Here is a 72089-nt window from a genome sequence, read left to right on the forward strand (position 1 = left end):
TTATGAATGCCTATCATTATCCTGAATATTTTGTATATTTTCATTCAATTATCTTAGATTTCTCAATCGTCTCTTCTCCCCAGGTTTATGCTTCTCTTACTCCCTCAGTTCCTGTTCATGGCTGTGGAATTCCTCATCTGTGTTGCCATCTTGGTTGAGTGTCATTTTTTGTGAGAATATATTCTTCCACATTGGTGAGCATCCTTCTCAGGAAGGCATGATGCTTCCTCAGCTTACTAGGATATGACCCTAAATCAGTCCTGCTGGCCATTTGGGGCTTTGAGCTACACAGATGCTATGTTTCCAAAGCCCATGTCTGTCCCTGCGTGCCTCTGCTTCCTCATTCCTACATGTTTTTGGCCCCAACCTCAGGTGGCTGGACAGAAATATTTCAGCTTTTCTACAGGCAAGGATTAAGGTCTCATCAAACAGCTACCCATCAGAAGGTTGTTTCCAGATCCTTGCAAGACCTGGAGTCTATAAAGGAGTTGAAACTCTAGTCCTGATTGCCAAAATATGGTTCCAGTTTACCATGAGTCATGAGCCATGCAACATATCCCTCTATTTCTGGGCACAGAAATTGTCCTCTTGTTTTTGACTGCAGCTCTGTCTTTCTAAGAATTATCTATCATTGCTGTGCATATATTCTATATATAGCATATATTTTTGTCATTACAAGAAAGGTATAAAAAGATGTTAACATATATTAAATATTAAGTGAAAAACCAAAGAAATATCTATAATAATAATAAGCTAACATTTATTAAGCAATTAATTGTACTACTTCAAACCATTCTTGAAGTACTTTATATGAATTAATTCACTCAGTTCTCTTGATCCCTTGGATTATATACTAAAATTATTTCCATTTTACAGATGGGTATAACTGATGTGCAGAGAGCTGCAGTAACCTGGCAGACATGCCCAGTAAGAAAGTGGTCAAGCTTATCCTCTGACCACAATATTATGTTGTCTCCTACTATTCAGAAATGCATGGGGGTGGAAGCCAGTCCATGAAAAGAGGTCCATTCTGGGTGGTAGGAATATACATCTGTTTTATTTTCTTATTTTAGATTCTGTGAATTTTTTAAATGTTCTGCACTGAACCTGTAACAGTTCTGTAATGAGAAAGTGTACTAATAGAAGCTATTTGCACTGTGCCTTTTAAATGTAAACAATGCTGCTGCTTTCAGGAGCGCTTTCATTGTTAGAGAGCATTGGCCAGAAATGAAGTCAGCCAAAGGCCAGATTACCTGCCATGTGGGTTAGGAAGGTAGAGAATGGGGGATGGCACTGCCCAGAGACAGGAAGGAGGATATGTGGGTGGGAACCTGTTTGATCTTTTTCACTGTGAGTCTAGACTTGGGCCTAACTGTAGTTTCAAAGTTGTCATGAGCCCCTTCTGGCTTTCTGGATTTGTTTCGTACATCTTTTCCCATTTATGGTTAACTGCCATCTTCCTGTGTCTTTTAGCTCCAAAGTATTTCCATGGCAATGGATGCTACTTGAAATGTAGAAAAAGGCCACTCTGTATCCTCAGTGGATGCAAGAGGTCTCATTCTTGTGCTATGTATGCTCTGCAAAATCCATGTAAAAGGCTGTAATCTCATGGCTACAGGGCAACATGAGACAAAACAAGGATGTTGTATATACACAGAATACATGGTATAAAAGCCACAAAGGAGAAAATAATTGTTAAAGGAGAAGCTGAGGAATGGTGGACCTCAAAAAGAGGGTAGATGTTGAGAGGACAAACCTTGGGAAGAGCCTGGGTCACTCACTGCTATTGCTGGGCGAGAAGGACCATTCACACGCTTCTGCCTGTCTGCCTGCTCTTGGGGAGAGTGGATGGTGGACCCTGTCCCAGGAGTAGTGATGGGAAGAGCAGAGAGTGGGAACCGGGCATCAGGAAGATGGGACCTGGGTGCCATGGAGGAGTGTTGATGTACTGTGTGGGACCACAGTTCAAGGAGCCAAGGAGCCCAGCCCCTGCTGGCCTCCTCGATGTCTTGTACACTTGGTAGCCCACCTGTAGTTTGCTACAGGATCTATGGGGCCAGGCAGGTCAGAGGAAGAGCATTCAAGTCCTTGGAGAAAAAACACTAAATAATTTGTCTGTGATCCTTCTGGAACTTCCAGAGCTGATGTATTTGTTTGCTCATTCATATTTAGACTCCAGAATGCTCTGAACCAGAGGGTGGAAAAAATTCTAGAGCCTCAGTCATAAGTTAGTGATAAGTCACTTGAATAAACCGTGGCCCAGATTCATGGAAGTCACCATAGTTGTGAGAATTTGTTAATTATGAGGCATATTTTATATGCATAAAACTCTACAGCCACTCATATGTGGAGTATAATAACAAAGAAAAAACTGAAGGAACAAAAGAGCAGCAGAATCACAGAACCCAAGAATGGACTAACAGTTACCAAAGGGAAAGGGACTGGGGAGGATGGGTGGGAAAGGAGGGTTAAGGGTGGGGTGGAGAAATGGGGCCTTATGATTAACATGCATGATGTGTGTGGGGGGTGCGGGGAGGGCTGTGCAACACAGAGAAGACAAGTAGTGATTCTACAGCATCTTACTACGCAGATGGACAGTGACTAATGGGGTATGTGGGGGGGGACTTGGTGAAGGGGAAGCCTAGTACACATAATGTTCCTCATTTAATTGTAGATTAATGATACCAAAAAAAAAAAAAAAAAAAACTCCAGAGCCCACATATTTAGAAAGATAAATCACCAAGTATATTTAAATGGTCTCACTCTGAGTTTTGGAGCATCAACCAGCAACCTCTCACTTCCCCGCCATGCTCCCTTTCTGCTGACCCCCTAAAGACTTCTTAACAAAAATTTTAATCAGAAGTTAAACCTTGCTTTTCCAAAATAGGCAGTGGCATGCCTTGTTATCAGAAATAAAAACTCCCAAAGAATCATGTTCATGCCTTTCCTCTTTTATGTTCAGAGAGAAAGATCTGACAAAGATAAGCAGAATTTGCCCTTTTGTCTGAGGATTTCTTTTTGAAAAACCATGCTTTCTTTAATCAAAACATGTGGGACTTCAGTGTCATATCTTGATTTACATCATTGATACAAATGTATGAATTTTTAAGACAGCAACTTGTGGATTGCATGGAAAGATGTGCCAAAGAGAAACAGCCACATTTCTGCAAAAAAGCAACAGGCTTCATTCAGTATTCTCAATGACAACTAGCTGTTGAGAGAGAAAAGGAGAAATAAAATATGTTTAGAAATGTCACAAATTAATAAATCCTAATATCAGTAATGCTAAGCATGTGATGAATTGTAGATCCACAGATGAATTGTAATTATGCCTGCAATGTGAGCTGCCAGCAATGCACAGGAATATAATATTTTAATTTATTGTCTTTCAAAAATTCCTATTACTGTTTTCCAAAGGAGCTTTCCAATCTGTCAGGTTTTACTAAGACAATTCAGAAGTTGATTTTTATGTTGCTATAAATGGTTTTTATGGTTGTCATTAACTCAGAAACATAATATGTTAAATACTGTAACATCAAGAGCCCTAATTAAGGTGTTCCCTGACTGATTTTAAGTAAACATCACTTTCTGTATCATTATTTTTTCCTTTGAGTTTTCTTTTTTCTGAGAAAAAAAGAGCACATGTGACAATGCAATAGTGTATATTTTCAAATATTAAAATAAAATATGGCTTAGCTTGATTTAACATACAGAGCATAAATGAATCCAGAGTCAATTAAAAGGAATTTCAACATTACCTATTGAGAGGACTGAATAAAAAATGCAAAGTGAGTTGTAGGGAGGCATCTGAGTCACTGTTTTCATATCTGCAATGTTTTGGCATTCACACTGGATCTTTGTTAGGTCGTCACTGGCAAGATAAATGGTGAGCCTATCTTGGACTCCACAAAAATCATTTTACATTCTAAAATGTGATACAGACTGTATCTTCTTTTAAAAAAGGATTTTATAGTAAATCTGGTTCAGAGTCAGAATCAGCATTTTAACATGCTTTCTCCTTTGATAGTATCCCAATTAGTGGTCAGTCAGCCATGGCATATATATATTTGCAGTGATTTGGGTTTTTACTCAGTTATTTAGAAAGTGTAATTTCTCTTAATTCAAACAAGTTTGCTTTTGTCTGTGCTGACACATGACCCATGGCAGGCTGTTGGGAGCAGCCCTAATGCAGCCTAACCCCTGTGAGAGTTAGCCCAGGTGCTCTGGACCCCAACATTAGGATCGGGAGGAACCAGTTCATGCTGGCCAGGCTGTCACTCGGCTTCCCACAGTCAAGGAAGACAGCTGCCCGCAGTGTACACAGCTGGCAGGGGGGCCCTGTCATCGCCCAGCCAGCACTACAGGTCACCCCATGGATGCTGCCAGCTTCACAGGCACCCTGCCCTCACCTGGCTTGTCTCTGCTTCACATTGGCCACTCCTGTCACTGACAGCTGCTTCCCTGTGGTCACTGCTCTGTGCAAATCTTTCTGCCTCTGTGACATTTTGGAGAGTTAAATGTCTGAATGATCTTTACCCAGAGACCCTAAAAGGGAAGAAAATACACTCCAATGCTTGCTGAATTGGAGTAAAAATGGTTGTAATGTTCTCTATTTTATTCTTCCCCAAGGAAAATCGACACCTCACCTCACATGGAATGAGGCAACTCTATCCTCTCTGTCTTTCTTTTAAAACAACTGGGAAGATGTGGTGAGTGGCACTCAGGGCTCATTTTATAGATGGATGCCTATATTTCTAGATGGAATACATCAGATAAAATTAGCTGCCGTTGTGGGAAATGGAAACTTAGGTTCCAGTCACACCCCTCCTGCTATTACCTTTCTGAATGACCCTGGACTGGTCATGGAATTTCTGAGTCTGAATTATCTCATTGACAAATGACAAGTGCAGGGTTAAGGGGTGGCTGGTTTTCTTTGCAGATTCAACAATTGTTGACTCTCCTCTGTTCTTAGCTTTATTTGGGGTGGAACATCCTACTAGGGGCTCAGAGGTGACAAAAGTGGAGAGTAGGCTTAGCCCATCAAGCTGCCTGTTTAATTGGAGAAAGAAGATGCACACACCAAAAATACGGCTGGCAGGGCAGGGATGTTTATGAAGTTCCGGGGAACAGTTTGGAGTTAAAGGTTGACAGTTGGGTGCTGGCTGCATGGCTGTGAAGAGAACAGAAACGGGACCCAGATGGAGCAGGGGAAAGTATGACGGCTTGTAACCCAAGAGCTGAGCTGTGCCCCTTCGAAGCCTCCTGTGCCTTACCACTACCAAGTCAGCCTCAGTGTGCAGCACCAGCCTCAGCATAAATCCCTGAGACCTGGAAATGGTTCTACACAGAGGGAGCGCTCTGTACAAGCCTGGGGCAGTTGTGGCATACCTCTGAATGTCAGGGCAGTGATCACTCCAAGCCAGGCTGGAGGACTGCCTTTCCTTGCTTTCCCTCACTTTTGGGCTCCACCCTGGGGCTGGAGCCCCACACTCATGACTCACGACCCTGAGGGTTAGGAGGCCAGTGTCCAATGTCTTTGTTTTCCTCCTGTGTGTCCCCAAGTGCTATTTCTTCAAAATGCTACAGTTTGGGCAAACAATTAAAAGTGCATTTGTGACATGCTGAAGGGAATTCCTTAACTTCGGGAGAAAGGCGGATGCCAGCAAGCTGGACTTTGGAAGCTAGGGTTGCTGAGCCTTTGCCACAGGGTTTCCTCACTCCTCAGATGCCTGCTGCTTTGTAGAACTTCTCAGACTGTCTGTCCCACTAGTGCAGGGCTGGAAAGCCCCTGAAAATTAGTGCACTTGACTTTTGCATCCTTTCTGCCTCTTGTGTTGCCCACCTTCTTGACTCCCCTCCAAGGTGACCAGTCCTTTCCATAGTTGTCCTCTGTCATCAACTTTCCTGTGATGTGTCCCAACCCCATGAGCCTATCTTGAAGTTCCTCTTAAAGAGGCCACTCTTCTGGGATTTTTGAGACATGTTATTTCCTGTACTCTTTCTCATCCTGTGATATCTTTTTTATCAACTCCCCATCTCACTCCTAGTTTTTTTCTTTCTTCAAGTGAAAACTAAATGCTTGGTATACATAAAAGACTTTACTAGAGCTACAGAGTATACAGAAGCACTTTAAGAAACAGGTTCTAGTCTCAAGAAATGGAAGATCTCATGTGACAATGTAAATAAATACAGCTTGATAAATGTTATATGGTAAATGTGTTCTAAAGATTTTTCCATCTGCTTTCTCTAACTGTTGGTAAGTCTTCTGTATTTTGAGAATTTTATGTAGATTGGACTCTAGCTGATCTGTCATTTCTTTATTAAACCCACTTTTAACTGAGAAAGGTTTCTTGTTTTTGAAGAACCTTAAGATCATGTCATTGAAGAGCTGAAGGCAATTTAGAAAGGGAAGTTCTAAGATTATTCTGACTAATGATGCTCTTAAGGATAAGTTGGTAGCCTTCAGAATGGATCTTGAAGGAAATACTACCAATCTATAAATATAAATAATTGTAAATTTGAAAAAAAATTATTTTATTTGAATATGGTCATGTAGGAGGAAAGAAAGGGAGATAAGAATAAAAAGAAACAACTTAAATATCCAGATTAGGAAGTGAAAATATCACAATGCTTTAGACAATAATACTTCATTCATTATTTCCCTTCGAAATGGATTTTAAATCTGATAATACAGCGTTTTTGTTCTAGAAAATGGAACTTATTTTTTTCCACTCAGCAAAATTATTTGTTGAACTTTAACAGAAACACTTACTGGTAAATCAGTTTGATTAAGACCCAGCACTGATATGCAGAGGGCAGCTTCAGCTCATTTGAGGCATCACTGGGAGCTGCGCTGGGTTCACCAGGGAAGCAGACTGCTGCAGTGAAAGAACTTGAGTGGACTTAGAGGAACTTGGAGGAGTACAGGTTGAATGCGTGCTTTTATCTTCCTGTTGGGGTGCTCTGAATACAGACACCTATACCAGAACATCATGTTCTTCTGGAGGGAGAAGCTGAGTGCATGCTTGCAAACAGCAGGAAGCACAGTAGATGAATGAGCAAGGCCAGAGGCTCCAGGGTGTTGGCTGGAAATCAGGGTGCCTTGACAGAAACCCCTTGTTGCGCACCATCTCTGCACTGTCGAGACACAATCATTGAGAGGGACTTGAGACCCCCATTGAGCCCATCGTTGTCTTGGTTGCAAGATGGGGACATGGGCTATAAGTCCATTTCAAGTTAATTAGAAAACATGATATGCATGAAATAAAGAGTAATGCAAAAAAGTGAACAAGTGCTGATATGCATAACAGAGAAGGTAAGAAAACTCAGGTGGGAATCTCAGGGAGAGTTGTGATGAAAGCCAGATGAAAGGAAAGATTAGGTGTTGGGCGGGTGGGGGGGTGAATTTAGTCAGGATCTGCCTGAACTGAAGGGCAGGAAGACAAGAAAAGCAGGTTGAGTAGCTTTGAGGATGAATGAGCAAGGCTAGAGGCTCCAGGGTGTTGGCTGGAAATCAGGATGCCTTGACAGAGACCCAGTTGTGGAGGGCTCTGATGACTAAACCCAGGAATTTGGGATGTTTCCATTAGCAGTGCAGAGCTCTGAGAAATAGTTTTTCAAAATTTTAGGGGGGCAATTTTCTGTTTATTTATTTATCAGTCTTACTGCTGTTCACTCCTTGTCAGAAATTTGTAATCTGGAGAAACTTGGTAGATGAACTGTGTAAGAAATAAATTAATCTGGCTCCATGTGAGGAAAGGATGACTGAGGACAGGAGCCAGATGTACTGAAACCAATTATTAAACCAAACACACACAGGTGAGCTCCGGCCTCTTCTTAAAATAGTGGGAGTGGACACAGAGGGGAGCATTTCAAAGAGGAGACACTAGGGCTTGGGACTAAACTACCATTGGAGAGGAAAGGGAGAGAAGGAAGCAAATGGGTGCTGAGGTTGCCCTCAGAGGAATCACTTCATGGAAGGAGGATCAAGGAGAAACTTGCAGCCAGCAGATCCATCTCCTATGTAATCTAGTCCAGCAGTGTTCAAGGGGAACACCACATAAGTCATTCGTGGGATTTTAAATATTCTAGTACTCACATCTTAAAACAATTTTAAGGAAAAGAAGAAATTTTTGTTAATAAATATTTTATTTAACCTAATATACCCTAAATGTTTAGCATGTATGTGATCAAAATAAATATAAGCAATTATTAATGAAATCGCTTACATTCCTTTTCTCATCTCAGCCTGGGATCCAGTGTGCATCTCCCTGATAGCACCATCAGGAAGTGGCCAGGATCTTGGACAGTGAGGCTTCAGACTCAGAGCCAAGGGTGTCAGGGTTAACCCACTCCAGAGGTGCCAGCTTGCTCCTAACCTAGGTGCTTCAAGGGTCACATTATATGGACAGTGCTTTGTACAAACGTTGCCTCACTTGGACTTCTGATTCATGAGAAGCCTTGAGAACAAGGGTTCCCAGAAAGCATTTCTAGAACACTCTTTTGGAAGAGTGCTTTACTATCACTTGCTAAATTCATGGGTATTTACTTGTCAAAATCTTTTTTGAGAGAAGATACATATATGGAGAATTTCCTGAAGTAGTAATCACTTTGCCTGGTCAGAGGCCATCAGCTGAAGTCCCTAGGCCCATGTGCAGTCAGAAGCCTGTGGCTTGCAGCTGACTTCTGCTTGGACGGCCCAGTGTTTATTTAGGTCAAGAATCGAAACACAGCAACAGTGGGTTTGAGTATCTTCAGGCAAAGCAAGTCCTCTCCATGCTCCACATCCCATTGCCTACATCCAGTGTCTCTTTATGTCTATTACCTGCCTGCCTCTGAAGGCATTTCTGCTTTAGCTTTTCAAAATTTATGTGTGTATGAAAGCTAACTAACAGGGAACAGAAACCAACCCCAGCACTTTGGTTCATTGGTTGACTGACTTATATGGACTTGCTTTCTGCCTTCAAACTGCCAGCCTGGATTATCATGTTTGCCGTTGCTAGTGGCATTTAATACACTCAACCCCAACTCCTGCAGCCAAGAGAGAGATCTCTCTCAGTCTGTTACTGAAATAGCCAACTTACACAGAGCCAACTTACACAGAGTAATCAGGAGGCTGAGAATCATTTCCTCTTCTATTTACATCTTAACAATGGCTGCCAGAAAACTGACAGCCAGATTCTTACCCATTTCTGCTAATAGATGGGACATTAGTAGAGTTGTTTTCTATTAAACTCACTGTTGGCTAGACTTTATCTTTTCTAGACTTACTTTGCTGTAGAAATTTCCTTACATAATAATTATTTTTTTTAAATTTTTTATTAAGGTATTATTGATATATACTCTTATGAAGGTTTCACATGAAAAAGCAATGTGGTTACTACATTTATCTATATTATCAAGCCCCCACCCATACCCCAATGCAGGCACTGTCCTTCAGTGTAGTAAGATGCCACAGATTCACTATTTGCCTTCTCTGTGCTACACTTTTTTCCCCATGACCCCACACTAGGTGTACTAAACATAATACCCCTCAATACCCTTCTCTTTTCCTTCCCACCCGCCCTCCCACACTCCTCCCCTTTGGTAACCACTAGTTCCTTCTTGGAGTCTCTGAGTCTGCTGCTATTTTGTTCCTTCAGTTTTGCTTCATTGTTATACTCTACAAATGAGGGAAATCATTTGGCACTTGACTTTCTCTGCCTGGCTTATTTCACTGAGCATAATGTCCTCCAGCTCCATCCATGTTGTTGCAAATGGTAGGATTTGTTTCTTTCTTATGGCTGAATAGTATTCCATTGTGTATATGTACCACATTTTCTTTATCCATTCATTGACTGATGGACACCTAGGTTGCTTCCAAATCTTGGCTATTGTAAAATGTGCAGCAATAAACATAGGGCTGCATATGTCTTTTTGGATCTGAGAAGTTGTGTTCTTTGGGTGAATTCCAAGGAGTAGGATTCCTGGGTCAAATGGTATTTCTATTTTTAATTTTTGGAGGAACCTCCGTATTGCTTTCCACAATGGTTCAACTAGCTTACATTCCCACCAGCAGTGTAGGAGGGTTCCCCTTTCTCCGCATCCTTGCCAGCATTTGTTGTTCTTAGTCTTTTTGATGCTGGCCATCCTTACTGGTGTGAGGTGATATCTCATTGTGGTTTTAATTTGTATTTCCCTGATGATTAGTGATGTGGAGCATCTTTTCATGTGTCTGTTGGCCATGTGAATTTCTTCTTTGGAGAACTGTCTCTTCATATCCTTTGCCCATTTGTTAATCGGGTTATTTGCTTTTTGAGTGTTGAGGCGTGTGAGTTCTTTATATTTTTCAGATGTTAACCCCTTGTCGGATATTTCATTTACAAATATATTCTCTCATACTGTAGGATACCTTTTTGTTCTGTTGATGGTGTCCTTTGCCATACAGAAACTTTTTAGTTCGATGCAGGCCCATGTGTTCATTGTTGCTTTTGTTTCCCTTGCTCAAAGAGATGCGTTCAGGAAAAAGTTGTTCATTCTTATATTCAGATGTTTGCCTATGTTGTCTTCTAAGAGTTTTATGGTTTCATGATTTACATTCAGGTCTTTGATCCATTTCAAGTTTACTTTTGTGTATGCAGTTAAACAATACACTTTCATTCTCTTGCATATAGCCATCCAGTTTTGCCAACACCAGCTGTTGAAGCAGCTGTCATTTCCCCACTGTATGTACATGGCTCCTCTATCATATATTAATTGACCATATATGCTTGGGTTTATATCAGGGCTCTCTAGTCTGTTCCATTGGTCTATGGGTCTGTTCTTGTGCCAGTACTAAAATTGTCTTGATTACTATGGCTTTGTAGTAGAGCTTGAAGTTGGGGAGTATAGTCCCCCCTACTTTATGCATCCTTCTCAGAATTGCTTTGGTTATTTGGGGTCTTTTGTGGTTCCATATGAATTTTAGAACGATTTTCTCTAGTTCGTTGAAGAATGCTGTTGGTATTTTGATAGGAATTACATTGAATCTGTAGATTGCTTTAGGCAGGATGGCCATTTTGACAATATTAATTCTTCCTATCCATGAGCATGGGTTGTGTTTCCATTTATTGGTATCTTCTTAAATTTCTCTCATGAGTGTCTTGTAGTTCTCAGAGTATAGGTCTTTCACTTCCTTGGTTAAGTTTATTCCTAGCTATTTTATTCTTTTTGATGCAACTGTGAATGGAATTGTTTTCCTGATTTCGCTCTCTGCTAGTTACTTGTTAGTGTATAGGAATGCCACATACTTCTATGTATTAATTTTGTATCCCACAACTTTGCTGAATTCAGTTATTAGATTTAGTGGTTTTGGAGTGGATTCTTTAGGGTTTTTTATGTACAATATCATGTCATCTGCAAACAGGGACAGTTTAACTTCTTCCTTGCCAATCTGGATGCATTTATTTCTTTGTTTTGTCTGATTGCATTTTCTAGTACCTACAGTAATATGTTGAATTAAAGTGGGGGGAGTGGGCATCCTTGTCTTGTTCCCAATCTTAAATAAAAAGCTTTCAGCTTCTTGCTCTTAGGTATAGTGTTGGATGTGGGTTTGTCATATATGACCTTTATTAGCTTGAGGTACTTTCCCTCTATATCCATTTTGTTGAGAGTTTTTATCATGAATGGATGTTGAATTTTGTCAAATACTTTTTCAGCATCTATGGAGGTGATCATGTTAGTTTTTCTCCTTCCTTTTGGTGATGTGGTGGATGATGTTGATGGATTTTCCAATGTTGTACCATCCTTGCATTCCTGAGATGAATCCCACTTGATCATAGTGTATGATCTTCTTGGTGTATTTTTGAATTCTGTTTGCTACTATTTTGTTGAGTATTTTTGCATCTATGTTCATCAGTGATATTGGTATGTAATTTTCTTTTTTTGTATTGTCCTTACCTGGTTTGGGCATTAGAGTGATGCTGGCCTCACAGAATGAGTTTGGAAGTACTCCCTCTTCTTCTACTCTTTGTTAAACTTTAAGGAGGATCAGTATTAGGTCTTCACTAAATGTTTGATAAAATTCAGCGGTGAAGCCATCTGGTACAGGAGTTTTGTACTTAGATAGGTTATTGATTACCAGTTCAATTTCATTGTTGGCAATTGGTCTTTTCAGATTTTCTGTTTCTTTCTGGGTCAGCCTTGGAAGGTTGTATTTTTCTAGAAAGTTGTCGTTTCTTCTAGGTTATCCAGTTTGTTAGCATGTAATTTTTCATAGTATTCTGTAATAATTCTTTGTATTTCTGTGGTGTCTGTAGTGATTTTTCTTTTCTCATTTCTGATTCTGTTTATGGGTGGTATAGACTCTCTTTTTTTTTGATAAAGTCTGGCTAGGGGTTTATCTATTTTGTTCATTTTCTTGAAGAACCAGCTCTTGCTTTCATTGATTCTTTCTATTGTTTTATTCTTCTCAATTTTCTTTATTTCTACCATAATCTTTATTATGTCCCTCCTTCTACTGACTTTGGGCCTCATTTGTTCTTCTTTTTCTAGTTTCGTTAATTGTGAGTTTAGACTGCTCGTATGGGATTGTTCTTCTTTCCTGAGATAGGCCTGTATTGCAATATACTTTCCTCTTAGCACAGCCTTTGCTGTGCCCCACAGGTTTTTCTGTGTTGAATTATTGTTGTCATTTGTCTCCATATATTGCTTGATCTTTGTTTTTATTTGGCCATTGATCCATTCATTATTTAGGAGCCTCCATGTGTTTGTGGGGTTTTTTATTTTCTTTGCAGAATTTATTTGTAGTTTTATACCTTTGTGGTCTGAGAAACTGATTGGTACAATTTTAATCTTTTTGAATTTACCAAGGTTCTTTTTGTGGCCTAGTATATGATCTATTCTCAAAAATGTTCCATGTACACTTGAGAAGAATGTGTATTCTGCTGCTTTTGGGTGTAGAATTCTGTAGATGCCTGTTAGGTCCATCTGTTCTAATGTGTTTTTCAGTGCCTCTGTCTCCTTACTTATTTTCTGTCTGGTTGATCTGTCCTTCAGACTTAGTGGAGTGTTGAAGTCTTCTAGAATGAATGCATTGCATTCTACTTCCCCTTTTAATTCTGTTAGTATTTGTTTCACATATGTAGGTGCTCCTGTGTTGGTCGCATAGGTATTTATAATGGTTATATTTTCTTGTTGGATTGATCCTTTTGTCATTATGTAATGTCCTTCTTTGTCTCTTGTGATTTTCTTTGTTTTGAAGTCTATTTTGTCTGATACAACTACTGCAACTCCTGCTTTTTTTTCCCTATTAGTTGCATGAAATATCTTTTTCCATCCCTTCACTTTTAGTCTGTGTATGTCTTTGGGTTTAAAGTGAGTCTCTTGTAGGCATCATATAGATGGGTCTTGTTTTTTTATCCATTCTGTGACTCTCTGTCTTTTGATTGGTGCATTCAGTCCATTTACATTTATGGTGATTATTGATAGGTATGTACTTATTGCCATTGTAGGCTTTAGTTTCATGGTTACCAAAGGTTCATGGTTAACTTCCTTACTATCTAAGAGTCTAACTTAACTCACTTAATAAGCTATTACAAACACAATCTAAAGGTTCTTTTTTTCCTCCTCATTTTTCTTCCTCCTCCATTCTATATTTATTAGGTATCATACTCTGTATTCTTTGTCTATCCCTTGATTGACTTTGGGGATAGTTAATTTAATTTTGCATTTGCTTAGTAATTAGGTGTTCTACTTTCTTTACTGTGGTTTTATTACCTCTGTTGACAGGTATTAAACCTTAGGAACACTTCCATCTATAGAAGTCCATCCAAAATACACTGTAGAGATGGTTTGTGGGAGGTAAATTTTCTCTGCTTTTGCTTATCTGGAAATTGTTTAATCCATCCTTCAAATTTAAATTATAATCATGCTGGATAAAGTAATCTTTGTTCCAGGCCCTTCTACTTCGTTGCATTAAATATATCATGCCACTCCCTTCTGACTTGTAAGGTTTCTGCTGAGAAGTGTCATGATAGCCTGATGGGCTTTCCTTTGTATGTGATCTTCTTTCTCTCTCTGGCTGCTTTTAATAGTCTGTCCTTATCCTTGATCTTTGCCATTTTAATTACTATATGTCTTGGTGTTGTCTTCCTTGGGTCCCTTGTGTTGGGAGATCTGTGGATCTCCATGGCCTGAGAGACTATCTCCTTCCCCAGATTGGGGTAGTTTTCCGCAATTACCTCCTCAAAGACACTTTCTATCCCTGTTTGTCTCTCTTGTTCTGGTACCCCTACAATGCAAATATCGTTCCATTTGAACTGGTCACACAGTTCTCTCAATATTCTTTCATTCTTAGAGATCCTTTTTTCTCTCTGTGCCTCAGCTTCTTTGTATTCCTCTTCTCTAGTTTCTATTTCACTTATTGTCTCCTCCACCATATCTAATCTGCTTTTAATATCCTCCACTGTGCTCTTCAACGATTGGATCTCTGACCGGAATTCATTCCTGAGTTCTTGAATATCTTTCTGTACCTCCATGAGCATGTCAATGATTTTTATTTCTGAACTCGCTTTCAGGAAGATTCATGTGGTTGATATCATTTAAATCTTTCTCAGGAGTTGTATTAATAATTTTACATTCAGCCAGGTTCCTTTGTCATTTCATAGTTATATATTGCACCCTCTATGTCCAGAAGCTCTACTCTCTGGAGCTGCTGAGCACCTGAACCAATGTCGAGGGTCACAGGGGAGTGGTAGGTTGCAGGGAGTGGTATTGGTACCTGGGGGGATGAAAGAGCTGTTTCCTGCTTCCCGGCTGCTATGCCTATCTCCACTGCCTGAATCAGTGGCCCTGAGCACACAGGTATATGCCCCTATGCTTTTTCTTTGTAGTTGCTGTAGACATATTTTCCCTCTGCCTGGCCTAATGCCAGGGCAGGGTTTGCCAGTTTGCAAACCAGGTGGGGTGGCCAGGAGAAAGGTGCAGTAGGCTGTGTGTCATGGAGGGGTTCCTTGGAGCTGTGTAGCCAGCCAGGGAGCTGGAGCACCTGAAGATCGTGAAAGCTCCCAACCTGCTGGGCAGAGTGTACCCAGACAATTTTGTCAACCTCTCCTTTTTCCTGAGCAGTAAGCTCTGTGCAATCCTTGCCCCTTTAGCAGCCCTCTTGCTAAGGGCTTCCTTGTTAGGAACTGTCTCAGACTGCCCGCCTTTCTTTTGTTCCGGAGCAGCTGGATATGGATCCCTGCTTTCCACAAACGGCTGGAATCTCAGTCTCTCCGGGAATTCTGCCTGTCTATGCTTTCCAGCCCCCTAATCATGAGAGTACCATGCAAACACCATCAAATGTAAGTTTGTGCTCCCAGAGCAGATCTCTGGAGTTAGGTATTCAGCAGTCCCAGGCCTCCACTCCCTCCCCACTCCGTTTCTCTTCCTCCTCCTACTGAGCTGGGGTGGGGAAAGGCCTTGGGTCCCGCTGGGCCACAGCTTTGGTACATTACTCTGTTCCATGAGGTCTGCTCTTTTCTCCAGTGTATGCAGTCTGGCACAGTCCTCTTTCCTGTTGCTCTTTCAGGATTAGTTGTATTAATTATATTTTCATATTATATATAGTTTTAGGAGGAAGCCTCTGTCTTACCTCTCACACCACCATCTTTAATCCTCTCTTCTCCTTACATAATTATTTACTGTTTATTTTATTCAATTCTGCTTAAGGTGGTTTTTCTGTCATCTATCTATCATTTATTTATATCATCTATCATCCATCTGTCTCTCTACTTACCATCTCTCTGTCCATCCATCCATATTTTCCAATAGTAGTACTTCTGTCCCACTCCATTTATTTGGTTCGCAAGCAGCTGCCATGTTCTTTGCTTAATTGATGCTGAACCACCTGGTTGGGCCAGAGTTGTCCACTTGACTCAGGGCTGGGCCAGTGAATCTTTGTCCAACCGCTATTCTGGATTTGGTACTCAGATCAGAGTCTCACCAGTGGCCGTATTTGTAATAGTAATACTCAATTAGGAATAATAGGCAATGCAATGGTATAAGTAATAGCAACACTGGAATAGCAACACAAAGACAATAACAGTAACAGTACCTCTAGCGTGGTTAAGGCAAAGGCAGAACAGTAACACTCAAGGTTTGTCAGCTGCCATGCTTCCCACCCTGGGAAGACACTGTTCTGGAGAAAGAATGAATCTAAGCCCTGGGGTGTGGGGAAGGTGAGAGCGGGAAGGAGCTCAGATGATGTTCACATCCAGCTTTACTTGTTTCAGAGGCTTAAATAAATCTCCATTGGTTGAAGCTTGACTGCTCAATTTTGTTTGGACTCTGAGATACCTAATGCCTTTTCTGGTAAAGGCTTCTTATTAAAGATGGTTATATGTGGAGAAGTTACTAAGGGACAGCTAATGTGCTGTTCTTCAAGATAATTAAGGAAGCAAAATGAGAACAAACAGATTTAATTGCCTTAGAAATTTTGTCAAGAGCAAAGTAGAGAAGACCCCAAACCTGTCATTATTTTTGGGCCAATGTGTGCTACCAAACCAATTATAGACTCTGGTGATGTAATCAGTTCTGAAATACTGAGAGTGGGGCATAAAGGAGGTTCCCATTGTTTGTGAAACTGATTCACTAAAATGAAAACCCCTTTTAAAATGTCATAGTTGATCTGAGATGGTGTTTACCTGTGTGTATTTATACAAGGTTATGGTCCAAAGCCAGCACATGAGAAGGGATTGTGCATACTGACTGCTTAGGAAAGTCCCATTTTAGAGCCCACTTGTGGCTGGTCTCCTATTCACTCTGGTTCAGCCATGCTCCTCTTCAACTTTCGAACAGGCTACATGTTCTGTATTGATTGAGGACTAGCTGAAGTAATTGTGTGACATTTAGAGAATAATGCTATGTAAAAAACTAACACTCTGTATCTTTAGACATTAAAGACACAGTAATTACAGTGAATTTTTCTCACTACAGGGGGCATATAAAGAAATAGTAGATATATACCAGACTACATCATGTTCATACTCATCCAAGACAAAAATTCATTGAATTGAATTGGCCAGCTTGACTAAACTCTATAAATTGATAAACTGTTCGCTCTCATAACTACTGACATGAGTTGAGTGAACATATCATTCAATCCCATCATGATTTTAATGTATATTTTATGTACCACCCACCACTTTTTAATAATAGTGCTAAATATTTAATATTTATATTAATTTAATAATAATATATATTAATTTAATGATATTTAATGTTATTCATCTTAAACTTCGTATTTATTTGTCATCTTTTCTTAATTTATTACTCAGTTATGGGTATACCATATGGTATTAACAAAATTTAGAAGCAAATTTAATATCCCAATGTGATGGCATTTTCATGTATGTCTTTTACAGCACTGTGCCACAAGAGAGGTAAGATACGAGGGACATGTTAGGACAACAAAGGTCTATCAGGTTAAAAAGGAAATACTCAAGCATCCAGAATTTTAAAAACCTATAAAATTATACATCATTTTTATGAACTCTGGGATATACTTTGAGTTCCAATTCTAATATTATATTCTCAAAGGTGTCTCTTTAATATGTTCAATAAAGGTAAAGATTTTCTAAAATAATTTCAAAAGATTCTTTTTTACCAGGCTTTTCTCTAATGAATTTAATACTTTTTAATATATATCTGTAACAATAATTGAATGCAATTTTTTCATTGCATCTTTCTCATCAGTTTGATATGTCAACAGATTTAACACACTTTCAAAATTAACTGGTTATCTGACTAATAATTTGACTGCTTTGACCTTTCTTTTTTAGTATTGTGTAGACAAATCTTAGAAAATGCTGGCAATACACTAAGGTTTACTGTATTTAGACATATTTCCCCCAAGTCTGACTCCAGCCTGCTGTCTTAAACTATGTACTCCTGAATTTACATTCCTATCCAAGCCCATGCTAACATACTCTGAAAAACATCTTTTCCTTCAAAGAACTGCTTTTCAAACAATACCAACTTAGCCTAGAACTACCCTTGCTTCAATAAAACTACTAAACCAATTACAAAGAGTACCTTGAGAAACAGCCACAGCATCAGAATCTGGGTTGGTCTTGTCTCCTCTTGTTCATGTCTTTTTTTTCCCCTTCAGTGTCAAAATAGATTTTGCTTATTTTCTAGCTCAAGAATGGCATATATCTTACAGATTTTCCATTTTTAATAACTGGGTTAAAATAATATCTTAACACAGATCACATCCTTCAAAGTTTTCTTAAGTTTCTTCAGAAATGTTAGGTAGGCACTTTAAATTTTAACAAATATTTGTTGAACACTCTTTGTATGTTGGAGCTCTTCTTGGAGCTGCAACTGGTAAGTTCATATTCTCTGTGCCCATGAAAAATTGCATTTTAGTAATTGTGGGTTTTTATAGAAAATACATATTCTATAGCTCTTTAGTCATTATGCTTGGATAATATTTCTCTCTCTCCTACTAGACAAGAGTTTTGTGAGATCAAAAACCTGTTTATACTTATATGACAGTTTCTGTCATTCAGTAAATATTAACAGGCATTCAACAGAAGAATAAAATAAGTGCATCTTTACCCTAGTTACTTTACTGTATAGCCTACTTATCTTGCTGTCAATCCCCCTTTAAAGTCTCTTTCAGTTTTGGACCCATTTTACTCCTTGTTTCATTTTATCTTTTTTTTGGTTGTTTTCTTAAAAGCTAAGCTGATAATGAGCATGGTAGTATAATGTAGAAATGGCTGCAGCCTGGTTGATTATTTGAAATTCGTTTCTTATTTGGACTTCACAATTTGGCGAACACATCTTTGGAAGAATAGGAAATGGACACTCAGTGAGGAACTCTAATGTGAGAATAAAAGGGCTGATACATTTGTATAACTGTCTCTATATATTTTTATACTCCAAATACAAGACATTTTGCATAGCTCGTTTGCTCCTCCACTTGTGGGAAACAGTTGACTCTATCAAAAACAATGAAAAGATACCTTTGAGTTTTTTCTTCTTTCATTTAAGTCTTTGATTAATATCAACATGTACACCTGTTCTGGGTGATTATTTAAACTGATTATTCACTTATATTGTAGATTGAATTGCACAACAGCAATTTTCCAGGATGTTTAGGTCTTCTAGGCTAGATCTTTCCCAGATTTCTAGTGTTTTGCAGAATACCAATGTCAGCTAAAGGGAGAATATCCCTTTGTGATCGTGAGATATCTTTTGAGACCCCCCAGAAAACAGCTGAGGTGCCAACATTCCTGTGTGAACAGGTGGGACTAACAGTCTGTGAGTGTACATCTGAAATTAATATAATATTGTGTATCAACTTTATTCCAATAAAAAAATGAGCCTGTGGAGTTTGAGTTATTGTCACAAAAGTCTATGAAAGGATCCTGCAGATAAAAGGCATGTCCCATGTTCATATTCATCTCAGTCCCTCACATTAGCTCTCAGAGCATAGAATTGTGTTCTTTTCATATAGCAGATGCTCAGTAGTTTTTAAAATTAAATAGTGTTTATTCTAGCTTTATGTCTATCAGCATATTTACATTTTTGCATTTACAAAATCTGAGGTATAAAGCTAACATGAGCTATCACAAGTTTTCAGGAGCTAATTTTGCTTGCAAGAATGAGAAGAAAAAATGTCCTGTGCCTTTGGTGTGGGCAGGTGAAAGGAAGGTTCCTGGAAAAAGTGATCTAAATTGTGGTCTTAAATGATATGAGTCATGGGCTTTTTCTACATACTATCTGGAAATCTGTCTAATGTGCTACTGCTTTAGGAGAAAAGGTGAACAGTTCTTAGAATGATGAAATCTGTTGTTTGAAAATGTAAACATATTTTCTTACTCTTCAAAAACATACAATGAATACTGTGTGTGTGCATGAGCTTGTGTGTGTGTTTTCTCTACTCTTGGTTATACGAATAAGTAGGTACATCATAGAAAGATACATTATTACAATATTGAATAATGGGGAAACAAATGTCATAATGAAATGAATGCAATGTCTTCAGTCCAAAATTAACTTAAAAATTAGGGTCCTTTTCTCTGAAAGAAGATGAAGCCTATGAAGATATGATCAAAGTTGATAAATTTCATGAAAGCCATCACTAACATTATCATGAACCCATTAACCAAATTCCAGAATATGTGAACTATATAGGGTTGTCTGAAATTTCAACATGGGTTTCAGGACAGATGAAATAAAATGTTTTTTATAGTGAGAAGGAAATCTATGGGAGTTTTATGAACTTTCAAGTTGAAAATACTGTATAAACATTTTCAGGGGGAGGGATAGATCCATATAGGTTTATTTAGGGAAGCTTGAAATACATGCAAAACCTTTTAAGGTAATAGGAAAGTAGTTCTTTATGGCATTCTCTTAGTTTTACTGTCTAATTATATGTAGAGAAAAATTATTTTAAGATGTTCATGTCCTGACTGAATTTTCACTTGGAGCTAGTATAAAAATACTAACATTCATCAGTCAGTGCCCAATTGGACCATGATTTCCAAAATTCCTCTTTCTAGAAGACAGCAGTGTTTTCTAATTGGGGTCATGGGATTTCTCTTTGTGGAGACATGACCTCCCCCTGTCTTCTGACCTTCTGCCTCAGCTTCATATTTCCACTTCGTTTTCCTTTTAGATTGTAATCCAATTGCGTGTAAATAAGGACTTCTTAACAATCCATTCTTGTCATGCATGGACTTTGTTTCCTGACCTAGATGATTTCTGTCATCTGACTAAATGGAACAAGCCTTTGCTGAGGCTCCCTCTAGAGCGGGGAGGCTCTGCTTGCTGGGCATCATTTTAACCCCTCCTCCTAACAGTCAGGGAAGGCGAGGGGTGGACTTCCTGTCCACCTGGGTGGTGGCACTGGCCCCCAGCTTGGAGGGCCTGGTGCCTGGTTGTTTAGCGCAATCTGGTCACAGCCTTGACATACTTAATTATTTTGTACATGGGGCCCCATGTTTTCATGTTTCAGCAGGCCCTGCTGATTATGTAGTCAGTCCTGAAGAATTCCTGTTTTACAAATGAAGAGAGCAGAGCGATGTTCAGACCTGAAGTATCTCTCTAGAGGTTAGAGATAGGGAGCAGCTGAGACAAGCTGTCAAATTTGGGTCTTCTAACGCAAACCCTTCTTCCATTGACTGTCACCATCACCACGATCCCTCTGAGAACACAACCTCTTAGCTCAACATTACTACTGTGGGCAAAGGGTCTCTGGGAAGCAGGTTTCCAGCTGATGGAGGCAAAGCAAGGCCACTTTATGATTTTCAGTTAAAGGCCCATTTCCTCCCAATGACCTTGGGCTGGCCCTTGCCTGATGGACAGGAGATGAGGACTGAGTGGCAGGGTGGGGGCATGAGGGATAAACAATGCTCACACATACTTTCAAAGTCATTGAACTCCTATGAAATGAGGCATTTTGGCACTCACTGCGAAGGAGCATTCTGTGTGGACCAATGATTTCCTCTCTGCGCAGGCTCTCTCTGTTGCCCCCTCGCTCTGCCTCTGCTAGGGTGACCGGGGGACCATGACCCAGCAGTGATATCACTGCACAGGCAGCCAGCTCAAGGCCTGTCATCAGGAGCAGAACAAGGATGCCATTTTTCTCTCAAGCTGCAAGGTCTCTTCAAAGCAAAATAAAATGTCCAAGGCCCCACTGTCTTTGTTGTCTGACTGAAATTCCTCCCTCCCCCAGGGGTCTTCTGTTCCGCTCCAGCTCCTGCAGAGGTGTTGCCAGGCTTGGCCCTCAGGACCACTTACAAGGACCAACCTGCCATGTGTTGATAAAATACCAGGCTCTGCCCAAGACTGCTGTGCATTTAGGACTCTAGTCTTAAAAGTATCCATCTGTGTAAAAGTGTTATTTACCTTCAGCTTCTGTTCACAAGAATGAAAAATGATATTTTTTTAAAAAGTGATTTTTCAGCTAAAGGCAGAAGCATTGAAGTCAGATGGGAAGACATGGGTTATTGATGCAACCAAAATTCAGGGTCTTCACAGTTCATGGTTCTGGCAGAACAAGGAAAGAAATAGTTCTTCCAAGAAAAGGTGTGAAGTTTACTTTAGAACTTTTTCTGCTCTGCCTGTAGTTCACATGCTGCTGCAGGCATGATACTTTGCTTCACACAGCAATCCCCTGAGGCTGTCTCTGCCAATTGGCTCCTTTTCTGTTACATGTTTGGGAGTGGGAGCAGCTGCCCCCAGGCAGTGCCAGCTTTGTGGGCCTGTCACAGGAACTTAGCTTAATGCCCACAGTTACCCTCTTAACTTTCTTAATTCCTTTTTGCCCTGGATTCACAGGTTACGTAGCTGGTGATGCCCATTCAGTGATTATCCACCAACTCTAATGCTTGCAACTGAATTCCCCAAATTCCTTTCCAGGATCATGTGAGATTATTTTGTTCTCTATATAAAATATTAAGAAGGCATGTGTGTATGTGCATGTCTGTTTTTAAAGAGATACATGTAAATCAGAAAAGCCTTTCAAGCATATTTTGAATTAGAGACAAAATGATAGAAAAGCTCCTGAATCAGTTCCATATCCAGTTGTGAGGGTACTTGCCCCATCTGATCCAATGCAGTCTAATCTCCACCACCTTCAGCTGGGACATGATGTTCTTGGGTTACCCTCAGTTTATTACTGAGTTACCCCTCTTCTTTACATGTGCCATATTGGAATTGGGAATGCCTTAGTTATTAATACCACATCTCTGACCACTATTACCAGTAAGCAAAAGGCTCAGTCTTCTGGAAGTTATGAAATTGATACGTTTACTTCAAAAGCGTTCCTTTAAAAATTTTTGAGATCTTGTAATGAGCCATTGACAATGTGGGCTTTGTTTCAGGCATGATTAGTTATTTGGTTTCCAATTATAGGGGGCATTATAGATTTTGAGACACATAAATAATTGAATGGCTACATATATAATTAGAAGAAGGAAGAGTGCAGGTGGGTGAACATTTCTTTGACTATCAAATTGGGGCACAGTGAAATTATCTAAAAGGAATTTGAAACTTGACCTCTTCCTCCCTATCTGCCCAGCAGTTCTGGGGTCTGCTTTATAGTGTCCTATAATGGGTTGGCAGACTTTCTGCAAAGTGCCAGTAGGAGATAATGTAGGCTTTGGGGCTGTAACGTCTCTGTTGAAACTACTCAGCTCCTCGTTGTACCACAAAAGCAGGCATGGGCAAATGTAAACAAGTGGTCATAGCTGTGTTGCAATAAAATAACAAACAGAAGGGGGCCAGTGTGGCCCATTGGTCATAGGTTGGGGACTCCGGCCCATACTTATCATTCAAATCCACGTATTCTATGCCCTGGGTAAACAAGTTTGTCCTCACAGGACAAGCAGAGGAAAAAATCATATTCCCTTCACTTTATACCCTAGTATTAGAAAAAGACCTTTCAGAACGTCCATGCATAGAAGTAAATGGCTAATAAGGCTTAATATGTAATCTTCACTGAAGCATGTATGCTAGTGGGGGGCGGGGAGGGTGGGGTAAAGGGTTTAAGAAGGGTGCAAGAAGGAACCATGCTATGGTTTAACTTAAATGATTGAAGCCCCACATTTGTAATCAGCAAGTGCAGGAAGGGGCTTTGTGAAGTCTTTCAGCACCCTGTCTTCACACCACACACCTCATACAGTCACCTTCCACCAAAGATCTGTCCATTTCTTCCCATGTGAATGGAAAGCACTCCTACAAAGGGATTCTCTGAAAGGCCAGATCTCTTAGCTGGTGTACTGAATAAACCAGATCAGCAGGATACAATGAAAATAGCAAACCTCACTCTTCTCTTCCACTGTCCCTCTGGTGCTATTTCCATCCCCGATGGGAAGATTTCAGGCAGGTCCTATATTCTCTCTGCTCACTTTCAGGGAAATGAATATAGACTAATATTCAGGCTCTGCAGACAAAGAGAGAGGGAGAGCAAATTATGATAGTTAATGGCTTATATAGTTACAGAGTTATGTGGTTATATCTGCAAGCTGAAAAACAGGAAAGCTGGTGGTGAAATTCAGTCTGAGACCAGAGGTATCCATGTGTGTAGGCGGGAGAAGATGGGTGTCCCAGCCCAAGCAGAGATTGAGAATTTGCCTTCCTGTGTTTGATTCTCTTCAGGCCTTTTCAGGATTGGATGATATCCACTGGTATTGGGGCGGGGTCTGCTGTACTCATTCCATGATTCAAATGCTCATCTTTTCCAGAGACACCCTCACCACACCCAGGAAAAATGTTTCACCAGCTCTCTGGGCATCAGCCCCATCAAATGGACACATAAAATCAGCCATTACAACCTAGATTCCTGTCTCAGGCACTGACACCAGGAGACCATGCTGGGTGGGGGAAGTAACAATTGGAAAGGGGACACCTGGAATCTTCAGCCTCTCTAGTGACTGTGGGCTCTGCCCCACCAAGATGTAGGCATTAGGTATCTCCCCAAAGAGGAAGGAGCATGGCCAGAGCAGAAGGAAAGGGCAGATGTCTCACACCCTTGTCCCCAGGTCTCCCCACACGTGTGCAGATTTATTCTCAGGAGAGAGGTCTAGAAATGGGGCATCTGAGTCAAAGTTTTCATATGCACTTCAAAATTTGATTGTATTTCTAAGTTTCTCTTAACAAAAATTTATACTACTTTACAGTCCTACCAACAGTGCATGAGAGTTCTGATTTTTTTAACCCCCCAAACTCTGGATATTTTCAGTTATTCAAGTAAAATGTTTTTACAGGAAGCATTAAAGCTCCTCAAGAAATTCCTAGTTAGAATAGTCAAATTTTGTTTTGTCTGTGATTTTATATACTTAACACATAGGCTTTCTCTTAAAACAACAAACAATAACATTTTCAAAGAGCAGTACAATTGTTAAGATCTTAATCATTGTATATTAAATCTTTCAGAAGATTCCAAATTAATTCTGTATTATTGTGCATTCATTAATGGACATCAAAATATATCATTATGTATCTTTGTATATGTGCGTATAACATTGAAACATATATATGTATATGTATATAATTGTGTGTATGTAAAGATAGAAAACTAAATTTTTTTTCCTCTGTTGAGATCACTTTCCAGTTACTATAAAAATGTTAGTACATTATATGGCTGATATACTTAAGCAAAGAGAAATGACCTCAGCAAGATATTGATGCTAAGCAAGTCATCTTTGGCCCCATCTTATAGTGTTTTATCTATACCTTTGTAAGACATCACATTATATATTCAATCTACATTTCCTAAAAGCATGGGTGTTAAAAAATAGCACTAAAAATAATGATGATGAAGATCCATGATCTAAAAGTGCAAGAAAACCTGGGTTTAGCAAAATTGAACAGATTTCCTTTCTGCAGGGAGTCTACATGCCTTAATATGCTAAAGCTAGTTTGATCTCCAAAGGGAAAAAGTGATAGGGAGGTTTTCCCTATTGATAAAATAGTTATCTTCTATCATGGACTGTATCTGTTTTTGAACTGCATATTAAAATTCTAGTGTTAGAATATTTTGAGGTGTCACCCAGTATATGTTCTGTTGAGAGCAGTTGCTGTGTTTTGGTGCTGTGTAGAGAAACCCTAAAATGGGGATGTTGGCTGCAGTTTTCTACTTGATGTAAATCCTCTTCATAAAAGCTGGACTGACCACAGTTGCAAATGGCTTAATTAATTCCATTTAAGTGGGATCCAGACCAATGACATTCTCCAAACTGCAGGTCTTGACTTGTTCTGATGCATATAGAACCAACTTCACATTTATGTATTTATTAGTAATTTTAAAAGTCCCCTTCGATTGAGCAGTTACTATGTAAATCCAATTTTAGCATCTTATGTTTCAATTCAGTCTTCTGATATTTTGAAATAGTATCATTTCTCAAAGATGCAAGCAGTTTTCTTCCCTCTCCTCTGTGGGGTTTTTGGTGGAAAGAATGGAGATTAATTATCAAAATCAGGTGTATTTTCTGCTTGCCTAAGTCTTTGGGTGTTTGGTGTCTTTACATTCTGTCTATGCTTGGTGTGTTTGGAACGTGCTTCCCGTCGTAGTCACCTGCCAAGTTCTTATCTTTCAAATCCAAGCTTTTCATCAGTCAGATGTGTGCCCACAGAGTCTGTACAGACACTGTCTTCCAAAGTCTCATTCACCATTTACTCAGCACCCCAGCCCCAGATGGGCATCTAACATGTTGTGTCTTCTCCATTAATGCTTGTTGGACACATCATTGGTTTTAGATTGTTGAAAGTTCTGCTTACTAGAGCTCATTTTTCTCTGGAAAAGTTTGTGTTTTTGTAAAAGTGCAGGTGTGCAGTTCAACTGCAGCTCTCTGGTTCATTATTTCTCAGGCACATATGAATTTCAAGAAAAATAAGAGTTCTCATGTATTCACAGAGTGGATTTGAACAACTTACTAGATGATAGTATTATATATAACAGTTATATTGTAACTTCTCATATATAATATTATACAGTATAATATAAATACTACTATTATATAAATACATACAAACTCCAGGCTAGGTATAATATACTTTATGCCTGTAAATCCAATAAAACAAAAACACACCTAAATGTATATACAAATGTAAGATTTAAAACCAATAAAATTCAAATTAACATTAATAAGACAAATTAGGTTTTGCTATTGAGAAACTGCCATTCAAGGTGTAAGTATGATACCATCCTTACAGTGCAGACTGGATGTAGTGCAGCATGCCCACTGTGGTGTGACACTTTGGTTCCCCCACTGCCTTTGTATTAGTGAAACTCCTGCCATGCCTTAGCCTTGGTTCTCACAGCACTGTTGTGAAATTTTTATTTCACTTTGTGGGAAGATTTGTGCATTAAGGGTACAGCATTAGGTTGCAACGATTGAATTAGTAATGCCTTGCAACATTTTGACTGTAAAGATCAGCAAACATGTATGCTCACAACTCCATTCAGTTATGAGGTGGTTTGAGATGACCATATAAACCACTTATGTTCTAAACAAGATGAAGTCGCAACCTTCAAATGTTTATCATTAAAACCATTTACTAACAACATGCACCAGTTTGAAAATCATCTCTGAAGTCAGAGGTCTTTGCATTCTTCCCAAGCACAATTTTGCCAATTTAAATCATAAAAACTGTTAACTTAAGGTAAGATAAACAATTTAGTTGATCAGAGCTCTTTATTCCTTGGCCATAATGATTAACTGAAGTATTTCTCTGGGTGTTTCCATACATATGCAGTACTCAGAGTGTCTTTCTATAAATAATGATTTTACAGCATTTTCCCCTAAATGATCTTTTTAAACAGAAGGTTTTTAAACATTTGTTTTTGTTTTTCATCCACAACAAAGAGAGTTCTGTTGGCCTTGCAAGTTGGCTATGAGTCATGTGAAAGTTGAGTGAGATGGTGCATGCAGAGCGCGTGGTGCAGGGCGCAGGGCGACAGGCAGTCAGAAGCCAATAAAGCCAGCTTTCCTCTCCTCCCAAGATCACCACCACATTCTTCACCACCATGGCCCTCTTCTACTTTGCTCCTGCAGAGCCCTACAGTGTTAACTTAACTTGCACTACTGCCTTTATCTATAAACTGGTGACAATAATAGGATCCTTTCCAAGATGTAACTCCCATTATTCAAAAGAATGGAGAGTTCTGGACCCAGGAAACTGAAGATAGAGTCCTTGAGCAAGTCAGCCCTCTGCTCTCGGAGGCCTGTATGTCCTTCCCCTTAGAGCTTACTAGGATTTCTTCCTGTTGTTCATGTATATTCAGAACTGGAAAGAGCTTGAAATAGGAGAGACTGTAGGTGAGCACAAAGTGGCATTCATCGCGCCTTCTTGAGTTCTCATTATTTCAGCGCTTACTGCATGGTGAAAGAAAAATAAAACACATAGTATAACACCCAAATTTTGGAGACTACCTTTGTGAGTAGAGCCAACCTTCTCTACACTCCCACACTGGTTTGGAGTGTGTTAAGCTGGAACTGTAGCTGGATGGAATAAGCTTTAAAAGTGTCAGGAGTCTAGCTGAAAGTCAGCATCTTAATTAATGGGCATCATTAAAGTCTTCCCTGCCAATATCAGAAATGAAGCGGTTAAGCCTTGCACTAAAAATTGGTAAATAAACCAACACTAAACACAGAGAATGCTATGGCAGCAGAGGGGATAGCTGAGGGGTTAAGGCAGAAAGTAAAATGAATGTGTCCTGTTTTGTAGATTTGATTTTGGAACTATGTATATTTTTATAAAAGACCTGATTAAACCAATTTAAAAAGCAATCCCCAAATATTGAAAAAAAAATGACTAATTATGTATCAAGGTGGTTGTTAACCTGCAGATGAAGTACTAATTCATGTAATGTCAACACAATGATTTAACTGAACAGCATGAGTTGGGTATGTACTTCAGACAAAAAGAATACAAAGGAATCTTACACCCTTTTCAGTAATTACAGCATCACTGATAACATTGGTATTACTCTTTCTAAACTTTTGTGTATTCATATAGTTAGAATCAGTAATTATATTAATGCCCTTAGAAGCCAAGAATTTTAGTACAAGATAAAAAAAGGTGATACAGATAAAAACATTTTAAGTTAAACAAGAACTCTTTAATTATAAATTATATTAAACATACCACTTTGTATGTACAATGTATTTTCACTCTTTAAAAAAAAAAGGCATTCCTTAGCTCTGTCCACTGAAGTCTACAAATAATATCTCACCCAGACACAGTCAGCACTGCTGACATCCTGATTGTGGTCTCTAAATATCGTTTCCCATTGAAAGGAGCCAGTGTTCTGGTGAATACACCATGTCTGATTCTGGTCAGGAAATGTGTAGATGATCCTGGACCAGGTTCTTGTTCCAGAAAGTGAGAAAGCTTTCTGAACAATAGGAGTCATGACAAAAAGAACCAGAAGCCAGTTTACAAGGATTCCCACATTGAGATAATTTGAGCATCAAAAACTAATAAGGGCAACTGATAGCAGTACATCTGATTTCTACAATCCATGAGATCACGATACTAAAATGAGAAGTAGAACTGAAACAAAAAGTGAAAAGAAAAATATGTTCACTGCTTTTTTTTCAGACTAAGCTATTACTCTTCAGAGTAGCAAATATAGGTTACAAACAGATATTTATCCTACTTTACCTGTATGAATTGTGCTTCTGGTTTAAAAAAAAAAGTTTTCAAGGAAGGTTCTTTATAGAAAAATTTGGGCAACAAAGATAGAATCACACAGCTAGAATATCATTAGTTTGCAATTTCTAGTGACACAAAAATCAAAGCAGTAATCATCAGTGTTGCCAAAGCCATTAGGTGAAGAGCAGATAGAGAATTTGATGAGGGTGTGGGGACCATCACAGCCACAAAAAGAATCAGTCCTGGGAGTCAGTGGTGATGCATACCACCCATAGACTGTACTTGTCCCCAAACGAATCTCAATCTGATTAAGCCTCAACATTAGTGCCATTCAAAAGAAATATGGGAGCCAGATGGGAATTTTCTAGTAAACACACTAAAAGGTGAGAAGAAATAGGTGAGAATTAATTTTACTGGTATATATTATTTAGCCCAACATATCCAAAATAATGATAATCTCACATTATCAATGGAAAAATATAAGATAGTTTACATTCTTTTTTCATTCTAAGTCTTTGAAATCCTGTGTATATTTTACACTTACAAGGATATCTTATTTTGGTTGCTAAGTTTTCATTGCAAAACTTAATCTGTAGTTAGATTTTTTTAAATGTACAGTTAAGAAAGTAGATCCACATACCAAAGCTGTTCCAATCATACTTGAAGTTTCTCCAATAACTGAATAGAATGTCAGTTTTAAATTTACATTCATTTAAGTTAAGTTACACTAAAATTAAAACTCATTTCCTTAGTCAAAGAAGCCACATTTCAAATGCTCAGTAGCTGTGTGACCTAATGGTAACTCTGTTGAACAGATAGATGTAGATCTCTGTACCCAGGTGCAGGGACACACAAGGGACTGAGAAAGGCATGAAAGACATGACAGGTATGCATTCATGAAGCTCCAGGCTGGGGAAACTTTCTAGGATAAGAAATCTGGAGAATTACAAGTTGAAAAAAAAAAAGAAAGAAAAAGAGAGAACCTGAAGATTAAAGAGATTTAAGAGACTTGTCAACCAAAGGTAATGTTCAGAATGTGTTGTATTAAACAAACCAAACAAATATGTAACACGTGCCTATGTACATATACATGTACACCTCTCTATATATAAATACATATACTTACAACTTGGTAATTTGGACTCTATATTTATATAGAATATGTATTTAATAGGCTCAAGTTTCTGCTATTACTGTTATTATTGATCATTGTGTTGTGGTTATATTTTAAGGGAGAGAGGGCCTATTGGCAGAGACACAGACCATAGTGTTTACAAGTGAAATGATATCACATCTGAGATTTCCTTCAGATTAGTCCTGGAGAGAGGAAAAAGGATTGTGTGGGATTTTCAGGCAAAAAAATTGGCTGTGTGTTTATAATTGTTGGGACTGGGTAGTGGGGATGTGGGCATTACTGTAACCTTGCAGCATATTAGATAATATTAAGAAATGCTGTCACTTTGGTCAGGTATAATAATGGCATGCAATGATACTTTTTGAAAGGTTGTTATCAACAATTAACATGAAATCATATGAAGTCCTAGACTTGGCTTAAAATATTCCAGAAAAGATAGTCAGTGGAGGAAGGGAGACACTGGGACGTCCCTGAGCCTGGCACAGGAGGCTCTAATCCCTGCCCTTGGCATTGCTCCAGCGTCACCAGCCTCGCAGGTTGACCAAGACAGCAAGAACTCAGAGGGTGCTCAGACATCAGGGGAGAGCACCAGGGAGGGAGCAGAGCTGGGGCAGACTGTTCAAATGAACACCCCATGGCCAATGCAGAGAATGTATGAGGTCAAGTCCTTGGCATATCTTGCTCGGAGTCAAGGCTCAATGCTCTATGTTCTGGTTTTGTTTTCTGAAAATCTAAGCTGCCTTTCTCAGGCTCTGGACTGTGTGCATGTGCATCCTTCACTGAAGGAATCCTGAAGCTGGACCAAGAAATGTGGCTTCAAAAGTCTATGCTCCCTGCTTTAATCCCCCAATAAAAGGCAACACCTGGGTTTGTTTTCTGTTACTACATCTGGGGATCATTAAATCCCAGTGGATTAATGCTAATTACGGCTGGGATTGTTTCAGAAATCCTGACCTGGACAATGATCCTACTTGCTATCAGTTTGAATTGCTTCCACTGTGTCAGCATTATTTTATGAGGATCAATGCAAGTTTATGAAGAAAAGAAGCCTTGTCATCTACTCCAAAACAGACTAAATTAATTAAGTTTCTGGGGCCAAATATATGACACTTTTTATATATTATTGCTTTTTGTGGTCCTGCAGCTGACACTGATTGGAACAAAAAGATGTGCCTTTTCCACTGAGCACAATAGGCGTTTTCCAAAAAGGAGATATTCATAATTCAGCTTTCTTAGTTGCCAGACTGGGATACCAGCAGGAAATTTTTTATAAAACCATGAATAGCTCTCAACATGTGGCAGGAGTAGAAAATTTAACCTACAATAATTTATTAAATGTACTGTGTGAAGGCTTTATACTTTAGGTGCAAGAAACTATAAACTGTAACAACTGCCAGTTCATAGTAGAATCTCCCCAGAAACAAGATTCTCAAAATTCCTAGTGGAACTTCTAAGTCCCAAATAAAAATATCTGTATATTTAAGGCAGAACATGAATCCTTCCATCTTTGAAAAACTGTACTTAAACATGTAGGTCCTGGGAACGTCAGAAAAGAAAGATACGGGAAACAGGGATTCTTGGAGATGGTGCTCAGAGTGGCACGTGAAACTATTGATGTTATTCTTTGTGGAATTGTGGCAATAATGGCAAGATTCTACCTGTCATTACAAGTAAAATATATGCTTGCCTCATTCATGTGACACGTATTGTAATGTTTCCAGAATTAGTAAGTTAGACCCTCTGAAAATAAATCTCTAGACACTGTGAAAGCTATTTGCATAGCTTCTTCCTGGAACTGCCATCTTCTTGAGGCTGTGTATTCAGCAACAATGAGAACATATTTAGAACACCTATGGTATCCTGGCAGCCAGAGTTCCCAGGTATAATCATAATAACTGAAAGGTAAGAGCTGGCTTCCAAGTCTAGCCATGAATGCAGGGTAGCACAGCCACATAAATCCAGGGTCCCAAAGGGGAATTTGGAAATTAAGAAATCATAAAAGTAAACAATAGCTTGTATCCCCATACAGGCTTGTATTCAGGTGGAATGAATCTTTTCCTGTCTACAGCTTCTTTCCCTGTGCCCTGGGGAACTCCGAGACCCTTTGATTACTATTGAAGATACTGGATGCTTACTTGTCCCCTAAAGATCATCAGTATGTGAAGGCTTCATGGAGCTCTTTGACACTGTCATGTACGCTTCAGTTTGATCCTCATAAAGCCTACAAGGTAGGAGGACATTTATTACCATTTGAACTGTAGATGAGGGAAACTGGGGTTTTGTAAAGGGTAAGGGGTTGCTCCACAACTGTCAAGTTTTAGTGGCTCAAAAACCCAAAGCCCCTGACCCTGAAATCAGATCCAGGTCAAGATTGCATGTACTTTCTGCTCATTTGATGTCATCTCTGGGTGGACACACATTGGGCATGGAAGGTGGGCAGGAGGAAGATTCAGGGAGCCAGAACTTGAGCATTTCAGGTGAGAAGGCCTGTCCGGTGTGAGAGGCAGAGTGGTTACCTCTGCTGACAGGCAGAGAACTCACCCATTCCCTCATTCATTCCTGCCGGCCAAGGAAGCAGCCAGGGCCATGGGTCCTCACCCTCTAGACCCATGCCTGTCCTTCTAAGTGTGTCTCCTTCCTGGGTCCCTTTGCTTAACTTTACTTTCTCTGCCCCAGTATTTTTGCTGAACACCCCACTGAATTCCACCCATTTCTCCATGCTGTCTTACCTTCTAGTCATAAATTTTTTGACTTTGACCTCTGAGAGTGATGTTGTCAACCACCTGCCCCGGGGCCCAGGGTCTGGGCACAGCTTACCTGCAGGTAGGCAGACCCTATAACTTGGTCCTCCTGCCACACATGGGAGGGAATTGCACAAAGTGTCCCCAGCGTACACTGGCATAGAAGATTTTCAGCCACACTCATAGGCTCTCAAATCATTTAATGCTGCATTACTGGCCTCACTTCCCCAATAAAGAAGATTCTGCCATAGCTGAATGAGGAAAATCCCATGTTAAAAATGAGGAATAGTGCTAATTCGGTTTTCTGTCAAGTTTAAGAGGCTTAAATGGTCATATCCATAAACAAACCCACTTCAAGTCACAAAAGGCATGGAAGGCAAATTCAAGTCCATGCTTATACAAGAACACCTTTTTTTCCCCTCTAGTTGTTTAAAAATACTTCAAGAGGAACTGAACAAAAACACATTCTGTGCATATGGCCACTCATGAGAACTATTATAAATTTATAATCATTGGAGCATCCTTGTCCCTTTTAATTACTTGAGAATTCTATGGCAAAATTAATGTTAGATCATTGAGACTATTACAATTAAATGTACATAAAATGATTATAAGATAAGAGAAATACTCATTTTTAAAGTGATGCTTCTTCCAAGCAGTCAATTTACCAATAAAATTGAGTTGTTTATGTGGCAGAGAAACATGAGTGGGTGAGCAAAAAGAGTAATATTGATGAGAAGGTAAAATACAGAAGCATTTATCTCAGCAAGGGGAAAATATATTTGGGGATTTGGAGGGCATCCTAATCCAGAACCTTGGTCACAAAGGAGCCTCTAGCTCACTAGCCCCAAAATCAAATAGCACCCACAGCGATTCAGATGGTATCAACCAGCAGAGTTTGGAAGCAAGCAATTTCATAGTTTCTGGATCTAAAATGAAAAATGTGCCTCAGTAAGAGCAAATTCAATCATGTTTATCTCTAATGAAGCTGAAATGTGCACAAATGTTGTCTCTTTCTCCAGGTTTCCGTGAACTTTTATATTTGCGAGAGGCTGATCCTTTATGTTGTGTCCACCTCTCCCCCTGGGCTGCCTGACACCTGGTGGCTCTCCCTCCCCATTCCTGGCACCATGACCAAGGAAATGAGAACAGGCAGGTAAGAGCAAATCAATAAATAGCAGACCCTCCATCTGGGGAGGCTGCCTCATCAATGGCAACATGGATGGAAGAGCTAGGCCCTATAGATGGTCAAGAAAGAGCTGCTGAAGAGGTGGGTGGAATTGTGCACTGCACCAAGGTGAGGTGAAGCTGTGATGAGGCAGAAATCACCTGCAGGGTGCCCTAGTGAAGGCTTCAGGGGCTCCAGAGATACCACTTGTCACTCACACAAAGCCCCATGGACTCTCTGTGACTCAGTGAGGGCTCAATTGTATTTCTATTCAGGGGACATTGTTGGGGCCAGTCACAGGAAGCTCAGTCCCATGGGGAGAAGAGAGATGCATTGAGAACTTAGATGGGTGGACATCAGTACCTCTCACCTGTTAAAGCATGCATAACAGGTCATAGCCACATGCAGATGCTCATTCAATAAGTTGGGGTGGCTGGAGGCCCTGTGTTTCCCAGGCTCTCAGCTGCAGATGCCGCAGCAGATGCAGTACACACGAGGACCTGGCAGTGTGTAACTTAGTCTGCAGCCACATGGCCTGTGCTTGGGCAGGTAAAACAGGTGACAATCTTTGTCAGCCCCTCCTGGCTTCCCTGGACCAGCCCAGATGGGCTCAGCCAGGCACCAGCCATCACTCATTCCTGAGTTGGCTGAGGTCAGCTAATGCTGAATGCAGGAGCTAAGGTGAGGGCTTCTTCTTGGAAAGTACCTGCCCAGAAAGACAGGAACAGAGCTGACCTCTGGTCAGTCAGCCACAGCCATTGCCCCTGAATGGATGGGTTCTTTCTTACTGACTTTAAATTTTTGGTCTCTTTACGTGGTTCGGGAACATGGTAAAGGGGTTCCTTTTTCCTTGTCATTTTTTCTCCCTTGGTGGGAGGAATTTGTGCAGGCTCCTCAGTGTGGGCTTCCGGGGAATGTTTTTGTTTTGTTTTCTCACATTCCACAGCCTCTCACTTTAATCCATCTTATGACACAATCTGATAGTTCTGAGATAAGTAATAACTAATGAAACTTGGCAAAACACAGCAAATCAGAGTCACCGATTGCTTTTACTCACATTTACTCTTTTAATCCTCTTAATACTCTGGGAGGATCCAGCTTGTGTTCCATTCTACATTCCAGGAAAAAATCCAAACCAAACATGGCATTTTCTGAGACTCTTGCATTTCTCATCCATAGACCAAATAAAGAAGGCTGACATTTAAAATATGTTTGGCCCCAAGTGGGTTTAGTTGCACAATAAATGGGAATGCTCTGTGCAGGGTACTGGCAAGTTGGGAGCCTCCTAGCTACCAGCACAGGGAGGTGAGCCCTGGAGAAAGTGGTGTGCCCGCAGCAGGGCACCCTGCTCCTCATACCCGTCATGCACAGTGGCTTAACCGTGACTTTGGTGTCTCTGACAGGACTGGCTGCCTGCACAGGGGAGCTTGGCCAGGCTGCCCAGGGTGGACTCAGTGTCTGAATTGGTGTTAATCAGTGGAACTCACTTTTCTCTCCTCCAGTACACCCTGCAAATGTGCCCTCAGTAGCTGTTTCTCAGCAGGTACCCCAGTGCATGCTTCTGTAGCTGCTGTTCTGATAAAAATTTGTGTGTTTACCTATTAAAGTCCACTTGGAAAAAAAGGATCCAAACTACAGTTGGAGACAGGGATGTCATAAAAAATTTTATTAGAACATGATTTTTATTTTGAGATACTTTTATTATGAAGGTAGGAAAAACTACCTTCACTGTCTCCAAATGAGTGGAGAGTAACTTAAGAAATCAGAAATCGCACAATAAAAAGATGCCCTTTTAAGTTTTAAAACGTGAAGCATGAGACCATTTAAAAATGTTCAATATAAGTCAATGACATAAAAGAGTTTTTACGTGAATATGCTGTTCCCTCTTTTTTACTTTTTTTTGCCAGAAATAAGCAGTTATTTTTAAAATGACCAACCATGTCTTAGTGTGTTTAATTATCAGTTGATTGTATTGTCAATTGCATTTAGCCTATATGTACACATATTGACATATACATACTTATCCACATATATATGTATAGATGTATATGTGTGTATATATATATATATATATTTATGTGTATGTGTGTATATATAGATATAGTCATCTTCACTTACAGTGGTGATTTCTTTCCATGTAAAATCTGAAATGAGAATTCAGAACCAGAAATTAAGGGTAGTTAGGAGTAGTTGTACAGTAGAAACCCCTGGACTTAGAATCCAAAGCATTTGTGTCCCACGGCTGAACATTTTTACTTCATACCTTATTTCCCTCAAGAAGTCATTGACACCGTAAGTCAGACAAAATTTCCTTCCTGGGAAGGTGGGCATTCCTGCCCAGACCCAGCGTGCAGCCTGAAATGACTGCTGTTGCCTGCTCCATACCTGTGGAGGGTGAGGGTGTGTTAGGAAGGATGGGTGGACAAAGGCCAACAGTCCACTGGTGCTGATTTGGTCTATCTTAGGATTGCATCACCAAGTTACGTGAAGCTTGAACGCCTTCCCTTGTAAATGCTGTTTGCAGGCTGTTCTTTTCACAATATATCCCAGATTATAAGCATCTCAGGTATTTTAGGATTGCATAAAGATTCTGTGAATATTAAGAAACTACAGTGTAGTTATTGTCAGACACTTGTCTGAATCAAACTGAAGCAAATCTCATGGATAAAAAAGAGAAAAGAAAGCTTACCCTTTCCTGGTTCCTCTGGGTCCTCAGGAGGAATCTGGCTTGGCGGTGAGGGCAGCAGAGCATCTGATCCTTGACAAGCTGCATCCAGGACCTGCCATGAGCTGTAAGATGAGCAGGTGCAAGAATAGGGAACAGAGGTCTTGGGAGCACTGGGAACCTCCAGGCTCCTGGGGCCCCTGATGGGGCAAAGTGAGGGAGACTGTGCATCATTGCCACAGGTCAGATGGCATTATAAGGGGGAAATAGTCAGCAGGTCAAATATTGCTGAGAGATCATGGGAGTGAAAAAGAAAGTCCTTGATTTACCACCTGGCTGGTGGAGGTCATTTCTTAGGGAGGTTGGAGCAGTGACACTGGGAAGAGACATATGGTGGTGCCCCCAGCAGTGCTGGGGATGGATTTGTGTACATGTGTGTCTGTGTGTCCATTTGGTACAAGTGGTCTCTTCTGTGCCTTCTCCTCTTCAGTTAGTGACCTATGAGTACCCAGAAAGTCATTGTGCTTTACAAGCTAAGGCTTAGACCCACCTGGCTCCATGGAGCTGCTCTGCTCACCTGTCCTCTCTACCTGAATGGAAACAAGACAAGTCGCTTGAGCTCCATGTGATCTGGCTTTTTGCAGTGACCAGGCAGTGTGGTTGGAATGGGTGTCAACTTCTTACTGTGCCAACTTATAGCATACCCACTAGTCAGGCTGTTTACATTTAAACTAAAAAAGTTAAAAAATAAAGTACATAAAGTTCAGGTGCTAAATTTCAAATGCTTTAGGGCCATGTGTGGTGAGTGGCCTCTGCATAGAACCCCACAGATTGCAGGACATTCCACCTCTGTGGAAGCTTCTAGTGGACAGCAATGGGCTGGAGTAAGACGCCACCCAACAATAACGAGACAAAGTTAAAGAATATGACAAGACATAGAGAGTGACAGTTCTGAGATAGCAGCTGGGAAATCTGCAGGTAAATGCAAAATCAAGGTGCAGATGCAGATACCAGGGGAGGCAGAACCAATGAATCAAATCAGAATGACAGAGGCCCCAGAGAAGTGGTTCCCATATTTTCTCGCCACAGTTTCAGCCCAGGGCTCCTGACAGCCCAGGATGGTCGCCTTCACCTAGAGACTTTGATTTTTGCTGGGTCCTCACTAGTGTTTGGCTAGAACTTTTTTCCTCTGTTGTCATCAGATGGCAGGGCTAGAGTCTCATAAACAATTGAATGACTCACATGGAAAACACAAGTTTCCAAGGAAAATTAAAGAAAAAAAAAATAGAAGACTATGAGTGAGTAATGGGGGTGAGCCAGCCCTACTAGAGCTGCAGGAAATAAAATTCTTCAGCATTGGCAGAAGAGTAAATATTTTAATCATTGAAAAAGATTAGCTTTCCCAGAAGCAAATGCTAATAGAAAAAAACATAGTGGATAAGAAAGATAATTAATTCAATAAATGATGTTGAAAAATTTGTAGACTTCGGGGGAGAATCAATTCAGATCCTTAATTCATGCTGTATATAAAAATAAACTGAAGGAGAATTAAACAGAATATATAGAAAGTTAAAATACTAAAAATAATGATTTTTAAAAATCGAACATTTAACTATGTCAAGAAGAGAAAAGGACTTTCCAAGAAGACAATCAGTGGAAGAAATTGCAAGTAAAATACAGAATGGATTTGATTATTATTCAGTATCAGCAACAGCATAAGGGAACATGGGCCTTTTCTGTTCATGACTTTTATACGTGCTGGTCCTAGCTGGTACTACAAGCCATCACAGCCTAGCCCCACACGGCCAGGACCAGCCGACTGTGGCCGGTATCCAAGACAGAGCCCATGGGCCATCCTGGGCTTTCATACACTTGAACTTACACTTCAGTAAGTTAAAAAAGAACATGCATTGTAAGATAACTAAAAAGTATGTAAGAACCTAGAGAACTATGTGGCACAAGGGTTATCAGCCAATTATTCCTGATAGAAAAATAGCCAAATGGTTATTCATAGAACAAGAAATGCAGAGACTAAAAAGCAAAGGAAAATACCCTCAGTCTCTGTAGTCATGACAGAAATTCAAAATCTTAAAACATTGAGAAATTATCTTTTGCCTAACAAATTTGCAACCCTTTTTCTTTTATTAAAAAAAACAACTATTTCTGCTAGAATTTCTGATAGACAGACAATCTCATTTACTTATCCTGGGAGTGTAACTTGGTACAGACCTCTTGGAAAGAGTTTGTAAATTTATAACAATAGGCTTAAAATTATCTACATCCCTTGAACTGGTAATTCCATTCCTAGGAATATTTCCTAATGCATAATATGACTTATCTATAAAGATATAATACAGTTATGTTCACTCCAATTATGCATAACTGTTAACATCAAAAATGTGTAAGACTCAGAAAATGACAATAATTTTGATACTAAAAAAATATAATGTATTAAACATGATAGTTTAAGTGTATTTTAAATTAAAATTATGTGGAAATACTAAGTGTACAAAGCAGGATATCACGTTGAGTAGGCAGCCTTCTCACTATGATACGGGTATAAATGCTTATTTGGCTTTACATACAGAAGGGATTGCTCACTCACATTGCCATAGCAATAAGGACTGGGGTATACACCCCACTCCTAATAAAATGATATTTACTGCTAAGTTTAGCTTAAAAATGTGTTTTACTTCCTCCCATATATTTTGTGCATGTTTTTCAACCTTTTTTCAAAGGATCATTTATCATTTCCACCAAAAATGTCGATATACAGATTTTTGAAAAGAGGTGTCAGTGATAAAGTGGTTCAGACCTATGGAAATTCCCCTTAATTTCACTCCTGTCCTTCCCTAAGGAGACCAAAGATGTCTCATTGCTGAGTGTGACAGTGGCCTGGAGTCCTACAGTCTCTGCTCAAATAGGAAGCAAACCTTGGGCAGGAAAAAAGTTGAGGAGAGGTCCTCTGAGGGACGTGTCAGTGATGATTTTGATGCAGAAGAGGTCAGTTAAAAAAAGACGGGTATAATTAATTCAACACAGTAAGTCATTCAACAAATCTCCATTATATGCCTTTTCTACATCTTAAGTATTTTATCGCATGTCAGTTCCTTTCAGCTATTCCAAACTTCTTAGTTAAAGAGAAGCCAGAGCCCAAATTGAGGTTTCAGAAAACCTAGTTCACTCAGCCAGAATATTAACCCAGGATCCAGGGGCACAAGAGAGATGTAGCCCTTGAGTAGTCAGGAAGAGAATGGTGGCATGTCAAAGTTAGAATTATTGAAGTTAGGATCCCACATATTTGATGAGAACCTAGTGTGTGTCCATCCCTGTGCTAGAAATTCTGAGAAGAGCAGTAAAACCAGCCCTCAAACTGCTCATCAAATACAAAATGTTATAATGGCAGTACAGACTGTATGGCTTAGAAGGATCAATCCGAAATTTTTCAGATAAATACTACTTTCTGAAGGTTTGGAAAGGAAATAAGACATGTACATACACTGTTATAGGCTGAGGTGAGTCCTCCCAAAACTTCTGTGTTGAAGTTCCAAGTTCCTGAACCTTAAAATGAGACTATGATTGGAGGTGGGATCTTCACAGAGGTGATTAAGGTAACATGAGGACATTGGGGTGAACCCTGATCCCACCTGACTGGGGTCCTTATAAGAGGAGGAGATCAGGACACAGACATACACAGAGGGACAATCACATGAGGACACAGGAGGAGACAGTGTCTACACACATAGGAGGGAGGCTCAGGAGACAAGCCCTGCCCACACCTGAATCCCAGATGTTCCCCTCTGAACTGTGAGAATAGATTTCTGTCGTTTAAGCTACCCTAGGAAAATAACACATCCTGCCTCAAAGCTGGCTTGTATGTAGTACCACTCTTTAAATGGGAACTTTGATTCCATGAGCTCTGTCTCCTTCCTTCTAGGCTGTCACTACCCGTAAGACAGCTCTGACGTCTGCTTAAGCCTTCACCCGGAGCATGTGAGTCTCCTGTATAATTTGCATGTGATGAAATGGGTGTTATCAGGGCTTAGCATACACTTGACACCAAGAACAGAAAGGCTGGGAAAAGAAGCTCCATTTCTGTCTCTCCACATGCTCCATTTCAGGTCTAGCCAAGGACTTCAAGGAACAGAGCTCAGGTCAGAAGTATAAGTCTCTCCATGTCTGGTGAGCCCTGGTCAGTGTCCTCTTGACCAGCTCTGCCAATGAGACATGGACTGCTTCCTTGACACCAGACCCGCCAAGTGCTCTGGGACCTGGACATGCCCCAACATGAGCTTCAGAAGACAGCAAAGAAGACAAGTTTGTTCTCAGTTGTAAAGAGCCTGTGATCCCCAAATGCTTGCAAACTCCTAGTAAGCTTTGTGTGTACCTGTGGAGGGTGAAATACTCTAGCCCTGCTGTCTATCATGTTTTGCTTGTCCCCAATTCAACTCCACCTCCTGATGCAGCCTTGGAAAGTAGAGCTGGAAGAAATGAATTGCATCATCCATGTGCCTAGTTTGGGATTTCCAAGTCAATGAAAGTGTCATACCAAATGGTTAGTGTGGGTTAAGCCTCTGGTCCCCCCACATCCGCATCTGCATTTGACTTGGAGCTTTTTCTAGGAAGGCAGTGGGGAGTCTCCACAGCCCTTTCCTCTGCTGAAATCTCCCTTTGATCAGCAAGTGTGACTCACTGATTCCAGCGCTGCCACCGCACCGCAAATGAATGCCAACTGACAAGATGCAGAGTGACTACTTTCTTTAAGTATATTCCAGAAAGTTCTGCCAAGTTTGGGAAAATTTCAGCGCCATTAGGTCATAACAGCACAACACAGCTCTGGCTGAAGCAGAAAACAAGTAAATGAGGGAGGCAGTGGATAGAAGGCTGTTGAAATCCTAGGTTACAAACCAGGGCCCTGGAGCCCACGTGCCCTGTATGGTTAGAAATTTCCTGTGGCTTTTTGTTAAAAACTCACAGCTTACAGTGGAGATGAGCCTGATCTGACCACCTCTGCATTGACGACATGGGTGTAAGAGTCCAGGAGTAGCAAAACCCGCAACTCCACATTCCAAGAGATGCTCTAGGACCAAAGGACTTTTGTGTAATTCAGAGCAAAACTTACTCATGGTCTTTGCATAAACTGATAATGCCTGCAGGGTTTTGAATTCAAGTGTAATTTGGTCACTACAAAGAAAGCATCCCATTTTATTATGTTGGTCATCCAAATCCAAGTCGGGGGTTTTTTTTTTTTGCTACAGAGAAAACAATGCCCAAATTTTGATCATTTCTCTTCTACTATGATATTGGGCCATCAGAATCTGCATCCATGAAGATCCAGTGATCTAATCAACAGACATTCATTGAACAACTGGAGAAACAGGCGCCTAACACCGTATCTTTGATGTAAAACAATAATAAATATGAAAAGCAATGCTTCTGTTCTGGTATTACTGGATAATAATCATTATAATTAAAAAATTGTATTCGTGTCCCTCTTTGCAGTTTATATACTCTGCTGAGTTAACTGAGCTGCATAGTCAGACAGTCCTGAAGTAAGCTTTGAAGCAGCTGAGGGACAAGCCGGGACCACCCAGTTAAAGACCTCAGAACCAGGGCCAGGTGTCCATTTGAAGAATGTATGCATCTCATGAACACACATAAAACAGCCACAAATAGCCAACAACAAAACAAAAACGGCCCATGCAGAAGCTGGCAGGCCTGAATTCTGTCCCTGCTCTGCTACCCTGTCCATACCTCAGTTTCCTCATTTCTAATGGGGAGAATAATACATCTTAGAGGTGTTGTATGGATTGTATGGGTAAATACAGTGTAGGACTGTATTGTTCCTGGCATCTAGTAAGCCACCAATTCGAGGGACTATGCAGAAATAGTTTGCCACAGCCTAGGGGCAAAACAGTTAAGGACAGGGAACACTGGTTGGGGAGGCAACACGGAAGTATGTGGTATGTCGAGAAATAGATAACTGAGTAAACTGTACTAGAGTTACAGACCCTACACTAGTCTTCAGGATGCTGTTTCTGGAAACCAAACAAGTACCTGGTAAAGTTCCATGTCTAGCAAAGTGGGGATACAAGATCAGTATTCTCTTCCCCCTAGAACAGCCCAAGAGAACAGGGCTATCCCATAACAGAACAGCTTTTCCTTAGAGCAGCCCACTCATGGAGTAGCCCATGTAGTGGGAGGACCAGTTGTATTTTAGATGGCATGGCGCACATACAGTGAAATGGCGGGAAATCGTTGTAGTAGTTGGGAAAGTCTTTGTGGAAGAAGTAAAACTGTAATGAGGTCTTGGGACATACGTAAAATAACTGTGGAAGAAAGTAATTTGAATATATGTAGGATCAGAAATTAGAATACTAGATCTCGGCAGCACTGGGGCTTAAACTACAGAAATGCCTAAGAAATGGCAGTCCCAAAATTGAGGATCAAGTTAAATATTCAAAACATTGTACTGAATCAACATTCCTGGAAGCATAATTTTTGAAGGATTTAAATTTTTTTTCCTGAGTTCCATTGTGTCCCTGAATACCACTATATTGTGTCTGTGCATACTACTATATTCGTGATGTGAATTTGATGCTTCTCTTATGGACTAAGAAGAGTGGAATATTTTTAACCAAGAGAATTCCTTCTTGAATCTTCAAATTGCCAATTTGAAATTATCCTCGTAGTAGCTCAAAAAGCATATTAAGGTACACAGGTGCAATTACACATAACTGAAGCTTAGGAGTTGCAGACTGAAAATATCGCTACTGTTTTTATTGTTATTGCTGTATTGTGGTAGAAGTGTACGTGTCATGTTTTATATCCTGAATGGGATTGTTTTTCATTCAGGATTTCTGTGTTTTCAGCAAATCATTTTGCCTATTCTTACCACTGTCTTCAGAGGATCTTGAAAGAACAAGAAAATATGTATTATCTGAACTGGTGGTTATAAAGGTTTATTTTCTAATAGGCTTTATTTTTTACAGTGGTTTTAGGTTCACAGCAAAACTGAGAGAAAGGTACAGAGATTTCCCATACACTTCCTGTCCCTCTCATGTGCACGGCCTCCCCTGTTATCAACATCCCCACCAAATGGGACATTTGTCACAATCGATGAGCCCACACTGACACCCACAGTCCACAGCGACATTAGGGTCACTCTTGGTGTTGTGCATTCTATGGGTTTGGACAAATGTGTAATGACACACATTCACCACTGTGGTACCACACAGCATGTATGTATCTATTTCTGACCTAATGTATTTCTCATCTGAAAATCAAGTCATCTTGCGATATGACTTACCTGTTGTCTCCAGGAGCTTTTGACATAGAAAGCAATATACAAATAGTCATGCAGTGTGCAGTAGTTAGATATGTGCATTTAACATGACAGCGAAGTCCCATGATTCATGGGATTCACTTTCTCATCTGTGGAATGGGGACATAATAGCCTCTTATCCCAGGACAGTCATGAAGACTGAAAGCCAGCACACGACCCTCATTTGAAACCAGCCCCTGCATAGGATAAGAAGGTACAAATGCTAGTGATTATTCTGAAGGAGGGGTTGCAAAAACAGAGCAATACTTACTGATTAATATTTTCATTTGACAAAAATTTCAAGTGTGATTGTATAGCAGGGGCTATATTAAAGGCCTGTGATTTAAGAACAAGTAGATGAATGCTAAGAAGTTCATTGGTTATTGGGTTAAAATGCCATATAAACAGTTCCCTGTGATGTAAGGTGCAAGGCAATTAAACTATCTTCAAAATGCTCTAGACATTCAGAGAAGAGTCCATTCTCTACTCATATGGAAGTAAATTTGTGTCCCTGAAGAGGAATGGATATGATATTTGATCATATTCCATAGATTGAATCATTATCAGAAACATCCAGATAGAAATTGTCCAAGCTTGTTCAGGCAGCAATAACAGACATCACAGGTAGGAGCTTATCAACCACAGACCCTGAGTCCTCCCAGCTCGGGGGTCTGGAGCCCAGGGTCAAGGTACCAGCAGATCCTGTGTCTGGTGAGGCTACTTCCTGGGTCACAGACACATCTCCTCACTGGGGGAGGGAAGGGAGGTGTCTGGGGTCTGAGAACACTGTGTCTGAGAACACTGATCCTTGGGGGCTCCACCCTCATGACCTTATCACCCCCTAGAGGCCCCACCTCTTGACACCATCACCTGGCAGTCAGGTGTGAACATGTGAATTTGGGGGGCACACACATTCCATCCATAGAAGAAAGGTAGTAAGTAAGAGCCAGGGGTGGCCTGTGTGGCTGTGGTAGGTTTCTGAAGCTGAGATAAGATGCAGAGACACTCGGAACAGGATTCTGACTGCCCTGAAGGAGGAGAAGGTGGCTTGTCTGATGCAGAGTATGTTCACAATCAGGAGAAGCATCTACGGCAGCACATGGATGTGTCTGTGTAGGTCTGCAGAAAGGTGTACAAACTGCGTATTAGGGTGAAGTTCCAACATACCCTGATGTCCAGGGTCCTACAGATCCACAGTCTACCTGGAATGCAGCTATTCTTCAGTTAAAAGTGATGTTACCAGACTCATTTTTAGTAGATTTGAGCTCTACCCTTACCTTGGACCTCTGAGGTCAAGGTGAGCTGTGGGGTTGTACTGTTCTTGGGGGCCAGGCTTAACATACAGAACCTGAGAACCATCATGGCTGCAGCCCTGAACGTGCCATCAGTTGGAAAGACATGTTCTTCCTGGGAAATCAGCCTCTTTCAATTCCCAGACACAAAGATGTGAAAAGAATAGTATGAGGTCAAATATAATACAGCCTGTGGACCCTTTGAGAGGGTTCAGGGCTTCTGCAGAGACCATACCTGGGCCCTGTCTTGGGCCTTTGCTTGCTGAGGGATGTGGGGCAGCCTCAGGGGCTCTATAGGGCTGTGTTGGCCAGGTATCCTAAAGTGATCCAGGGCAGTTCCAGGCCATATGCACTTTCTCTGGGTGCTGCTGCTCAGAACAACAGCCAGCTTTAGAGAAGTTGCCTGTGGCAAATTCATAAGTGGTCAGTGCATCAAATTTTTAGGACTTAAGTTGTGATGGTACATGCTCTAAAGAGTTTTCCAATATTTTTAGCATTCAAGCAGACATAAGAAAGTTTAGAAGTATAGTCGATGGGATAATTGGGTGCTGCACCTCCCAGATGGAGGTTCAAGTGCTGGGGGTGTCAACCTCGCAACACACCGGTGACCGACTCACCAATACCAGCCTGCCTGGTTGTGTGATTTCCATCTTGGCAGCAGACCCACAAACACAGAGTTTTGATCATCTTCCTTATCTTCTTTTAATGTAGCCTACCATGTTTCATTTTAAGCATTTTTATAAGACACGGCTATTTCTGAAAAATGAACTGATATACAAATAACAAAAATTAAATAACCCCAGACTGAAACTCACTTATAGTGTGTGCAAAACATGGCCAGAGGAAATAGGGTACAGACTTAATCACTTTCCTCTCCCACTTCCCCACTTCTGGGTCTTAAAGGGTGATGTGAAGGAGAAAAATATCAGAACATCAGCTGATTCGTTTAGACCTATTTCTCCCCTGCTTCCCTTTTTATTAGTGAAGTGCACAAACAACCTCTGTTTAGGACACGATAGCTTGAATCACCGAAGTGGCACCGCACATTAATGAACTTGAGCGAGATGGGGAGCTCGAGACATGCTGATGCAGTTTCTGTCTCATTGATGTTAAAGAAATGGACAGTGGGTAACCCACTGGGCAGCTGTGAACATCAACAAGGACCATGGAAGCTGTGGCCACTTTCAGGAAAGCTTAGCTCGTTTGACTTTCCATGAGTCTGAGCATATCTTCTGATCAGAGAGGGTCATTGACCTGCCAGGAGTTGTGACAGAACCTCTTTCTTCTCTGTTTTTCCATCTATCATGTCGCAGCTGGTCCTACGGTCCATCTATGGGATGTTTACATTTGGGCACTTAAGTGAACTAAATACTAAGGGGGTCAAGTCTGTGTCTCTCCGATTCCTGCCTCTCCCAGACCTCAGACAATTCAGATTCCCACCCCAAGCTCCTGGACAGGTTACATTTGTGTTCTGACTTCTTAGAAACTTTTCGTGTTTTTTTTTTGGTGAGTCTATTGTTTTAGGGATTCTATTGCACATTTATGTGAAGTAGAGGTTATTACTTAATTAAACTTGAGATCATTTTTTTTCTTAAGGTGGAGTACAAGTGTAGGAGAGTTTTTTTCTTTGTGAATTTTTTTCTTTGACTATATAGTGCAAATATAACCTGGTGAAACAAAGGCAAAGATTAATCCGAGTAACTGCCAAGATGGTGGCTGTTCATTACTTTTTATGTAATTTCACTCACTAAATTTATCAGACTCCAAGCAGTGCTAGACTAATGGTGGGTAAGGATATGTAATGCAGAATGACAGGCCAGGCCTGACCTGTGAGTTCACAGGTTAAAGAATGCATAGCCCTCATAAGTTGAATTTTTTTAAAATCAGTAAAGTGTCCAATTAGAGTCCTGTTATACATGATACAATGGCCAAAATTGTTAGTATTGTGTAGACTTGGATTTTTTCCTCTGTTTTCTGAATTTCTGTCCATGTGTGAAGTTCTGAGTGAAGCTTCAAATCTGAAGAAAAAGACATTCATCAAGAGGATCAGAGAGGAAGGTGGGCACACACGCATGCATTCACCTACATGTAGGAGGCTGGCGGCATGGACACGTGCAGACTGCCTCCAGAAAGCACAGAGGACATGAGGACATACAGGACTCATTTCCAATTGTGTGTTAATAAATCTTCAAACTCAAAGAGAAAATGTGCCTTTTGCAACATTTAACAATTAATAAGGCTGCAGATTAAATTTTGAGAGATACAATCATAATAAACATGACGCTGGGTCTCGGTAACCACATATGGGTTTATATAGTTGTCCAAGCCTTTGAAAAGGATATGAAAAGTATAGGCCATATTTAACTTACTGTGTGCAGGTGGAGAAGCAGGGATAATTTAGAATTTATTGGAGAAAACACTCCCAGACAAATATTTTTGGAGCTCCTTAGGTGTGGCCACTGGTGCTGTCCCATCCTTGACCAATGATTTACATGTATCTTTTAAGTGTTTCATATCCTCCCATCTGGAGCCACCTCAGGTCCCACTGAGACTGGCCTTTCTGACCAAATCCCACTGCCTCCACCTTCCACTGGTGAGGTGCTGTCCCCTCTGCTTCTATTAGGAAGTCTGTTTATTGGAGGAAACCCATTATAAATGAACCCCCCTGAGGAGCAAAACAGTCATCTTGGAGAGCAGGGAAAGAGAGAGGGAACAGAGCCAAGGATGCCAAAGCCCCCTAGAAGTAAAGGAAATGAGTGCCTCCCAGAAATGTCTCCAAGACCAGCTGAACTAGACAGGAGCACAGTGCAGATGTGGCACGTAGCTTCCTTCCCAAGGCAGAAGGAATGCAGGCATCAACTGGGAATAATGCAAGTGGTGAGGGGACCTCAGGCAAGGACAGCCAACTTCCTGTGTGCACAGCAGGTACTGCCCTCTGCAAAGCCCCCATGAGGAGGGCTGTAATCACCAAATACCACGAGCGAAACCTAGAAAACTGCAGCAGGTGCCATACTATGTGGGGTTGGTGATGGGTAGGTGCTGAGATGCTCTCAGGGATCTGCAGACCAGTCGTGAGGGGGGTTTCAGGATTCCTGCTTGGGTGTCTCTTCTGGACCAGTTAAACCATAGTGAAACAGTGGGGCAGTGTGTCACTGAGGAGGGAGAGGCAGCAGCAGCCTGGCGTGGCCATAGCTCGACTGACTCTATTCCCTGATCACTCACTTCCCGCAGGAAGTGCGGCCAATGCAGCTGCCCGGTGCTGATTGGCTGGTTCACTGTTGTAATGTGTGATTTCCCTTCAATGCTCAGATCACACAAATAAGCAGATGTCTGTGTCTTACAGAATTAGATCATGGGACTGCTTTCTATACAATGGAAATTCTGCTGGAAATAACAAAAAGAACACTTCCCCAAATGTAACCTTCAACCTCTTAATACAAATGAACTGCACAGTTTTGACCCTGTGAATGAGTTGTCAGTGTTACTGAAGCATTAGTAGTATCATAAGTTTCCTTGCAAAGATGTGCATCAATTTCTTCCAGGAGAAAATCCAAGATTTACTTAGATCTTCGCAAGATCAATTGTGCCACTTTCCGAGGGGAGTGAATATTAAAGGAGTTGATAGTTTATTCAGCGATGGCAAAAATTAGAATAGCTTACCAGGTGCACCAATGACTCCTCTACCTTAAACTTCTACAAAAGAAGCTGTTTTTCTTCACAGCGATACATGCTGTGCACACAGAAACCGTCAACTTATTAAACCGAGGTCAGTGGCATGCCACCAGCTGCTGTGCACGGGGAAAGGATTTGGCTGTTTCCTCGTCTCATAATCCTGAAATGCAATGGCCTGAGAATATTTGAGAAAAGAATTGTTCAAATGAGAGGCTGACTCGCTTTAGAAAATGTATGAGATGCACGTGCACACGCTTGCTACCCCCGTCCCTGGAAAGCAGACTCTTTGCTCATTAAGGGATATAATTACACAAAGCTGACAGGGCAGCTACCCTGCGGGCAGTAGAGAGACACGAACTGCAGGCACCGTTCATACAGCTGGGACAGATGGCTGCCAGCCCCTCATCTGAGGTAAAAGGACAGAGTAAGGTCTGTAGTAACAGAACTTAGCAAAACAAAAACAAAACCAAAAAGCCTGAGGGCGATGCTGCCCGCAGCAAGAGTCAGCACCGTGAACAGGCCAGCAGAAGGGACACGGAGCTAACACTCCCCCCAGTTCCAGGAGCTGTATTTGCGCCAGGATTCTGATGTGTGAATGACCATCAGCTTCTATGTGCAGGCATGTATCTTCAGTGCAGAAGAACTGAGCCATAATCCTAGATCCCTAGTAACAGCTATCAACCAACCAGCATCTATTCAGGAACCAGCTTTCACAGCAAAGTGTCTAGAAAGCATTTTGTGCAACTGATTGTACTACGTCCATGAACAAATGTGGAGTGAAACCTGCATGACTCTTTTCAAATGTTTTAAGAGATGCCAGATGGAAGAGGAGGCTGACTGATTCTTCACCAAAGGAAAGACCTAGAAACAAAGGGCAGCTCTAGAAGAGAGAACTTTCAACCATGGGGAGCAGAGAGCTTTATGTCCCTGTATATCCCCAAACTAAAACTGAGTAACTGTGTAACACCTTCTCAGAATCTCATTCCCAACTGGTAGGATTTGAGTTCTGTTTACATGACACATAAATATTTGGTAAATGCATCAAAGTCCAGTCAAGAAAGCAACATAATTTGACTGTTGTCACAGCCTAAAATTAATACATGCTATCATACATAATAATTAATAAAATACATAATGATTAAGAAAAGATTGATAGATCTCTTGATTTACAACTTAGAAGCCTGGAAGAGCTTGTCATGGAATTAGGGAACCCAGCACATCTGCTTTCTGATGCAAAGTTCTGCCGTCTATAGGAGGTTCTGCACACACAGGTTGACTGGCCACCTCCTTGTCCATGGTGGGCTGTTTGGATGGGGCTCAGATTTACCACATTCTCCTTGGGGCACAAGGGGAATGAAAGTCCTGGTGCAGTGGTGGTGTCTGGCCTCACATACTGGACTTGATAAGAAATCTCTGCAATTAGACATAGGCAAGAGAATATGTGGCAAGTAAGATTTCTGTTCTGAGAGCAGCCTGACAAAATTACTGCTGAATAGTAAACCAGATACTCCTAATTTAAAACAATTTTGTTAGGAAAAAGAGCTTCCTAAAACATGATTAAAACGAAGAGCCAATGACATCTTGGACCAAAGCTAACATGTCTGAGCAGTTTTTGTGAGGGTAAAGCTCCAGTGCCGAGCCAGTCAAAAAAGACGTGTGGTAACCAAGTGAATGAGATGTCTCCAGCAGAAACTCATCTCCACACCCAGCTGTATACCCTAAGAATCTACCTATGTTTGATACAAACACCAAACAGGTAGTAATGGCTTTGTGCTGTCCCCGACTTTTAGTGTTTATGAGCATTTGAGCGTCTCAGGACTCACCTGAGATTTTTGTCTGAACCAGATGGGGCTGATGATGGAAGGAAGTCTGAGGGGGAGTCTCTGTGTGTCTTCATGTCGACAGGGCACGTATTCCACAGCTTTGAGGGCAGGGCCGGTGCAGGAAGGAGGAGAAGGAGAGAGGCCCCAATGCTCAGGAGGCCAGGAGCTCTGGAATCTGCTGTCTGACCTCTTCATGGTCAGAGAATACAGGTCTATACTAATTTCCAGGAAAAACTTGGAACCAGATCTGGGAAGAGTAGCTTGTGATGGTGTTTTTAATCACTCAGCTGTAGCCACTGGGTACTTTTAAGCTGCTGTTATCTTGGAATCCACAGGGAGAAGTAAGTAGAAAATATCTAAGTGATAAAGTTTCAGAAGGAAGGATGTGGAAAGGTTTTGTGTATAATGTGGTGAGTTCCCACCCTGGATCTATGGTTGGCTAAGAGATGGCTCTCTGCTCTTCCTTTTACTCAGGGTACCCCCACACTCTTCTTGCCCCATTTGTTCTCCTAATGAGGATGGACCGGTATATCCCATGGCCACATGCCACCAGTCTTGGGGCATTGCTTAGAAACTGTCACCATTTAAAGTTTTTGTTAATTGAGTTCTATAACAACTATATAAATTTTTTGTAGATGCCAGTCATTTCCATTTATGCCTTGAGTTCTGCTAATATACCTTATTAGCAGATCCCGGTTATTGGCACTTATGGCTTGTGTCTGCTTCAATGTGTTGTTGACTTAGGTTCTCCTTTGGGACAAATTGATGATCTATTGCCTACACATCTTAATTTGAGTCTTCCCCTGGGGTTGGCTACAAAGAGCCAGAATATCCTAATTCATTGTATCAGTTGTATTACAATATGTGGTGAACGAATCACTTCTGTTGAGAACAAAAGATATACAGTATGGAAATAAAGAACAAAAATACAAATAAAGGAAATGTACATTTTGCTGGCCTGTTCTGATGATAAGCTTGCCCATGCAAAACACAGCACACCCAAGGGAAAAGAGAAAAGCCAACAGAAAAATACAGGGAAACAAGGTTTTCAAATGAAGAAACTAAAGAAAAACTGTATTTTCTTTAGAAAATATAGCACACCCAAGGGAAAAGAGAAAAGGCAACAGAATAATACAGGGAAACAAGGTTTTCAGATGAAGAAACTAAAGAAAAACCATATTTAAAAGCATTTGATCCCAAAATGTCAGAAATAATAGGGCACGACTTCTTTTTAGCAATGAGAAAACCAAATTCCAGGACACTTGATGTGAGCTGAGGTCTGTATCTCAATAATTCTAAAGTAGATGTCACGTGAACCCCCAAAGGCCTGAAAATACCCCAGAATGGCTTATGTGCACACACAGCCTAGCATACTAGTCACACTTCACTATGGAGTTTGCATTTGTACCTTCTGATACTCTCAGCTTCTGGCACAGTGGCTTGAGAAATGGACAGAAAATCGTTGATTTATTTTTGTTTGTTTCTGTTTATAATTTATGCCCTCAACTGCTTCTCAAATGGGTTTGAAGTCACATCAGTCCTGGTTAACCAACTGGAAACTAAATTCTTAAATAAATCTTTGAAAATGGAAAGAACTTCTCATATTCATTTCTCTTTTTCCTAAGACTTGCTCATTTTTAGTGTTCTTTATGACATTTCAAATTTTGATCTAAATAACTGCAATAACTATGTTCAGACTCCCAAAATATTGTAAACCAGCAGTTATTTCATATGACATTTTGCCGGACTCAGATGACAGAAGCCACACATGTAGCATCTGTCAGCCACCCACTGATCAGACAGGGCCGACACATCCCTGCACTGGAACCCTGGAAGTCACTGGGAAGCTGATCAGGGCCAGGGGGAAATGAATAATAATGACGAACTTAAGAATGTTTTTGTGATTTGGGGGACAGATTCATTTTGAGAGAACTTACAGTTGGTAGAAAGTGAAGGCAGAAATAACAGCCCTTTGAAGTGTTTCAAAGGATAACTATGGGGCTTTTAGTTTTTCACTGATGCTCAAAGTTTGCATTAGTTAACAAGAACTAGGTAGAGATAGGGAAAAGGGGGAGATATTTGAGACTGGAGAGAGCAAAGTTTGATCTCAAAGGCAAAAAGCTAGCTTTGAAGAGGAGTCAGAAGTCACAATGGAGTAAAGCCCTTCTTTGACTTTGAGGCATTTACTTTACTCCAGGGAAATTAGAAGTTTCTTAGAAATGAGCTCTACTGAAGCAGCAAGAGGGAAAATTATCTTCCCCACAAATAAGTCCGCTGGAGAAACAGCTTAGTTTCTCAAGTGCGTGCAGCCATTGATGCAGAATGTATTTGACTCATCCTTGGAAGGCAGGCTTTATTTAGCTGTGAAGTTGGCATGATATTTTTAGAAAGAGCAAAGTTCATGGAATTTTTAAAGTATGGAATGTCTTTAGCAGATGGCATTTTTAGAGGATGTGCAGAAGTAGCCATCGCCTAGGCTGCAGGTCTCTTTGGGCTGGACCTGGGGCAGGGTGTGTCGGTTCCCCTGAGGCAGCCCCCTCCTTGATTCATTCAGGTGCTTCAGGAACACTTGATTTCTTGAGAAATGCCACGTCAGAGTTTTAGGACAGGGAAGATTCTTAACCATCCATTGCCACATCCTCCAAACTCACCTTGATCCTGGGGAAACTGAGGCTCAGAGTTCAGACAACTTGCACCAGTGCGCTGGTTATCGCCAGGTTGGCCCCGATTTCTTTTTGCACCCCCACACATTCCCAACACAGGTGCCTCTCATGTTTTCACGAGATGAAGTCACACAGAACACTGCCAAGGGAGGGGAAAGCTCTCTCCGCTTTACAAGGATGATGCACATTTCACTAAGTGGGGTTGTTTCCTGACAGGTTTGCTGCCTGGTCATCCTGCATGTCCCCTCCATTAATAGTGTATTTCTGTGTGATTGTGCAAAGAAGTGTCACCCTTCAGAAGGAGAGCCACACATGGCCAACATCCACAGGCTTCTTGCTTCCAGGAGCACTCCCACCTGCCGGCTGTCCTCTCGATGATTTCTCTACAGTCTGTGACTCATGATCCCATTGAGAGTTGTGCCTCTACTCGCCACATCTTGCCCCATGTGACAAGCGACCCTCAACCTTCTCCTGACTCCACCCACAGTAACAAGAGGGCACTTACAACAAAACCCATGTGCAAAATACCCATCTTCCTCTCCTTTGAAAAGAAAACCCCATTTCAACCCCATTTAACAGAAACTCATAAAACAGAGGAGTAAGGATAGATTTAAGTATTTAAACTGTCTTATCAATGTTCCATTCCATACACATTGACCTTTACAAAGGTAGTTCTCATAAGGTACATAAAAAAACAGGCCCTGTACAAACCAGCCTGCCACATAACCACATTAAAGGTGTCCTCTAAAGCCATCCCTAAGCTTTGCACTCACATCTTTTTCTCATTTGTCCCCAACCCATTATAATCATTTCACACACTTTGAAATTCTTCTTCTTCGTTTCTTCCACTAAGATACGACTATATTACTGTATTTTGAATTTGTTTAGCTATCACAGGATTAAATAAGTGTTCTGATCATTGGGGCTTGCTAAAGTATTTCTGAAGATACATAGGACATTGCTTCATCATGCAAGCTGTAAAACAAGGAATGTGAAATTCCAAATTTCTTAGCATGAAGAATTCAGTGTGTGTTTGCTTACATGGACCAGATTTCTGTTTCCAAGTGGACATTGGAGCTGGTGGTCATGTCTGAGCTGTGAGCAGAAATGATAGAGAGCCACCCATCTGCAAGTCCCTGGGCCCTCAGTGTACTTACTGGGCATATTTTTAAGAAATTCCCCCCAGAATTCTGAGTATTAGAAATTCAAACAACTAGGCAAAGATGCATTTCAGTTCTGTTGCTGGAATATTGACTCAGGAATATAATCACTCTCAACAAAAAACATCTTACCTCGCTGTTTCCAAATCCACCTCCCAGTCCATAGTTATCACTGTAGTGAGGACTCTATTTATATTAGACCAGTCATTTGATCTCTGAGCAGCATTGTGGTCCAGAAGGTTCAGCAACTTGAAACATACCTCCAGTCTATGGGACTAACTTATAGATCAGGCCAGGACCCCACAAAGACAATGCCACCTCACCCCTTTCTCCCGGGGGGTCTCATCAAGAACTCACATTAAATCCCTGGATGTTTTAGATAGGTTACTCATATCTACAGTCTTGAAAGGTGTCATTTAAATTGATATATGCAAATGAGTTGGCCTGGGGATGTCCCTCAGTTAAAGTCCAACTTGTGATGAAGAGGAGGGGATGAGGACCTCCCAAGAGCAGTGCCCACAGTGCCTACTGAGGGCTCAGGACTTCAAAGCCCTCCTCTTCTCTGTGTGCCCTTCCTTGGTGAAGGGGAACAGTCTCATGCTTTAGATCCTTTCTTTATATGGGTAACTCCCAATTGTATGCTTCAGTCCTATACCCCTCCTACATCCCAGATAGTATGTAAAACCACCTAGTCAGCATTCCCACTTGGATGATCTGTTAGCATCTTAAAGTCAGCATGTCCAAAACTAAGCTGATATTTTTCTTCTGAGTAACCACTCATCTTTCAGACTCCTTTGTTTCAATTGATGGCAATTCCATTCTTCCAGGTGCTCAGGACAGAAACTTGGCATCAACCTTGACTCTTTCCCTCATGCCACATGTCCAGTGCATCAGCAAGACCCTGTTCTATACCCAGACCTGGGCACTTCTCACTGTCATTATGACAGCAGAGACATGAGCAATTCAAGTTCCCACCCGAATCATTGCAGTAGCCTCCTAGCTGGTCTTCTACTTCTGTCCCATGCCCTACCACCATTCTAATTCAGCAACCAGAGTAATTCTTTACATTCAAAATACAACTCAAATAGCGTCATCTCTTAGCTTGATAGCTGTCACTCACTCTGAGTCAGAGTCAAGTCCTGCAAGGCCCTGTTTCCTCTGCACATGACTCTATTGCTCTATTCGTGGTCTACACCTGTTCCAGCCACACCTGCTGCCTGGCCAGATGCCTTCTCCCTGTGAGACCATCCTACCCAGCCCATCCCTGAGGCCTCCCCTTCCTCCACTGCACTCACAACATAACACAGCATGAAGGGCTGGCGGGAACGCCTCCTACCACCAGAATGTAAGTGCCACACCTGAGGAGCTTTGTTTCTTTTGTTTATTGATGTATCTCAAGTGCCAGCAACAGTGCCTCACACACAGTAAGGCACACATTTAATGTTTGTTGAAAAAATGCATATTTCTGTATGATCATGGAGGCCCTGAAGGATGCAAGGAATTCTATCTCCACAGACAAATACACATACCACCGACCATAAGCCATTTCTGCTTTCCATCTTCCACCTACCACATGGTTCCATATTCTCATGATGATTGCCCACTCTGCCTGTGGCCCAGGCCTGGTCTCTCCTCTGAAACTGTGACCAGCAAGTGCAGATCACTCCCCCATTTTCCTCCCCTGCAATCTCCCCATCCTTAGATATAGTAGTGCTTCTGAATAAGACTTTTCCTGATAACTGGACGCTTCTCTTAAGAGTCCACAGCCAAGGCTGGAGGCACTAAGTATAGCCATATTCTAGTGAGTGTCCTGGAGCCTTCCAGAGAGAATGATGCAAAGCTGCAGAACCAGAACTGCCCCAGGGTTAAGATGTAGACACCATGACCTTCCACACTCACCCAGAACCATCCAGCTTACAAGACCTATGAAAACAGAGATAGAATTTATTTTGCTTGAGGTGAGAATTTTTCTTGAGTTCTGGGCTCCTTTGGGGTATTGTAGCATGTGTGTGCTCCACGGCCCCAAGACAAGGGCTGGGCTATAAGGGAAGTGCTCCTGGAGGTGGGGGTCAACACCCCATGCTCCAGCTGAGCACTGTGATCAGTAGAAAGTCATAATTTCTGAACTCCACATAGACATGCATACCTGCCTCCGTACCAAAACGGGAAGCTGGCAGGGCCAGAGGAAAGACAGCAATGGGCAGTCCTGTGTCCCCTCAACTCTCGACTTTGGTGTAGAAATGAGCACTGAAGCGAGATTACTCAGAGGAGGCCTTGAATGATAACCCGTTTTCCCTGATGATTTTTCTTATACATGGTGGAGATTTTTAGGAGATAGGGTGGATTAACCACCATATTTTCATAACTCACACAAAATACTTTTGCTATTTGATGTGGTTCTTTCCAGTTTTAGCTGATTGAACCAAATATCACAGAAAAAAGGAAAATTCCCTCAGAAGACTAAGACTCAGTGTCAATGGAAGCATTACAAATTGCTATTTACAAGGAATAGGGCAGCAGCATCCTTCTTTTTATCCATGCTCCTGGGGCACAGAAGCATGATTCTGTGTGGTACAGTGGCATCTCCATGACAGGGTATTTCCCAGAAATGATGTTTCAGCAGTGATCAATCTACACCCAAGCCACTGTGTAAGTTGAGTGTCCACAAGTTTTATGCTTGAGGAAATGGGTATTTTGCAATAAAGTGCTATTTATATGACACCTCATTGTGTAGCCATCCAAAGTGTCTAATATAAGTGTTGAGGAAAAATAAACACAGCTTGGTTACAAAGAAAATCACAGGCAATGAGTTTCAATTTATTTATAAGATTGGCTGTATGAATGGTACCATATTCTCTTTATTTATGTGGTTTCAGAGATAAATGCTATGCCCAGAATAGCAAGAAATACCTAACAGAAAATGAGAATATTCTCTTCCAGAGACATTTTTAATGGGAAAATGAAGGAGAAAAATTCATGTTAAAAATAATAACCTTGTTGGGTTCCCCAGGTTAAATTATTAGAAGCAGGTGCATTTTGAATTGTTTGAAATAATTTCCCCATCACTCGGCTATCTGTATGAGACTAAACTTATGGCTCTGTCTCCTACTAAGAGTAGGTAGGAAACTGCAACCACTTGGCTCAACTCTTGCCTTCCCCATCCGTCTTGTGCTGCCATCATCTTCTCAAGTGCGCAGAGGTGGTCAGCATTGGGTAGGGCTCAATGCCAGTCCCCTTCTCACTACCATGGCTTTTTCATTGTCCTCATTAGTACCAGCCTCTATCATTCGCTATCGGTGTGGCCTTGGGCCTCCATTTCTCATCAATTAGATGAACAAGTTTGGTTAGACAATCTCTGAGACCTCCTCCAGAACTGAGGTGTACTATCTTCAAGACTCACAAAGATCCTAGTAATGAGCAAAAGTCCCGAAGTGTCATGGAAATGTCTGAATGAACAAAAAATTACAAAATCCACTGTGAGATGTATTTCTTCTATTGTTTCACTTATCAGTCAGTTTCTTACCAAAATTTCTTGTATTTTTTTCAGTGACTGAGGCACTGTTATATTTTGTATCTCATCCATCCAAAGGCATCCACTGGAATTGTGCAACATGCACAGGTCTTGCACTGTTACTGGATCAGCTCAGTTCCTGGGTAGTTTAAAAAGCACTCTGTCCACCCCCCAGATGTCTGTTCATTTCTCTTACAATGTCAGTTATGCACAGATCTGTTGGCGTTCATACAACAATCCTTTTCAGTGTTTACCTTTGTTGTGTGCAACTACTGATACTGTATGTTTCATGTTCTGTATTTTCTTTTCTAATGTGGGTTGTGAGATGGGGCAGGGTGTTCTTAATATCTACCATGTAGCATTTACCTCAAGGCTCAGCAGAACTCAAGTGTCTTTTGAATGAATGGCAGAGTGGTAGACACAGAATGCTGAATGAAAGGTGAGCTGATAATGTTACAGATTATCACGGATGGTGAACCCTTTAGAATAGGCTTCCTTGGGGCTTGGCATTGAGTTGCTGTGGTAAATTTTCCATGATTGAAGGTCTGGTTTTCAGCCACACTAACCCAGACATGTATCAAGAATAATGACTTGTACAATATATTAAAGATTTCCCACTCAGAAAGAGATACAGAGGGACGTGTTAAGAACTGTGAGTTATCTCTACATTGACTGAGAGCTGGGCAATATACTGGGCTTTACATAAGCATTTTCTGCAAAGGCGTCTTAATGAGATAATACTGAAGATGGCATATCTGATAAGACTATCTCTACCACCCACATTCAGGTGTGCTCCATTACACCTGTGTTAATTCTCACTGGATCCTTCACCAAAACTATCCATAGAAAATGTAAGCCATCTTAACAAAGGAGGAAATATGCATCATTTCACTCACTACCTTAAGAAGGTTGTGTTTTCTCCATTGTGAAAATTGGATGACCTTCTCAAAATTACAGTTAGTAAGTGGGTTCATACAAATGTAGTGAAAGTGGGCCACACAAAAATCACCAAGAGAAACTGTGTAGTAACTAAATAAACTTAAAATACAGATAAAAACTGGGAATGAGAACCACTTACCAACTTCTGTAAAGGAAAAGAATGCTCACCTTCAGGAGCAGATAGTTCAGAAAGGAAAGTTCTAGAACAAGCCTTGTGAATGCATATTGCAGGTCACAATGCAGTTTGGAGATAGTTTAAAGTGGATCTGTTTTACTTTGTGTGAGCCTGAAACTACTTCCCTAACCTTTACCTGGAGTCAAGCGAGGGAACAGGAGGCCAGCCCTGCCTGGCAAATCACATCAAAGAAACTTGATTTCTTCTGCCAATGGACAAGGTTGATGGAAATGGGGAAGACAGTAGATGCAACATGTTTCTTCTAGCAAAATACCTGATACCTGTTTTCATGTCAACTTCCTCTAAAGGAGTTCCACATGGTTTGGAAACAGTCACTGTCATTTGTGTTTGAAAGTAGCTACACTGTGGTAAATAAAAGGAAATAATGAAAAACCCAATGGACCTGGGTCTCTCTAAGGTGGTGAAAACAGCATGAGAAAGCTAAATTCAGGAACAACAGTTAATGGAAGACAGAGAAGGGAGAGGCACAAGTGTTTTGGGGACAATGATTTCAAACATCACAGAAAGCAGGTAAACTCTAGAAATAACCCAAAAGAACCAAATCAGAGACAATCCACTAAATGAGTTTGAACCCAAAGTTCTGGTAGGCAACTGCCAGATTAGCAGCACAGTGGGAATGCAGGAACACAGCAGATTGCTGGGTCCTTGTGTCCTGACCATGAGCCTTCCAGCCTCTTGCTAGTAGAATTTCCCAGAGTGTCACGGTGCCCTTCCTCCCATGAGTCACTGGGCCACACATCCACCTACAAAGGTGTGGATCTAGTTCAGGACATTTGCAGCATCCCCAGCCAGTCTCTGTAGATCCCCTGCCCATACTATTGTAAACCCTCCAACTTTTCTTTTTTTCCTCCTCTGACAGTCAATACTATTTTTCCCTTTTTACTCAAAAACTGTATTGGAAGATTCCTGTTCTCTCATTTAAAATATAAAAATAATTGTCCTTGAGCTTCAGTGCTTTCTTGGAAAGTGGGACAAAGAGGATGAGGCATGTCAACAGAAGTACCATTATCTTTTTTTTTTAATAGGCCAATAATTTTTTTTGAGGCAAAAGGTATTCAAATAATTCATTTGTAAGAATACCTACTTTTTTGTGCTTTAAATATGCTAACAATATTAGAGTTCTCCAAAGAAAGATGACAAATATATATTCATACGGAGAGTGACTTATTATGAGGAATTGGTTTATGTGGTTACGGAGGCTTTGAAGTTCCGTGATCTGCTGTCAGCAAGCTGAAGACCCAGACAAGCCAGTGCATAATTGAGTGTGGGGATAATTCCAGGTTGCTGACGGTGTCTGTCCCAGTCTGAGGGCATGTGAAGATGAGCCGACGCATCCCAGCCTATCTGGGATGCAGGAGAAAGGGGTACATCCCTCCTTCCTCCTCCTCTTGTCCCATTTGACCCTTAAAGGGTGGGACGAGGCCAAAGCAGACACACCAGAAATGATGTTTAATCTGGGCATCTGTGGCCAGTCAGACTGACACATAAACTAAACCATCACAGTTCATCTTGTCAGATCTACTGCACATGTTTCAGTGCCCAGCCCTCCTCTCAAATATGTTAAAGTAGAAGACAGAGTCATGTACATTTAAATCTGGAAGAATTCTTGGGGGTCGCCTGCTGGCTGATAGAACTTTACAACTTGCCATTGATTCTGGTCAAATGCAGTAAGTTTGCCATCCTCGAATCTGGTATCAGAGGGTGTTTGCATAAACAACATTTGGGGGACACTGGCTAGTTCACACCATCAGTCACGGGATAGAAGTGTCCATCTCTCTCTTGTTACAGTGTGGGGTCACATTGAAATCATCAGTGAGGCTCTAGGAGGTTTGGGTAGCTCTTCCCTCAAGGTCATCCAAAGATCAGGGTGGTCCAGGGATTGAGGTCATCCAAGGACCAAGGTCTCTTTTCTGTTGTTGCTCACTTCCTCCAGGATGGCTCTTCTGGTCTGCAGAGTTGATTCTGGCTCTAGCACCAAGCCCAGGCCCCAGTACACCAGTGAGATGGAGGTGAAGGCCAGTGAGTACTGTGCTCATGTGGGATCACTCTCCTTTGTCTGGAAGGCAGTCTAGTGCTCATACCTCTCTGGGTCTCAAAAACCCCACTGCGGATGAGGAAGGTGGGAGGTGGAGTCTTTTACTAAACAGAAAATGGAAAGGTGTCGGGGGACAGTGAGGTTCCCTTTCACAGTTGCCCATTTGTATGCAAAGGCTCAGTTACCCAAGGTAAAGATGCTGTTGTTGGAACCAGTCAGAACCAGGGGTGAAATGACCACTTGAAATAAGCTCATCTCGTTTGTTAATGAAATGCAGAAAACATACTGAAGGCAGAAGGCAACAGAAAAATGGGCATGCACACCACAGAGCCCTCTTTCTTGGTGAAACCGTCCCTTGCTGTCCATCCTGAAGATACCACTGGTCACGCCTCAGTGAATGTGCCATGGCCTCGCTTTCTCTTCCTGCCTCTTGGTTTCCCCCACAGCTCGTCTCACTTCCACAGGACCCGCTTCTCATCCTGACATCCCCTAGTGAGGCAACAAGAAGCTGTAAGTGTCTCCAGGCTTCCTGGCAAGACCCGGACGCCCCCTCATCCTGGCTCCTGGTCCTCCAGTTGTGAGACTTTTCCTCACTCCTGCTTGCAGACTCCGGGTAGCCATGCCCACAAGCATGCTTTTGAATACTAGGGCTCCTGATCTTTTTATCCTTTGTTAAAAAAAAATGCTTTCATTGTAATGCCTCCATACTTTCTGTTTGTGTTTGAAGCCCTTTTCTTGCTAATGACCTCATGGTGGCTGTTTCCCTTAATTGAAGAAAGAACAACAAAGCATTGGCCGTTGCCATCCTGCATCTCATGCCTTTCGTTCCTTATCAAAGTATTGTACAATGCATAAACAGCCATTTCCAGAGAGCTTCTTGCTTCAGGCTCCTGAAAGAATAAATGGCAAGGCACTAAGTGCCCCAGCCTGCAGAGCTGGCTGCTTTCAGCAATAATCACTCCTGATGGGGCACCAAACAATATATATGTATATTTAGGGGAAGAAATCAGTCAAAAACATTCCCTTTTGACCAGTTGGTAAGACAGACTTAACATAATGACTTTGATCCTAAAAAAGTAGCTCCCCATGCCTTTCATCTCAGTTAGCCACTGCACCGACCCAGGCAAAGATAACAAAAGCTCCTTTCAGAGGCCAGGTCTAAGGGCAGAAAGTAAATTGGTAATTGGATGCCTCTCCGTGGTGGAGGCTTCCCTGATGGAGAATGCGGAGCCAGCTGGTAGTGGCTAATCAGCAGACCAGAGCAGTGTTTGTTCTGCAATGCCTCCTTTCGCCTGAGAGCCACAGCAGTATTTTAGTATTACGGACAGTGGTTTAAACGCATCTCTGATCTTTTTCTCCTCTCCCTCTTTGTAGAGTATTTTGTTCCTTCTCTCCTAAAATCTTAGTATTTGCTCTTAGAAAAGACCGGGAATGTGAGTGTATTTTACATGTGGGTGAATCAACCAATGTGCCACCTCTTCAGGAGTTTTTTCTTCTGAAAACTCATCTGATTTTGTGGAATAGGGGCTCCACCCAGGCTTTGGCCATCTATGAGTCAGTAGCAAAGTATTTTTTTTCTAAATAGTTACAGAAATATAAAAAAAAACCTTATTCAATCATTGCAGTAGACAAAATGTGATGTGCTGGTCCATAGTAAGTGTGGAGTCACATTGAACTCATCAGTGAGGCAAGAATAGACCATAGTGGAGTGGTGAAAATACATCATTAGTGAAGACTGAGAACTAGTTTAGCCACACTCGTGCCATGTCCACAGTGGATGCCAAGAGCACCCCTTTCCCCTCCTTGAAAGTGCTTCACACGGGGTGCAGCTCCAGTGCTTCCTGCCACCACACATGAAGACGTACTGCTAAGAGATGCGTAGGCAAGCAGCCTGTCTGTTCCTAGTTTTTGTTTGCTCTCTAACTAACTATAAAGGTGTTACAACAGTGCACCTTGAAGTGGAATTTTAAAATCCCATTTGTGGGTATTTGCTCACTTGGGCATAAGTATAGCAAAGTTCTTGGAGGACAACGTAGAACATCTGTTACCTAAGCTGTGAAATTTACCTTTCCCCGGAGTTCTTGGGATATAGAATGACTGGAAATAGTGCATTGGTTTCACTATTTTTAAAAATTCTGTGATACCAAAAGGTTTTAATTGATTGAAACACAGGATCTAACTCCAGTTCTAGTGAAGCAAAACCCCCTGTTAGGTTCTTTAATGTGCTGCCCTCTTGACCTGTGGTAACTGTGTCCCACCCTAGCTGGTCTTCCCGCCTTGGCCTGGGCAGAGCTATCTATTCTGCAGGAACCCCTTTGGTGACTTCTCCTCTGTGGATACCCCACCCCTTCACCCCCACTGGCTTCTCCAACTTTATCCCCTGTTTCTGTGGAAATCTCTGTTCCTTACCTGAAACACAGGCTCCAAGTCTAGAGACTGAACAGGAGCTTCATTGAGTCTTTAGAGAGATGCCCTTGCCTCAGGGTAAAACACCAGTACAGAATCTGGAGACTCTTCCCTCTGGCTTTTTGCAGAGCTGTCTGGGAGCTGCCATACAATTTAGACTCTAGGCTCATGATGTAGGAGTAATGGCTTACACTTATCTAGTGTTCCTGACATGATAGGAAGGTGTTTTACATATGATTTTATTTAACCTTTACAACACCCCTGTGAGACAGGAATTAGGTATCACCCACTTTATGTTGGTGGAAGTGGGGGCTCAGAGGAGCTAAGTAGCTCAGATATTTGTGATGCAGCCAGAACTCAACTGGTCTTGATCCTTCTCCAAATTTGGCCACTATCTGTAGAGGAAGGACACAGTTCTGTGACAGCTGGCATGGCCACCGAGGGGCTTCTAAGAATACTGGTAGGTCACTGAGCATTCAAATTCAGCAGCAGCTTCAAAGAGTGCTTCTTTTGCAGCCATCCCCCCTTTATCAACTGGTGTCCTTGCTGTGATGGGAAGGTGACTGGTCTGGAAGACAGACTAGCACTTACCACTTGCCTGGGCTGCAAAGCTCGTGGTGTGAGCATGTGTCAGGGGCTTAATCTTGTTTTCTAAACCATGAGAAGGTGGGTTGAGAATTATTCCCAGGGTCCCTTTCAGAGCTAGCATTCTATAAATTTTTTTTTGTCTTCCTAAGCAGTTAATAAAAATGAATGAATTTGTTCTGTCATCTTGTCTTGTCTCAATTTTGAAAATAAAAATCAAAACCTACGTAGAAAAGCAAAGCTGACTGTGCTGAATATTCACAGTAAGGCTTTCCTGAATGTTTCTCGTGTGTGTCTTTTGCCATGTGATGTATGCAATGTGCCTTCCTGTGAAGATTTAAAACAGAAAAACACGTGGTCACCTCCAGGCTCATTGCTGACACCCAGGCAGAAAAGCAACTTTGAGACATTTACGGTGTTGGACATTTTCCAGGGACCTGCCTGAAGATTTTCACAAGCAAATGCTGTTTAGATTCCTTTTCCCTATAGTTTCACTAAAGGAACTGTCACATGGGTGATTTCTCCATCATTAAATCAACCTATGGCCATGTCATCTTCTGCTCTGATCCGTGGGCACCTCATGTATTGAGAAAAGCTCTGCCATCACATTCCTGGACCACATACAGCTTAAAAAATATCTCAGGCTCTGAGATGTCTACATTATTTTTCTTACCTTTTCAAATTTAAACTTACGGATTTATTCTGCCTTTTCAGAAACATGCATATATGGTGTACATTCAGTATTTTCCTGATTCTGTGTCAGGCTAATAAAAGATACACTCCTATCCTTAGGATTTCATATAAGCAGGGAAGTATTTCAGGTGAGTGTATCCTACACTGACTGACTGGTTCTCAGCTATTTGAGTGGGTTCCCTGCTTGCACCTCCCAACTCTCCAGTCTGGCAGCCCTTAGGCTCAGGCAGAGATGAGAGGATGCCCTGTGCAGCTCATGCTGGCCCAGATGTGGTATCCTTGTCCCTTAAATATTCTATAAAATGCCCCTGCCTCTGGCTGCCACCGACCTATGAAGAATCCCTCCTCATCTTCCAGTTGGTCAAAAAATCATTTTAAAGGGGAATTTTTTTCTTGTTTAGAAACTTAGTCTCTCAGCACATCTGTTTTATGAAAGAACCTGGGGCAGTCAGGACAGCTAGGTGCCCAGCCAAAAGGCTTCTTTGCCTTTTCTAGCTTTTAGAAGTCACCTTCATTTCTTGACTCAGAGCCCCTTTGTTCATCTGCAAAGCCAGTGGAAATCCCAGACTGAGTCCCTCTCAGGCTAGCACCTGTTTTTCTTCTACCTCCTTCTTCTAATTATAAAGGTACTTATGATTGCATTGGGCTCACTGGGATGATCCCGGAGAATCCCCACCTCAAGATCCTTAACTTAATCACAACTGTGAAGTTACTCTTGCCATGAAAACTAACATATTCACAAGTTCTGGTGATTAGGACATACACACCTCTGAGGCATCATTAGCTGACCCCAGTCTGCCCCCGGGTCCCCAGAGAGTCATGTCTTCCACATGCAGAGTATTCACCCATCCTAACTCAAGCCCACAGTCCCATCTAAGTACCATCAGTTCCAAAGTCCCACACCTCGTCACCTAAATCAGGTAAAAGTGAAACTCTGAATATGATCCACCCTGGGCCAAATGTCCTCTCCATGGATGAGTCTGTGAGACTCAGGAAACATGTTATCTGCTTCCAAAAGACAGTGTTGGAGTAGGCACAGGATAATATAGACATTCCTATCCAAAGCAGTAGACAAGAAAGGAAAAAGGAGTTGCCACCAGTTCCCAATAATTACAGAATCCAAGTGGACCAACCCCTTTAGGTTCAAGGCCTGAGTATAGTCCTCTGTGGCTTGAGGTCCTGCCCTCCTAGCGGGGCCAGCAGCTCGCCCTCAGAACATCCTTTCTGAGAAACCATGAATTGACACCAAATGAGCAGCAAGTGTGAAAAACTCTAGTATGCCTACTCTGTATGTCCCATCTTCTCTTTCTTCACTAGGGTCAAATCTGGGCTGAGTCCAGATCAGGGACCCTCAGGAGACCAGTTGTAGGGCAAAACCCAGTGTAATGTGGAGAGAATTCTGTGAATATCTCAGGAATGGACAAAGTGGGAGTGTTTCTGCTCTAGCTCAAGTTCTATTGCATTAAGACCCAGAGGCAGCTACAAGTGAAGTTTTCTGTAGAACAATGGCAAACATTTGTAGAGAACCTTTACTTAAAAATGACTCTTATATAGACTTTGACACTTTCCTAAAAGGGAAAAAGTCTATTATGAGACATGAGAGAGTATATTTTACTCATGAGACATGAGAGAATATATTTTACTCATCTACAGGAAAATTTTCTCTGACCCATTCTGAGTTAATAATTTAGCCAAAAAAAATCATGGCATGTTTCCTAGTCTTACACTGCTTCTGAATGTTAGGTCTTATACAAATCATATAATAAAAATATCAGTTTCCCATTTGTATCTGGAGAAACAGATCCAGAAGCAGAACGTGCACTAGAGTCAAAGTGGAAATATAATGTATAATCTAATCCACTGTTTTAATCACTGAAAAATTAATTTTGTTCATGTCCAGGAAACCTAAAAACTTATGAATGATTTTCAGACTTAAGAAAAGAGGCTATAAACAATTAGGCATTGAGTTATGCCCATCAGACTGTGTCTCTAAGGATCTACTTTGCATCTCTGTAATTCTTTACACACGTTCTAGAATGTACTCTACTCACCTTCGGTCACCATATAATTAAAGGGGAACATGGAAGAAAGTATGTGTGCACTGTATTCCATGCACATGCATGGCCATAGCATGCTCTTAAACAATGCTGTTAACATATCCCCAGAAGTGTTGGTGGGTATTTGAAGGTCCCAAATACATATCAAGAATTCCTTACAATCTCAAAATATGATTGGTGGAGGGGATTTGAAGATTATGTGGTCTAATCTACTAACTTCAAAAATGAGAAAATAGAGGCTTAGAGGGAGCAGAAAGATATGCTCAAAATTAGGTAGCTGTTCATGGTAAGGCAAAAGCCAGAATTCAGTTGTTGGCCCAACCTGTACATTGTCTGTTTGCCTGTACATGTAAAGGAAAAAATGTAAGTCCATAGGCGGTTTCCCTATGGTGCAGGAGACTAAATCTAATAGATTGATATTAACTCCTAAAAATGCACACACATACACATGAACCCTTCCCCAGCCATAAGGAACATTTACGAGCATTTACAACTCATTCTCTGTGATGAGCCCTGCCAGGCTTTCTCCACACAGAGACAGACCTTCCAGGGATGGTGTGCCTGGGGTCTGGAGATGGGCTGGTGGTCCACCCACCATGTGACCCCATCAGCTCAGGGACCGCTGAGCCTACCAGGCTGCATGGTTTCCAACACAAGCAAACTGTAGTACCATATGCAAATACGGTGATTTCCCTCACCCATCACGCTAATATTTGAGGCATATCTTGTGTATTGCTTCATAAACAAGACCTCATTCAATCCTCACAACTGTCTACATGGGTCTCACCATTATTTGTGTCATTCAGTGTAGGGAGGTGAAATAACTTGCTTGGAAGAACACATCTAGCAAATGACTGATCCCAGATCCAAAAGACAAGATGTGGGAACGAACCAGAAAAGCTTACCTGCCCTACCCCTACAAACCACTGGACTCAGACAAGATCTACAGATGCCCTTATCACGGGCGTAACACAGCATGCAAACTGGAGAGGCTTATAATTTACAGGTCATGTGCTGGAGTGACTTGTATTATAACACTGGTGTCCAGAGGAGGCTGAGCGACTTGCCCCTGGTCATGTAATCTCTACAGGACTCAGAGCATGAATTCAGGGCCTAGTGATCTATGCGGTCACTGAGACTGAAATATCATCTAATAAAAGTTTATCTTTAAAGCTGTAATTGCTTAGAAAAATAACAACCGGCCACACACGTGCAAGATACAAGTCTTCAGTGACCTTCAGTCCACTGGCACAAATACCCCTAGTGAAATATGTATTTCCCTCCACCCACTTTTGAGTAGGATGAAATGGCACATTCCATTTTCAAAGTAGGCTGCTTGTACGTATCAGCAGCATCAAGAATTTGAAAAATTGTAACATGGGACCCGTAGGAACTTGTTAGCAGAGTTTCTTCACTGAAATAATTCAGTTGACAGAGGTTACAGAGTCGTGCAAATTCTAAATGCTATTTCAAAGACAACCAGGGCAGAATAAGCCCTGATCTGTGCTTATGATAATGACATTTAAAAGTCTAAAAATTATAGGATTGTTTACAGAGATGGACTATTACAAAATAATTGCATCTAACTTTGCATAAACATAAAAGAAAGTCACTTTGTTGTGGATAGTTGAAAGAAAAGAGTTTCCTTAAAAGAGTGGAGAAAATAAGACTCAATTTCAGATAAAAAAACTTCAAAGGCCATCAGGAAATCTATGGAATTTTAAAAAGAGAATCTGACTCAAAGAATTTTCTAAAATTTCCTAAACTTAAAAGCATTATTTTTCTTCAGACATCTAATTTAGATTATATACCAAACTCTATCATAAACTTCCCACAAGGAAATAATGGTAAACTGTGTGCATTTTAAATATGGGGAACTTGCTCCATTTAAATGCAGTGATTGACCTTCCACTGACAGTCAGGATGCCAGTGTTCCATGGCAACAGTGAAAGAAAGGTCACAATTACATGTTCCAAAGCAATTTTTAGCCCTTCAGGGGATTCACTCATGTTTACAGGCTGTGTCACCTGAGAAACAGTGGTGATGATCAGATTTCACCTTGCACTTCCTGTGCTCTTTCTGGTACAAACAGTTTGGTATAATACCTAGGCGCTATCTGCTGCTCCTAGAAGATGCACTTTGACGTTGTTTAAGTACCGAACTGTCCACAGGGAAACTGTGGATGGAATATGAAAATCTCTTGGTCTTCGAAGTGTTCTACATCCATTAATCCATTAGAGGAAGTATTTGGAGACATTTTTAAAAGCTTTATTTCTATAATCAGCTAAACCTGAGCTTGACACCCAAGTCAGCCTGTTTCAGCCAGCAACTCAGCCCATCTCTGCCCCAATAAATGCAGACTTAACAGCACCAGTTTAGAGGAGATTCCATGAGGATTACCAGTGGCAGAAATTCCAAAGCCCTCCATCCAAGCTCAGTCACTAAGCATAGCCATTCCTATTACTGATCCACACTTATTTTAATCATCTCATAGTTTGTGTGTTACATTTTTAGTAATTGTGAGCAGATAGTAGAAAGCATTTAAAAATATAAAATCTGAAGGTCTTATTTTAGCAACTTCTCCTTGGCTCATTTATCTTGAAACATTATTTCATGGGTTTTGGAGATGAATTAGATTTATTACTAAGTTTTTATATATCACAGGAATAAAAAATATTATTCCATTGGTACATATATATATGTGTGTGTGTGTGTATGTAAATTTAGTCATTGTAAAGATCTTGGCAAAATATATTGATGTTGGATTCTGCAACTTCATCTGTTCTGAAAAACAAATATATTACATTAACAAAACTACAGTATCAAAAGATATTATTTGAGCAAATACGGGACTTATGACCAAACTGTCTTTTGTAGGATGAAGTCATATCATTCACAACAGTTTAACTGAAAGATCTGAATTCAACAGCTGTTTCAATCCTTTTTAGGTTAAGGATTCCCCTTAAATCAACATCTCATTTTCTCTATGAAAACTGTTTTTTAAAAAGCAGAACAGAGAATGAGTTTATCTGGTTAATGGCATCATGTGTAAAATATTCAATTATTGAGAATTTGAAAAGGGTCAAAGTAGAACCTTGCTCCTCTAGGGCTTTCCCTGGAAGCCTTAGGAAGAGAAGTCAATTTCCTTTTAGCAGCTAAGAATTTTCATAAAACATTTTCTCTTATTAAAACAAGATTCATTAGGAGTTGGATTAAAGATGGCGGCATGAGAGGAGAGACAGAGGCTTCCTCCTAAAACTGGATAAAATTAGAAAATTTAATTGGCGCAACTATTCCTGAGAGAGCAACAAGAAGGAGGATGGTGTTAGACTGCACACACCTGGAGAAAAGAGCAGACCTCAGCGAATGGGGTAACGTACCAGAACTGTGGCTCCTGGGAACCGAGCCATTCCCCCACCCCAGCTCACCGGCGGGAGGAAGACAAATGGAGCAGGGAGGGAGTGGAAGGCTTGGGACTGCTGAACACCTAGCTCCAGAGATCTGCACTGGGAGCACAAACCTACATTTCACGGTGCTTTCATGAGACTCACATGACTACTGGGTTGGAAAGTTAATACAGGCAGAGTTCCTGGGGAGACTGGGATTCTGGCTGCTTGTGGAAAGCAGGGATCCATATCTGGCTGCTCCGGGACAAAAACTTATACCTGTTGCCCAGCCCACTGGCTCAGGCAGTGGAGACAGGCACAGGAGCCAGGAGACGGGGAACAGCTGTTTCCTACCCCCAGTACCGCTCCCCTGCAACCCCTGACATTGCTTCAGGGGCTCAGCAGCTCCAGAATAGAGCTTCTGGACACTAGAGGGCGCCATATACAAACATGAAACGCCAAAGGAACCTTGTCCAGAGTAAAATTGTTAATATAACTCCAGAGAAAGATTTAAATGATACAGACATCGTGACTCTTACTGAAAGGGAGTTCAAAATAAAAATAATCAACATCCTAATGGAGGTACGGAAAGACATCCAAGAACTCAGGAATGAATTCAGGTCAGAGATCCAATCATTGAAGAACACAATGGAGGGTATTAAAAGCAGGTTAGATACGGTAGAGGAGACAATAAATGAAATAGAAACTAGAGAAGAGGAATACAAAGAAGCTGAGGCACAGAGAGAAAAAAGGATCTCTAAAAAGAGAGATCTGTGTGACCAATCCAAGCGGAACAATATTCACATTATAGGGATACCAGAAGAAGAAGAGAGAGAAAAAGGGATAGGAAGTGTTTTTGAGGAGGTAGTTGCTGAAAACTTCCCCAATCTGGGGAAGGAGATAGTCTCTCAGGCCATGGAGATCCACAGATCCCCCTACACAAGGGACCCAAGGAAGACAACACCAAGACACATAGTAATCAAAATGGGAAAGATCAAGGATAAGAACAGACTGTTAAAAGCAGCCAGAGGCAGAAATAGGATCACATACAAAGGAAAGCCCATCAGACTAACATCAGACTTCTCAGCAGAAACCTTACAGGCCAGAAGGGAGTGGCATGATGTATTTAATGCCTTGAAGCAGAAGGGCCTGGAACCAAGATTACTTTATCCAGCAAGATTATCATTTAAATTTGAAGGAGGGATTAAACAATTTCAAGATAAGCAAAAGCTGAGAGAGTTTACCTCCCACAAACCATCTCTGCAGTCTATTTTGGAGGGACTGCTATAGATGGAAGTGTTCCTAGAGTTGGATAGCTGTCACCAGAGGTAGTAAAATCACGGTAGGGAGGGTAGAGCAGCTGATTGTGAGGCAAATGCAAAATTAAACTGCCTATCCCCAAAGTCAATCAAGGGATAGAGAAAAAGTATAGAATCTGATACCTAATATATAAACAATGAAGGAGGAAAAAAAAGGAGGAGAAATAGAAAAGAACCTTTTGATTGTGTTTGTAACAGCATACT

This window comes from Manis javanica, chromosome 2 (assembly GCF_040802235.1).
Source record: "Manis javanica isolate MJ-LG chromosome 2, MJ_LKY, whole genome shotgun sequence".
Taxonomy (NCBI): Eukaryota; Metazoa; Chordata; class Mammalia; order Pholidota; family Manidae; genus Manis; species Manis javanica.